A 72,089-nucleotide genomic window follows, 5' to 3' on the forward strand; every position below is an offset into this window, starting at 1 on the left:
TTAATGAATATGGACATACTTCTGCCTTTGGTGTTCTGGTCCAGGTTACATGGCCGAAAAGTGTGGTATGAGTTATAGCCTGGTAGTGCAGGGGTGCTCTCTGGAGCCTTGAACCAGGTCTCAGTCACTGCACAGATATCAATGTTCTCCATTTTAAGGAGTGCCTCGAGTGAGTGCATTTTTAGATTTAGACTTCTAGCATTGAGTAGCATCACCCTCAGTTTTTGCTTGCCTGTTCCTGTTATTGTGGTGAATTTGTCATTTGAACCTTGCCAAAAAAGGCACTATAGGGGCAGCAAGAACCTTAGCCAGTATCCGGAATCCCAGGGGTGACAGGTGCAGGCCATCCCTGGCCATCTGAGTGTTAAATTATACTCCACCCAAAGAAAATTAATAGTTCTTTTGGGTTGGTTAGGTTAAACAAGCAACAAGTTAGTAGGGTATTTAAAATAAGTACAACAGAAATGTTTTTAGATGTTCTGATGAAGTCCCATGTTTTTACAGGAATGAAAGTTCATTGATGTGATTGTGTGCTCAACTTTTTTATTTTTTTGTTTTAATAATTTGCCTTTTTCCTACTTTGGAGTCTTGTGAAGGCTTTCATTTGGTGGTTGAGCTGTTCTAGTTGGATTGCGTTTTTTTTATTTGGTGATTGTTTTTTTAGAATCCATAGGTCATGTTTCTTTTTGGATTATTAGTCTCCAGAACACCTAGCAGGGTATATAATCTCTCCTGACACTTCTCTGGAGAATCCTATCGAAGAAGTTCCTAGAAAGAAAAAGTATAAAAGTAGGGACCTGGACTCTCCACAAGAGTCTGTCATAGAAGATACCTACTTCAAAGACAGGGAAGTGTCTCCAAGATCACCACCTGATTATGTCTCATTTGGAAACATCCTAGAACTCCTAAAGCAAAGAGATGGTTGATTTCCCGATAACCATTCCCCAGAGGAGTTGGTATTCCTGGAGGCTTTTGGAGCTGGCCTTTCTACCTCCTGGGTGACTCTGCCCACAGATATGCTCATTGATTTGGTCTATTGATGGGCATGGAAGGAGCCTGACACCATCAAGCCTATCCCCAAGAGAAGAGATAGATTTCCTGCAGCACAAAGGCAGAGAATATTGGAGCAAGGCAGTACCAGTTGATGCCATGGTGACAGTGTCAGCCATGAAGAGTGAACTAGTGGAACAAAGTTCCTCGGTCCCTCCCCCTAATAGACAGTCTATGGTGCTAAATGTATTTGGGAAGTGTGTCTGTGCTTTGATGACCTTTGCCCTTTGGTCACTGAATTATTTGGCACACTTCAGGATACTCCAAAGGCATTTGATTAAGGAACTTACCAGATCTCTCACTGGGACCATATCCTCTGAGGCTGAGAGCCTTATTGCCTCACAGTTGGCTACCCTTCAGTCCATTTCAAACTCATTCATGAGGCTTATTTCCCATGCAGCTGAAGATACCTCATTGGCAGTAAGTTCAGGCATTTTCTTCAGAAGACATGCTTGGATGCACTTGTGTGACTTTGCGGAACCCTTCAAATCTTCCTTCATCAATGCTCCTTTTGAAAAAAGTTCCTTATTTGTCACCAAACACTCTCTAGGTGTAAGCAGAAAGGAAAAATCCTGTGTACTGTGAGTTTATGTTTTTCAATCCCCTCAATGGACCTTTACTAGGAAACAGTGAAGCATAAAGAAAATGTGGTTCAAAAAATGGGGGGGTGAAGTGAAATGGAAGATGCCATCGACTTGGCAGAGGTGGTCTGCATAACCCAGGATCAAGAAATACTTTCTCTGACCAATCCTTTCAGTGCTCTCTGAAAGGAGGCCCAACTGCCCATCTCTAGAGGCAGTCAGGGGTCGGTTAACCCTGCACTAGACAGTCTGGCTAAAAATTGCAAAAAATTCATGGGTGTGGAGGATAATACCATTTTCCCATCCACCCCCACTAGTAATAAACAAAATCCCCAATATCAAAGGGAAGCAGCAGCAGTAGAAATAAACAAGCTTCTATAAAAATTGTCATCCAAGAAGTCCCCCAGACCAGAAAAACTCCAGAACCTTCTAAAGATTAGTGCCAAAGAAAACAGGGGACTGGAGACCAGCTTTGGATCTCAGCAATTTGAATCAGTCAGCTCAGTACACAAAGTACCAAATGATCATGGTTCAGTCCATTCTGCCTTTTCTGTACAAGGACAATTGGATGCGCTTGCTAGATTTTCAGGATGCGTGCTATCATATTAAAATGAACAAACCATCCAGGAGATATCTACACTTCCTCCTGGGATCCAGTCATTACCAATTCAGAGCTCTGCCCCTTTGGTCTCACCACAGCCCCCAGGGTGCTTACAAGTGTATGGTAGTAGTAGCAGCTAATTTGATACTGCAGGGATTCGGGGTGTTTCCATATCTAGACAATTGGCTTATATCAGCTCCAACCAGGTATCATTTGATTCTAGCTCAAGACTACATACACTAGTTATGCTCCCACCTGGGGATTTTTCAGTCAATAACAACAAATGTCATCTTGAGCCAACATAGATATTGGAATTCATTGGTAACTTGCTCAATACGTTCACTCAATCAGCCTCCCTCCCTCTGTCAAGAATTCACACTATTCAGTTCCAGGTCAGAAAGATCATTCAAATTATTCTCTTTCAGCTTGACTGATCCTTCAAGCTTTGGGATCCGTGTCAGTTGCATTTATTCTGGTATCATTGTGAAGGTATAATATGAGGCTTCTTCAGTGGACATTGGCAACTCAATGGTCCACTCTCCACCAACCATTATCCAGTCATATGAAAATAACAAAGGCTTGCAAAAATTACCTTATGTGGTGGCTACATTCCAGTGAAGTAGAAGACCGTTGTACCTTTGTTCTCCCCAACCCAAGGCCATTGTGACCATGAACGCCTCCCAGATTGTGTGGGGGAGGCACTTCCTGGTAAAGGCACATGGTCCCCCAAGGAGGCCAACATGTATATCAATGTCCTGGAAATGAATGCTGTCCTGCTAACATTGCAGGCCTTCCAAGACACTCTTCCCACTGGGACTATTGAAATCCAGACTGACAATATGTTGGTGGTTTGGTACATCAACAAACAAGGGGAACCAAATCTTATCCCCTGCATCGAGAAGCTATGAGAATGTGGCAATGGATAATCTCATCCAACTGATTTCTGATAGCAATGCAAATTCTGGGAAAATGCAACATGACTGCAAGAAGTTAAGCAAGCCTGTTATAATGCTCATGAATGGTCCCCTCAGTATGAAGGTTGTGGAAAGGATTTTCTGTCGATGGGAACAGCCTTGCTGCAATTTCTTTACATCTCCCCTCAACAACAAGTGCAGCAGGTTCTTTTCCCCTACTCCACCCCCCAGGGGGTCACCAAGGGACACTCAACTTCAAGATTGGCCCCTTGCTCTCCTTTATGCCTACCCCCCATTACCTCTAATCCCCAAATTTCTTCAGAAAGCATCTCAATTGAAGAGCACAGTTATCCGCTCATCAGATTTGGTTCCCTTTTTTGGCCTCATCTACTTTGCCCTCCATGGATTCTCGATCCAACTCCTGACCTACTGTCTCAACTGACAGGCATGACTCCTACAGATATTCCAGGCCTAAAACTGACCACAGGATTTCCTCCCCTTCCACTGATTGCTAGACAGCCCAGAATCTCCTCCCTTATCTGTCACATTCTTTCATCATCCCACAAAGCTTCCAGTAGGAAACTACAGAAGTAAATGGAGAAGATCTGTCATTTGGATGCAGCAATCTAGATCCTTTTTCAACACCGGTTCCTAAAATTCTTGAATTTTTAGCTACAATTTTCAATTAAGGAGTTAGCTCTTCTTTTGTAAAAGTACAAATAGCTGCCATTTCCTATTTTTATATAGGAGTAAACAACTCATCTTTAGCATCCTCCAAATACTGTAAAGCCTTTCTGAGGGGAACTTTTCTATGTAGACCTCCATTAAATGATCCCACTCCTCCTTGGGATTTGAACATTGTTTTACAAACTTTAACACAATCTCTGTTTGGACCATCACCTAAGTGTGAACTAAAATTCTTAACCTGGAAAACTATATTTTTAGTGTCCATTACCTCTGCTAGAAGAGTTTCAGAATTACAGGCCCTGTCATCCAAACCTCCTTATCTGATTTTTCATAAGGCTAGAGTATCCTTACAGAACAGTCCTTCCTTTCTTCCTAAGGTGGAGCCAGAATCCAATATTAATCAAACTATCAACCTTCCAGTCTTCTTTCCAAATTTTTCAAATAAAGGAGAGTATATGTTACACCTTTTGGATATTCACAGACAATTATGGTTTTAGCTACATAGAACCAAAACTTTGACGAAATCAGAACAATTATTTGTCTCCTTTTCAAAATCAAAATTAAGCAAACCAGTTTCTAAAGTGACTTTAGTCAAATGGTTAACTGATTGTATAACTTTTGGTTATGACAAATTGGGTTTGTCTTTACCAAAACCATCAAAAGCACATTCTGCAAGGTCTATGGCAACTTTTTCAACCTTTTTTATCCAGATCTTCATTGAATGATATTTGTGTAGCCACAACCTGGGCTAACCCTCATACTTTTATTGATCATTACAAACTGGGTCTTGTCTCTAAGAAAAGAGCAGCCTTTGGCACAGTAGTGCTGAAAAATATCCATCCTTAGAGTTCTCCTGGGAATTAGGTAGCTAGGGAATTTGTCCCAACGGTTGAGTAATGAATAAAAATTACAACGTCATATAAAAAAAGTATGTACTCATCATAATGCTCCATCTGTTTTGCCCATTTTCATTCTTCTTTAACTTTCCTCCCTCAAACCCCTTCGTTTGACTTTTGGAAGGATTGAAAGATGCTGCAGGAGCTATTGTTCCTTTGTTTGACTTCCAGATTCTGTCATTTCCTCATTTCCTAATGCTTACAGGTTTAATGAGTAGCAAACAAGATCTGAGGTATGTTAGGTGACTAGGGCATTGTGGGTAAGGGAGTAGCTCAAAAGTTTCAGTGTTCCACGAGCTGGAAGAAGTAGACGAATCAGATAAGATGGTCTGATCCAAACCCAACAGTTGAAGAAGAATGAAAATTAAGAACACACAGGGAACATTATGGTGAGTACATAAACTTTTTTAAAGATGTACCAATTATTTCAGTGACAGTTGTTTGACAAACAGTAAAACTAAGCATAGAAAAGTAAAGTTAAAATTATTTAATGTTCGATCTTTAATATCAAAGCGGGTAACTTGTATGCTTTCTTTTATGTGGAAGATGATGAAAGCTGCCAGTCACTGATACATGGTTCAAATCTCCTAAAAATACACAAGATAAACTACTAGTCAAAAAATGAATGTGTCAAATCCAAGTTGAATTTGTCAGCAAAAAACATTCTAGAACAAATAATACATAAAAAATATATACTATACTATATAAAAGGATATAAAAATAAGATTTTGTAACTGCACTCAACTCATTTTGCCTTTTTTTCTACCATGTTATATAACTCTTATAATATGCAGTTGAATGTGTATAGCTGTTTTCCCCGGCCTCTTTTAAAAAGGGCTATTACTCCATCGGACTCACCCCTACATAAAAGCAAATCAATCAATACATACATACAAACATACATGCAAACATAAATAAATGCATGCATACATACATGTACATACAAGCAAACATAAAACAGAAAAGAACACAATTAGAGTCAAATATATTAATGCATTGTGTTAACTAACCTTGGATAATCATGCTCTCCTCCTGAATTTAGTTCTTCTGCAAAATGTTAATAAATTATTGGAAGTGAACTCACAGCACCCCATAATTATTGAAATTATCTTTTGTACTCTGAAAGGTTATATGACCTAGACAATGATTATGTAAGTTATGGTGGTGCACATCCACTACCCCACTACTCCCATGACCAACTGTTTTTTTTTTATTCTTTTTAAGGAGAAAAACAATTATTATTATTGTTATTGTTATTGTTATTGTTATTATTATTATTATTATTATTATTATTATTATTATTATTATTATTTCTAATAAGTTCACACTCAGTAATTCATTAGGAAGTACCACGCTACTCTTACTTTCCAAATAAGAGTACCTGACATCAGAACAGTAAATAAACCCACTTTCTTCAATAAAAAATGGGAAAGTTACACTGCTATAAAAGATTGTTCCCTGGGCAGACTGAGATACATTCAATACCTCTGATAAAAAAAAAAAAAAAAAAACATGAAAGATGCCACAACTGTTTTTTATAGGGACACTGATTATTATATTCAGAGATATCCTAAAATAGAACAAATATATAGAGAAATGTAAAAGTGAAGCTTTATATCGCATCATAAAATCAGAAAAGTATACTTTTGAAAAAAAGGTCCTATATGGTCTTCGAAAAAGGCTCAGATTGTAGTAGAAGTCTGCACTAAACAAAAATCTAAAATATATTAATGAGAATCACGAAAAATGTACAAAAAGTGCAACATTAACACAGTGGAAGAAAGTGACACAATAAAAAGACATGCTCTAATTATATTAAGAACTTTAAAGGGGAAAAATCACCAGTGTAATATTCTGGCAGACAATAACATAGAGATCTCAAAATAACATTGCATTTCTAATACCATATCAACCAAGACAAATATGGTTTAGTCATGCAAATATCAGGTGTACTAAAGCTTGCTGGATTTTCTGAAGGAGGAATGATGGTGTTAGATAAGGGACTTGCAATATACACAGCATATCTGGTTGTAGATAAGGCCTTTGACAGCCAGATGTAGGAAATATGCACAAATCATGTACACCAGCTGTAAATATTTACATTAATCAATGGTAAAAACTTTGGCTAAATAATAGAAAACAGCAAGTGAGGGTGAAAGGCCTTTTTCCTGATCCAAGATAACCTGACGGTAAATGTTTTCCCCTGACAGTGAGAGCCTTACTGCCTATTAATTTCCTTAGGGATGAGGGGTGAATATGTATGGAATGGTGCTATCGTTCACACAGAGGATCACAGTTTTTGCTTTTCCTTGTCAGTTCCCTGCGCATGCCCAATAATAACCTTTGCATTGTGCATACAGTGAGCATTGCATGGGAACATCACTTGTTTCCATGAGTAATGTGGACCTGTAGATGCCTGACCTATAAGGCAAAGTCTTCTGTTGCTTTTCCAGTCTCCATGGAGGAGCTTTGAAGCAGCACTTGCTCCCCTACATGTGCTTTTCCACTCCCATCCTGGCTCTCAGCATACCTTTCCTTTTCCACCATTAATCAGTCCCTCTAGTGCCATGACTGGTAATCAATCCCACATCACTGTCACTGTTTCCTTCTCCACAACCACCCCCCAACTAGTCAACTTCTCCATGTTCTCACTAAATGCCAGAACAATATACTTCCTTGTCTGCATTAAAGTATGGTGTGTAGGATGAGTATTCAGTTAACTGGCATCTAATAATTTTGGTTACAGTTCATATTGTCAAATTATAAACTGCATAATCAGAATTTTATTAAGTACTGAGTCTGAAGAATTCTGAAACCTTAAACACAGGAAGGCTATCCCAAGCCCAAAAACATTGCAGTTAAATAAATCACACAAGAATAAACCTAAGAAATAATGTGGCATAAATACAGATAAATACAATGACGGGAAGCAAGGCCTATTACATCCCCTAATGGGGTTTGCAATCCCCACACCATTTTACCTACATATTCTAAGTCCAAGATTAGGTTACCTCAGCAAATGGGCAAAATCCTACCTGTTATAGCCTCAGTTTGAATATATAAATATGCAAGGTGCATCCTCCAAGAAGAATTTGGAGAAAAATGCTCACAGTTGTAAACAGTGTTTAATTAATGTATCTCACATGTTTTATTGCTGTCAAGGCTTTTCTTTAGCTACTCGAAACACTGTGTTTCAGGATTATGTTATTTGAGAGCTTCTGAATTTAGCATTTTGAGATCAGTACTTTTGCTACGATAATCAATGATTCGGTGTAACGAAGATATTGTAATATTCTCTCATATTCTTACATAACATAGAACTTTTTTAAGTGAACATAAATAAATATATAAGCCAGGGAAAATAGAAAGTTTCTTAACTAGCTTCCAGGCAGTGTTTGGATATTTGCATATGATGAAGAAACTCAGGTTTGCCTAAAGACTTTATAACCAAAGAATTGAACAGGGAGAAAAGGGCAGAGCTATTAATGGGCCGTCTTCACTCTGCAGCAGTTCTAGCATGGGGTCTAAGGTGGCCTAGTGGTTAGGATTTGGTGTTTTCACCACCATGGCCTGGGTTTGTTTCCAGACCAGGGAATTTTAGAGGATTTTCAACCTTCCTCATTACTGTAACAGTGAGTATCACTGCATGTCACATGGGAGACCAGGATTCGATTCAATGATGGGAGTAGCTCCTATGAATGTGCATTATTTAATAATGGAAAATAAAGGTGCTTACAACTGACCATACTTTAAGTTCAGGCACCAGGTCAGAAGATGGCATAACAGTTCTGCATGATGTATGAACACACATAACTTACAAATGAGAAAACAACCAGAAGTAACAGAATACTTCCTATGGATAGCTAGAATGACTCTTAAACACTGCAGAGACCTGCAACAAGTCTCACTGGCACCACTGCTGCAACTAAACCCTTTTAAATGGCACATAAGCTATATTCTTCAGAGAAGAAAGCCCCCCCCCCCACCCTGAATGCAAATCTAGGGCATCAATGACTAAGTGTTGCACTAGGCTCCACAAGTTAAGGTAGGTGATCATATGTAGTGGGTGCCATGACAGGAAAATGTGAGCAGAGAGGAATTTTATACTGGAGGTTTCATTTTAAAACCTTCTGTGAATGTGTTCAATTATTCAACACAGGAAAGGAAAAAAATAGTACAATGCAATTTGTCCTACAGAACTAGAAAAAATATCTAAGATAGTCACTGTGTTTCATTTATGGTTTCATTTACAGAAAAAAATTGTCAAAATCAGGCTGAGGAGTTATGATTCATCACTGTGACATAGCAGAAATTCCCTGAGGCTCCAAGGAACCAGACATTCATCCCTGGTTTGGCACCAATGCCTCTAATGCAAACAGGTAACCTGTAAATTGTTCATCTCCCAGGCCCATGCTTACACTTATCAAGGGTATCAGATTTGGGATGCATGGCTAGGCTTAAAAAGGTCCTTGTGGTCATTATCCTAGTAAGCACCTATGAACCTATAAGAGCAGAATAAGTGTTTATTTCATTGAAATGCACTTTATCTACTACATGTTGATTTTTTTAAAGCTTTTTTACTGTTTCACTGCATTCTTGTACTGTTTTATACTGTTTTAACCGTGTTTTCATTGCTAAGTAGTGTTTCATTATTGTAATTGCATTCTACTGAATTACTTAACTGTAAACTTATATTTTCATACTGAGAGTTGCATTTTCTGTTTGTGGGTGCTCTATCTATGCTTTCAGTGCATTTCTGGGAGTTTTCTGTGTTCTAGTCAAGTAGCATAGTCTGATAGACCTTCTCTAGTGCAAATGATTGGTTGAAAGTGCAGGGTCTAGCAGGACTGGGTAGTAATTTGAGCTTCTAGATTCTTTCATCGTTTCTGGTTATTTAAACCCTGTGTTTGCAGGGGGCTGTGCTTGTTTTTACCAGGCTGAGGATTAGTGATTCATCACTGTGATATAGCAGAAATTCCCTGAGGCTCCAAGAGCAGAATAAGTGGGGGAGGGGGGGTTACATTTATTTCATTGAATTGCACTTCCTAATGCTTATAGTTGTGCTATTCAGCTAATCTACTACATTTTGCACTGTTGTAAAAATTTTTTACTGTTTCACTGCATTCTTGCACTGTTTTTTACTGTTTTAACTGTATTTTCATTGCTAAGTAGCGTTTCATTACTGAAATTGCATTCTTACTGTATTACCTAACTGTAAACTGCATTTTCCATACTGGGAGATGTATTTTCTGTTTGTGACTGCTTTGACTGTGCTTTTCTGTACATTTTTGGGAGTCTTCTGTGTCCTAGTCAAGTAGCATAGTCTGATACAGGTTTGCTGCATCCAGGCTTGGTTGTTTTGCTTGCTGAGTTTCCTGTCAGCCATCTTGTGCTGGTAGGGGGCCTGTCTTCTCTGTTAGTGAGAGTAACAGGGCTGCCTGACCTTCTCTAGTTTGAGTGATTGGTTGAAAGGACTGGGTAGTAATCTGAGCTTCTAGATTCTTCCATCTATTCTGGTATTTATACCCTGTGTTTGTGTGGGACTGCACTTGTTTGCACTTCATGCACCACAGCTACACTGATTTAACCCATTGCAAGGTATTCTAGCTTCAAATTTTCCCTTACTAGCACTCGCTCGATCCTGAGGTAGTGAAGATTCTTTACAGCCTCTGTACAAACACAAGCTACTACTACCATCTCAGATCTTTCCATCTTTGCCTCCCTTAGCTTATCCCCCTCACTGATTCTGACAAATATGGACAGACAGTTTCCTACAGTTTCTCATATCAATCTCGTTGATATGGGCATCCTGAGACAGTGCAGCAACTATCTCATGTACAAGGGCAAACCTCTCTTACTACTACCAAGAGATGCAATTACATTAAAAACCTGGAGTCTATGGTCTCTTCCTCACAAGCCAGTATACCTGGCACTGAAAAGGTGGTCTGCACAAACACCACACCTCAAACATTACCCACACCAACACAGCACACACCCACATATGTGGAGGTTCTTAACAAAAACATACCTAAACAAAAGAGACCTCTGAGACTAAAGCACACGCAAATTCCACAGCCTACCACATCACACCCCACACATAGTCCATAAGCGTGTGTCTCACAGCCATCAAGGCTTAACCATAAACCGATATATTAATTATAGGAGAATTCATTCTGAGACACACAGATGTGCCCCTCAGCAGGCTTGATAAGGAGAAAGTCACAGTAAGTTGCTTGTCAGGTGCAGAATCCTCCACATCACCCATGCACTCAAGTCCCTCAACAAGTACTGCTATAACTCTGCCATAGTACATGTTGGTGTGAATGATTTGAGACATACCTCTCTGGACTATATTGTTATATCCTGGTAAATAAGGAGACCACACGGTTCTGGAGTTGTAAGGCCTTTCTTTATTCAGAAACTCCAGGTGCGCACCCATGTTACATGTTCACAACTTCTCCATAGTCATACTACACCGGAACCAACAAGTGACCAGAAAATACAGAATCAACACTACACGTTGTTAATTCCCCATAGCGCCCCTACAGCACAATAACAAAATTACCTGCCCGATACTACATTCCTCCCCTCTTAAGCTATTGACATATGCCTCCTTACATAAGAGAAACGAGGGAGCAAGTCAAAAAAACAATCCATCCAGTCACTTAATTTCTAAATAACCAGTAAGTTATTAAACGGTTACCATGCAAGTTATGTTGTTCTTCTAACCTATACATGCACTTTTAACACTGATAGTCCTTCAAGTAACTAGGTTTAACCAGTGCACGCTTAGAACGGCGCAATGGTACCACCCTAGGTGACTCCGGTGTCACAGTTACCACCTCTGGTACCGGTGTGTCCATCCCTGGAAAGGTTGGGTCCTCGGGAACCTCTCCTTCCGAGTCCCGGTGGTCCTCCTCAGCCCCCAAGATCGGAGATCCTCCTGCCGCTGCGAGCCCTTCTCCCGAAACTAACGGTATGTCCGGGGCTTGCAGTTCCATGAAGTCCTTCTTCTGTTCACTCCGCAGAATCTGGTCCACATGTCTCCTCACCACAAAACCTCCATTCAACCTCACCTGGTACGACAGTGGACCTGTTCTCTTTACAATGAACCCTGGAATCCATTTAGGTCCATAGCTGAAATTTCGAGTCATCACTGCATCTCCCGCCAGGAAACTTCTCTCTCTCCGTCGTCGATCATGATGTTCTTTTTGCCGCCACTGTGTCCTCTCTACCTTAGCTCGGATGTTTGGATGGACCAGATCCAATGTTGACCTTAATCTTCGTCCTTGCAACATCTCGGCAGGTGACAATCCAGTGGTAGACTGGGGTGTAATGCGGTAGTTGAATAACACCCTTGACACTTTTGCTGCCATACTTCCGTCTCTGGCCTTTATCATCATTGCTTTAAAGGTCTGGACAGCCCTTTCAGCACAGCCATCTGAAGCCGCATGGTTAGGAGCTGATGTGACGTGTACGATGCCATTTTTTTCCAGAAAACCCTTGAACTCTCCACTCATGAAACATGAAGCATTATCTGATACAATAGTCTCTGGTAGTCCTTGGCTACTGAAACTCTTCCTCAGGCATTCAATGGTAGTGGTGGAAGTGGGTGTTTTAACTGGGTAGGCATCCATCCACTTAGAATGAGCATCCATTATTATCAAAAACATTGCCCCCATAAAAGGCCCTGCATAGTCTATATGAAGTCTCTGCCAAGGTCTACTCGGCCACTCCCATGGGTGTAGTGGTGCCACCACAGGTAAGTTGCGATGTTGCTGACAGATGTTACACTCTTTCACAGCGACTTCAATGTCGTGGTCCAACTTTGGCCACCAGAAATAACTTCGTGCTAAGGCCTTCATTCAGGTGATGCCCACATGACCCTGGTGCAACTGTTGTAAAAGTGCACGTCTTCCTGGGGGCGGAATTATCACTCGTGCCCCCCACAACACGCATCCAGCTTGCACACTCAGCTCTGTTTTTCTCACCTCATAAGGCCGAAAAACTGGATCAGTTTGTTGTGTTGTCCAGCCTTGCTGGACCCACTGAAACACTCGAGCCAACACCGGGTCTTTTCGTGTCCATTCGCTCAGTTCCCTCGCTGACACCAATGTGATGTCCTCCATCATCAAAACTCGGTCCTCCGTTTCCTCTTCCTTGAGATGCCCCGGTAGCGGCAGACGGCTCAGCGCGTCCGCATTGCTATGGTGCTTCCCGGGCTTATAAACAATCTCATATTCATAAGCTCTCAATGTTACAGCCCATCTCTGAATGCGGGGAGAAACCATCTGAGGCACGGCTTTCATCTCGTTGAACAGGGACAACAAAGGCATATGATCGGTGCAAACAGTAAACTTCCTGCCATAGAGGTATTTGTGGAACCGCTTAATTCCAAAAATTACAGCCAAACCCTCTTTGTCTAGCTGGGAATAGTTTGACTCCGCTGGTGTCAAGGTTCGTGACATGAACCCAATGGGTCTTTCTTGTCCATCTGGCATACGGTGTGCCAACACGGCCCCTAAGCCATAAGGTGAGGCATCACATGACAGAATTAAGTCCTTATGACTATCGTAGTGCACCAAAACCTCTGAGGACTGCATTAGTTCCTTGGACTTCTCAAACGCTCTGTCCTGTTCCTCCTGCCACGTCCACAGGGTCTCCTTCCTTAATAGTTTATGTAAAGGCGCTAATAGCGTTGACAGATTTGGCAGGAACCTGTTATAATAGTTGAGTAAGCCTAAGTAGGCCTTCAGCTCTGTAACATTTGTGGGTGCAGGTGCCTGTTGGATGGCTTTTACCTTGTTTGGTAGGGGGTGTAGGCCCGATGCATCCACCTTGTAACCCAGGAACTCTGCTTCCTTTTCCATGAAAGCACATTTACTCCTCTTCACCCGCAGACCAGTCTCTCGCAGTCGCCTCAGCACCTCGTTCAGAGTTTCCAGATGCTCGCGATTGTTCCTACCCGTCAACAGGATGTCATCCAGATAAACAGCCACCTTCGGCATTCCTGCCACCAGTCCCTCCATTATTCTCTGGAAAATAGCTGGACTAGAGGAAACACCAAAGGGTAAACGATTTACTTGGAACAAACCTTTGTGTGTGTTAAGGGTGACATATGACTTTGACCCTTCTTCCAGAACAACTTGTTGATATGCATGACTGAGGTCCAATTTGCTGAACCTTTCACCTCCCGACAGCTTTTCAAATACATCCTCCACCGTTGGTATTGGATACTGCTCCAGCTTCGAAACTTGGTTCACTGTTAGCTTGTAGTCACCACATATGCGTACAGTATCATCTGGCTTTAATACTGGGACAATGGGTGCCGCCCATTCCGAAAACTTTACTGGTTCAATTATACCTTGCTTGGTGAGTCGCTCCAACTCAGTCTCCACTTTCTTCTTCATTGCGTATGGTACGGGTCTGGGTTTGTAAAATCTTGGCGTTGCGTTTCCTTTGACGTGTATCTTTGCTGGTGGACCCCTCCAGGTTCCCAGTTCCTCTTTGAACACCTCTTCGTTGTTCTCCAGCACCTCTTGCAATGTCAGCCCATGCTGTTCTACTTTATGAATCTGTAGACAGCCCATGTCCAGCTCCTTTAGCCACGCCCGGCCTAACAGGTTTGGTCCATTACCTGCCACCACCATGACTGGCAACTGTTTGACTTTGTCTTTATGTGTTACAGTTACTTTTGCCATCCCTAGTGTGGGAACTGTTTCACCTGTGTATGTTTTCAAAGTCACTGAACAGTCCTGCAGCTCCTGAGCTTCTTTTAGCCATAACTTCCCATACTCAGCCTTTGACAGCACTGTCACACTACATCCAGTATCCACTTCAAACTGCACCATTTTACCATTTAAGTCCAACTGGGTTGTAATGGGATCGACTCTTTCCCACCTGGCCTCTTTCATGTTAAACATAGTAAACACTTCCTCTTCTTCCCTGGTTTGTTGATCTGTACCTTCACGCATATGGTGTGCATACTGCCGTTTTATTTTCCGGTTTCCCTTTCTGTCCTTTATGCTGCTCTTTTCCTCCCCCTTTCTCTGCTGGTCCCTAGAGGGCGTTGACCTGCACATCTTCTTCACATGGCCCTTTTTTCCGCAAGCATGACATTTTTCATTCAAGAAACGACAGTTCCGTGACAGATGTTCACCGCTACACCTGTAACAGGCATACTGACCAGACTTCCCTTGTGATTTATGCTCCATGACCACTTTATGCACTGGCAGTGGGGTAGCACTCCTGCTCCCAACCCCTTCGATTACTCTTGGTTGTAAATCACGAATGCCTTTATTCGCTGTCTCGATGGCCTGTGCCAACTTCAAGGCCTTTTCAAACGACAACTCAGGCTCCGCTAACAATCTGCGTTGTATGCGGTCATCTGCAATGCCACATACGAGCCTATCCCGTAGCATTTCTGTCAGTCTGTCACCATAATTACAGTGTTGCGCCAGCTCCCTCAGCACTGCAACATACTCCGTTACCGTTTCATTAGCCAGTCTAGTCCTTGAATTTAACTTGAACCTCTGGACTATTTCACTCGGCTTCGGGTTATAATGTGACTGAAGCAAGCTCGTCAACTCCGTGAACGATTTATCCCCTGGTTTATCAGGACTCAATAAGTTCCTCATCAGACTGTACGTCTTGCTGCCCACCGAACTCAGCAATATGGTTCGCTTCCGGCCCGCGTCCATTATCTGGTTTGCTTCAAAAAAATGTTCCAACACTTCACAATACTCCTCCCAGGTCTGTGTCTGACAGTCGTATGCAACCAGCGACCCCAACATGGAAACAGACATAACTCCGGCAGCCCCAGTCTCTTCGTCGTCCGACATTAACTGCACCCCGCCGTTTTCACTCTTAACGGACTCGGAGGCATCCCATCCTCATCGCCAATATGTTATATCCTGGTAAATAAGGAGACCACACGGTTCTGGAGTTGTAAGGCCTTTCTTTATTCAGAAACTCCAGGTGCGCACCCATGTTACATGTTCACAACTTCTCCATAGTCATACTACACCGGAACCAACAAGTGACCAGAAAATACAGAATCAACACTACACGTTGTTAATTCCCCATAGCGCCCCTACAGCACAATAACAACATTACCTGCCCGATACTACAATATGAAGAGAGACATGCTCGAGCTCACCGAATATGCGTTCCAGGGAGGTATGTCACTGTCCTTAAGCAGCATTTTATCACCACCCAGAATGATGCCTCACTACAAACAAAAAATGATGGACTTTAACAATTGGCTTAGTTTCTGGTGCCACTCTAAGGGGATCCAGCACCTGCCGGCCTGGGAAGACATGATCGACAGACCATGATGCTTTGCCAGAGATGGCCTGCATTTTTCTCCCTTGGGCTACAGGCTCCTGGCAAAGGCTGTTGCCTCCCCCATAGTGGCATTTTAGGCAATGTCATTAGGTCAAAACTACCAACATGAGAATCTCATCTAAATGCAATTTAAAGGTCATGCTGCTGAAATCTAGGAGTTTCAACATGAAACTGCACTCATTGTAAGCATTCTTAACCCTGGAAGATGCTGACATTGGTGCAGTCACAGAAAGCTGGTTCAAAGCTGCAGACAGCACCCTAGCCTTACCTGAGTACTCATCCTATCATACATAAAGACCTCAAACTGAGGGCACCAAAGCCAAAGGAGGTGGTGTTTCAATATATATTAAAAATATACACACCTCCAGACTGGTTAAATAGTATGATGCACAGGAGATGCTCCAGGTGCAGTAACAGTTGACAAGACCACTAATCAAATCATAGTTAACTACAGGCCCACAACGATGACTTAGGATGCCCACGCTGTCTATCTGAACCTCCTTCAATCTATTAAGATTCAACCCTATATCCTGATCCTAGGCAATTTTAACTACCAAACCACTGACTGGAAGAACTACTTGAGCCAGAATACAAATGGTGGTTGACACCCCTACAAGAAGTGACATCTTGGACTTGGTACTAGCCAACATAGGAAACCACTGCAGCACCCCCACAGTGTCATCATCCCTGGTAAGATCAGGCCACAAAGCAGTCACCTTTGAAGTCACCATCTCTCCTGACCCCCCCCCCCCCACTAGGGTTAAACAAAAAAACTTCTCCAAAGTTGATTACAGCCTCCTGAGGGAAGGTCTAAACAGCTTCACAGCCTCCTTCCCAACAGTAAGAACTGGCACTAATTTCCAAACCTACAACAAAGTACTGCATGACCATTTATATAAATGCATGGATTCAGCAATTCCTGATGGGACAAAATCCTCCTCCTCAAGGAAGAGTAAACCTGTCTAGTGGACATCAGCTATAAATAAACTCTACAGCAAAAGGAAAAAAAATGCTGTCCAGGACCAAGAAGAAGCAGGTGCCAGTTTGGAAACAATCTCTCTTTGGCCTAAACAGGCAAATAAGAGTATTAGTAAAGTCTTCCAAAGCTAACTTTGAGTCCAAATTGGCCACATCTACTAAAGACAGTCATAAGGCCTTCTTCACATACATCCGCAATCTAAGGGGAAACACCCAACTCTGCTCAGAATTGATGGGCAAGGACACCACATACACAAATGCCATGGATATAGCCAACCTGGTGGCAGGCAGGTTCAGTGAAAACTTCACCCATCTGTCCCCCCATCAGTAATCCAGGATATCCCCAGCAACTGCCTTCCACCCCTTATCTCTAGGGAACAAGTCTTTACCACCTGCTCAAAGGCTAAAACCACAGCTTTCATGGGACCCAATAACATCCCAGGCTGCATCTTACATCAACTCAGGCAGAAACTCACAGCACCATTAGGAACCCTATTCAACTTAAGCCTGAGTACTGGTTTCATCCCAGCTGAGTGGAGAATGACCACTGTCATCCCTCTGCACAAAGGTGGAGTGTCCACCAATCCAGGCAATTACAGACCCATCAGCTTAACTAGCCTGATTTGCAAGGCCATGGATAAAATGCCTTATCATGGGCCACATTAACAAGAACATCAGCAACCTCCAAAATGCTTGATCCCACACAGTTTGGTTTTGTCAAGAGGAGATCATGCCTGTTAAATCTGTTAGTCTTCTTTGAGTCAGTCACCAAAGCCATGGAGGAGGGGAAATGGTGCACGCCACCAACCTTGACCTTGCCAAGGCCTTCAACACTATTCCCCACTCTGGCATAATAGATAAACTATCCCAGCTTGGAGTAAATCCATATATGACTAGATGGGTAGCTAACTAAGTCACTGATAGAACTCACTCAGCCAAAATAGGGGAAACTACCTCAAGCAGTAGACCAGTAACGACCAACATACCCCAGGGATCTGTCTTGAGGCCCCTGCTGTTTGGGATATACTTCTCTGAGGTGCAAGTCAAAACCAGAAGTCTATAGCTTACCAAGTTTGTAGATGACTGCAAGCTGGGCACTGTCATCAACTCCCCTAGTGATGTAGACATACTACAAAAGGGTCTCACCCAGACAAATGACTGGTGCCAGAAACACAGCCTCCAACTAAAAGCCAAAAAATGCATCATCACCCCCTTTGGGGAGAGTGACATCTCCACAAATTATCACATTAATAACAGCGTCCTGAGCATACAAGCAGTTGTGAGGGACCTGCCACCCAAGTTGACAGCAATCTAACCTTTGACCACCATGTTGCCTCTATTGTACGGAGAGATTTCTACATGGCTCACCTCATTAGTAAAGGTATTTCTTCCAGGAACAAGGAAGTCATAACTTCCCTGTATTCCTCCATTATCAGGCCCATCATCAAGTATAACCCCCCTTTCAACAGGTACATCACAAAGCACATGCAGCAGCTGGAGAGTACACAAAAGTTCCTGACCAGAAGAATCCAGGCCTTCAAAAATCTATCCTACATAGATATGATAAAGCCCTGTCCCTCTACGTCATCTCATACAAACTCCTCAGAGGTGATCTATGTCTATCATACAGAGCAATCTCCGACGCCACCTTGATGAAATTGCTGCATGCCCGCAAGCCAAACTCCACTCATGTGACATGCATGCAAAACCTCAACTTGGTCTGCGACATCAATAGGACTTGCTGGTGGGACAGATTTGTCACCCAGACTCCCCATCTGTGGAATAGACTCCCTCTCCATGTAAGCAGAGTACTTCATTATCCCTCTTTAAGAGGAACCTGGATGACTGGATGGGAAATAGAAGATACACCACTGGTAATCCACCTGTGTCCCTGCTGGACTGGGGCATTGGGTGCTGACTTGTGGGTACATGGGCTAATTTATCGGCTAGGCTTATAAGGACCTCAGGGCCAGTAGCCTAGAAACTTGCTATGATCCTATGAAAACATTTCCTCGATCTTCATACAGATATTTTTTTTATAACCCTAGGGTAAAACTCTTAACTGACCAGAGATTACATCCTATACTCTTGCAATTATCTGTTTCAGTGTCATTTAGAAATATCCCCTCAAGTAGTTCAAAAACTCATTCAGTTCCTAATTCTCAGATATAAAATACACATACAACATCCTGTCTGCTCCCAAAAATCTGTTATATCATGGTTAATTTTCATAGGACACTCATTCAGCATAACATTCTTGCTTGCTATCAGCCTACCTGCATTAGTGCATTTAGAGATAGCCTTACACATAGGCCAGCTAGGTGTCTGCCTAGGGTACAATAGTTGTATGGGTGTTTTCTCCATATTTATTTATTTTTTTAAAGCGAGGGAATCTGTTGATGCCTTGCTCTACACAATAAATACGTAAATAAGGCACCCTGTTAGAACAAAATGTGCATGAAGCATGATGAGTTCCCCTGGGAGGAATCGGGGTGCCCCACTTGACTTACATCACATTAGACTTTAACATGGTGAGGGTGCGGAGCAAAGACCTTGCAAGGTTCAAATGAAGGCAGGTGCAAAGCCTTCCAGCCGTGCTATACAGCATATATTTTTTGAACAATAAGAACTACAAATTTCTACTGCCTGGCTTTACTGGCTGACTGTACTGTTCAGCAATTTATCAGAAAAGTAAAAACATGTATAAGCTACAGAGGTCAAAAATGTGAGACAAAGTCAAGGACATTTAGAATTCTGGAAAATTGAAATGAGAGGAATGGTGCAAAGGCAGAAGCAACAAGATGTGTTCTAATTTATTATTTTTTACAGTGATGCTGACTGTGAACAACCAAATGTTTTTGGCAATATTTCTGGCCATGTGATTTGTTTTCAGCAACATGAAATACTTAATAACTCACAACTTGGTGTCAGCATGAAGTAATGTTACACAGCCATCAGACATCATGGCTATTAGTACTTGGCGAGTGTTGGGGTTGACTGGATGAAAGTAATTGATTCTCTTGTCAGTTGTTCAGTTTAAACAGTTATTATCTGGCTTTTCAGGGCTAGTATGGATTTGTAAGAAGTAAGATGGACTGCCTAACTGGACACCTGAGGCACAAACTGAGCAGATATAATTTCTGTGATTGTCTGTGGAGGAAATGACAAGCTGCCTACTACTGTTTGCTTGTTATTTTGGCTTTGCAGGACTAATACGATTTATGTGAAGTAATGTGCAATATTTTATTGGGTTACAACTGTTTAGAACAAAGGTGATATACTTTGCATGGTCATCCTCTTTTGTTGTAATAAGGCATCTGAATTCTACATAGATGTGTATAGAATGGCTTGGTGGGGGTTTCCTGGATTAAACTAGTCAACTGTGTTGTCACTTGCTCAGTTTAACAGTTATCTCTCAAAAAAAACTGCAGTGCAGCACAAGGGGAGTGTTGCACTTCTGAGTCTGTTGTCCTTTGGAATAAACATTAAACTGAGGGCCCATCTGCCTGAGCTGGTGGCAGCTCAGGTGGACATAAAAGATCTCACAACACCTATTGAAAAGAGTAGGGGTCATTTATTTCAAACAATATTTACACTGTTTACATTATATACATTATTATACTAATTCCGCGGTGGTGCAGCAGTAGCGTTGTTGCCTTGCAGCAAGAGGCTCTCTCATTCGATTCTCGGCTTGGGTTGGGAGTACCTTCTGTGTGGAGTCTGCATGTCCTCCCCACGGTTGAGTGGGCATTCGAAAGACATGCGTTGAATGAGTGTGCCTTCGTTGAAGGCTGGGCATCGGGCTGGCAACTCGACACCATAAAAACAACTGCCAATCATTAGCAGACCGGAGTTCTGCTGTGGCGTTCCCTAATCGGGAAAAGCTGAAAGACAAACAACAACAACAACATTATTTACATTATTCATATATTATACATAATTTACAAACATTTTACAATTTCCAAGCAAACATCTTTTCCATAATTATTCCAAAGAATGTTCACTTTAAGGCCCCCACTCTTTTTTCCCATTCTTTCATTCCATATAGTCCAAATTATATAAAGCTGTTTACTGTCAATCTTTTTGCCAAATTCCTTTTTTCTTATTTCTATGATAACCATATTGTACTTTATCCATATTTATATTTCTTATTCACTTGAGGCTTTGCAAATATTTTTTCAGATAATTTATCCCATAATTTCTTCTCCCTTTTACAATTCAAAACAACTTGTTCTGTTGTCTCTACTTCACCACAATGAGTACAAAGTCTGTCCTCTGTCTTTTTATATAGCATGTTTGCTTTCACTGACATTTTTATTGATAACTTCCATAAAAAAGTGCTTACATTCTACTTATTTGTTACACCATTTCATTTTGACTTTTAATGCCTTTATCTTACTTTCCTCACCATTTTTCCATGGAGAAATACAATAATATTTATCCATTACATTCATATACCATACTTTCCTGTTGTCCTTTATCTCATTTAATCTTATTTTCCACAATCTTATTTTTTTCTGATATTGTTTCATTCCCCCATGCATTGCTTTTCTTTCTCTTTTAAATGTTTCCATCATAACTCATCTTGCTTTTATTTTTTTTTTTACTTTTTTGCCATAATCATAATTGTAAATGATTTATTCCCATCTTTCATCAGTTTTAATACTTTATATAAATGCAATGGTTCTGCATGTACCACTGGATTTATAAAATCTAATTCTCCTTCTTCTTCAACATGTAATATGTCTCATTACACTGGGTTTAATCTAGAACCCCATATAAATAAGAATACAACTGACAAAATTTCTTTCTCATATTCCACTGGAATCATCCCAATTTTCTTAGTAAAACTGAATTCATTAGATACATTTTTTTTCTTGTATGACAACTTATAAGTTTTCCAAAAAAAGGATATTCTTCATCTGTTGTATTACATTTTCTCATTGTTTTATGTTAACTATATCATTTCCAAAAGTTACACCAGCAAATTTATTTCATTCTTATTAAACTGAATATTTTCTATCCTTACTTCTTCACATAAACCAGTACTCTTGTCTCTATTTATACTCATTCCTATTGCACTTAAACACCCATTAAGTACCTTAATAACGTCCTCAATTCATTCTTTATTCTTTACTACTAATTCTATATCATCTGCATATGTAAAAATAATTGATATATTGATACTTTCCAAATGCCTATATCCTGCCACTCTTAACAACATATTTATTTTCCTAACTACTGCATTCATGACTAATAAAAAGTGTTACTCACAGGACATCCTTGCCCTACACCACTACATATATGAATATGCCAACTTAACCAACCATTTGCTAATACTTTACTGTATTATTCTTGTATGCTGTCTCAAAAATATTTCTGATTTTTTTCTTATCTTATCTTCTTTCATTATATCCCATAATAATTGATGCTGAATCTTATAAATTGGTTTATTTAAATCACCTACCATAATGTTTGTGTCCACATATATGTTTGTCATACCATGCGCACATTCCCTTACTATTAAAATTATTTCTGGTGTTCCCTTTCCTTTTATTCCAAATGTTGTCTCCTCCAATGTTTTATGCAATTGCTTTTCGAGTTTTAATTCTTATAATCTCTGTTATTAAGTATTCTTGATCTCCAATTTCTAATGTCATATTTCTCCCCTTTTTCCATGTAAAATTCATAGCTTCAAATGTATTTCTTCTTGCCTAAATCATTCTTTTAACCATTTATTTAATACAGGTGCAAAAGCTTTCTTCTGCCAATCTACCAAATCATTATACATATGATATTCTATACCGTCTACACCTGTAGATGATTCTAAATTCACCACCCCTAACACATTATTCAATCCTTCCTTTATTCTATAGTTCTCTAATTCCTCATTATCTTGATCTGTCAGACTTTTTACATTCTACCTCTTACTTTCTTTCTGTATTAGTTCTAGTGAATGTTTCTTCTAGATGATGTATCAATGTATTCATTATTACCTGTTGATTTCTCAACATTTCTACTTCTCTGTTTCTTAACTCTCATATTACCATTTTATTCTCTTTAGGTATACTACTCAAATATCATGCTACTTCTTTTTTCCCTTGTAAATGATATCTTTGTTTAAACAAATAATGTTTAACTTTTTCTTAATTCATTTCCTACATTTCCCTTTCCCTCTTAAAAAACGTTCTTATTACTTACTTACTAGTGCTGTTAAAGCACATTTTTGTACTTCTTTATATTTATTCTTTCTCACTTATTTTTGTAAATTTTGCCATTCCAAATAATTTTTATGTTTGTCTTTAAAATGTAACCACCATCTCTCTCTCTCTCTCTCTGTATATATCTATATATATATATATATATATATATATATATATATATGTGTGTGTGTGTGTGTGTGTGGATCTATGTCAAAAGATTGAAAGTTCAAAAGACTGAAAATTAAAATATCTAAAATGCAAAATATAGAAAATATTTTTAATGCAGGGGCAAGCCACCATGCACCCCCCATACATCCTGCTAATCATATACGCCAGCTCCAAGACTGTACAACACTGGGGGGCAAATTCAATTTTTAATATTTTGGGTTTTAGATATTATGATTTTCAGTCTTTTGAGCCTTTGATCTTCTGATGGGGATATATCTATATACTATCATAATGCCGACATGCACTTGTATGAAACGCAGTAATGTCAACACTAATAAGCACAAATTGAGTTGACCATTAGCCAAATTGTTAAGTCCGTACGGTAATGTATGAATTTGACATTACGTGGCCAGTTTTGACATCCGATGGTATGCTCCAATGCACAAAAACCACCCTGTGATTTAAACAGCAGTTTGAGAAAGGGATCATCAACATTCTATGTGGTATGGTAATCTGTTCAACCTTATTAGGTTCATGAAGTCGTCCGATAATATGGTGGCTGTATATATAATAGTAAACCTATATATATATATATATATATATATATATATATATATATATATATATATATATATATATAGTTTACTATCAAAATGGTGAAGTGCAGTTGTGGGTTTAGTCACATAGCCGACCCAAAACATTGAAAACGAAAATACCGTGTTGTAATAAATGCTGAATGGGAGACACACTACATTTGACATTTGACATGCCTGAATTCTGTTTTCAAATGTGGGAGAGTTCTTCTACATTTTTGCAGGGGGTTAAGCACCCAACACCCCCTCCAAATTATATAAACCACCTTAGATTGCACTACAATGAGGAAAACAGTAAATTCCCCGCTCCCCATTTTAACCATGATCTCAACCACAATGCCAAACACTTAATAATAAATTTAGCTTTATTTTCATTATTATGGTCCGTAAGACTTACTTTCAGCATTACACAACCTTGGAACTGTGATTTCGCCCAAACGATATTCAAAGTACTGCACTTCAATATTTTGATAGTAAACCTATATATATATATATATATATATATATATATATATATGTGTGTGTGTGTGTGTGTGTGTGTGTGTGTGTGTGTGTGTGTGTGTGTGTGTGTGTGTGTGTGTGTGTGTGTGTGTGTGTGTGTGTGTGTGTGTGTGTATGTGTGTGTATATATATATATATATGTCTGTGTATATCTATAGATTTATATACCTACATATATAGTTGTTTATACTTTTGCACTAGTGGCATTATGAGATATATACACACACATACACACACACACACACACACACACACACACACACACACACACGGTGCCCCGTCACAAGATCGAATGAATGGAAGCTCGAAATGCATAAGCACGAGACCAGAATCTCAAACTTCCATTCATTCAAAACTGTGAATGGGAAGTTTAGGGTTAGAAAAAAGAGAGTTCAGTTACCTTTTTGCAGGGGGCTAGGTCCCCCTACACCCTTGCAGCTGTTGTCTAAGAGCTGCATGACCGCACTATAGCGGAGGACTGGGAAATCTTCCGTTTTGCATTTATGCATATAGCGCGGAACGGGAGATTTCCCTTTCGTTCACTGTAGTGCGATCTCGGAGTAGGAATATTTAAGTAGGGGGGTGTGGGGAGCACAGCAAAAACATTAGAAAGGTGTTTTTTTTTTTATTTCCCCTTCACATTTTTGAGTTTCTGTAAACTCGAGATTCTGGCTTCGGGATTATGAATTTCGAGTTTATAGGAATTCAGTCTTGTGAAGGGGAACTATATATATATATATATATATATATATATATATATATATATATATATATATATGGGTCCCTATGACTTCGTCGACAGTTCATTTGATTGACACTCATTTCGTCGACAGTTCATTTGGTCGACAGACAGATTTGCCCCCTTCCCCAATGTTGTGCAATCCTGGAGTTGATATATATAGTTAGGGGGGGGCACAGCCCCCCACAATGGGGGGTGTGGGGGGCGAAGCCCCCCACCTAACATTGGGGAAGGGGGCAAATCTGTCTGTCGACCAAATGAACTGTCGACGAAATGAGTGTCAATCAAATGAACTGTCGACGAAGTCATAGGGACCCATATATATATATATATATATATATATATATATATATATATATATGTATATATATATATATATATATATTCTCATCCCTGTGTGATCTTTCCGTAATTCCCTAAACCTCTGTACTCATTCTTCATCCCAATGTTTTTCATTTATTCATTTTATTTTATACCTTTATTTTATACCTTTACCTATTTTTATGTATCCTTTTCCTCTTGAATTTCTCTTGAATTTCTACCCAGATTGCTAAATGATTAGAAAAATCTGTATCACTTTCTGTCCTAAAAGTGCGTCTTTTATATGCCATTGTTTACATTGTTTATTCCATATATATTTAACCTGCCACATTTTATCACTTCCAAGAATATTTATATATTCCCAGTCTCCTTTTTTTATTTTATATCACAATTCAAACCACCTACCAATATAATCTCCATGCTTATATTTACATATTCTAACAAATTCTTGAACATATCTTCACTTCTTTTCTTGTTACATATGCATCGATCACAATAAGCCTAAATGCTTGACACTTCCATCTCATATCTATAACCTTATTCTTCCCATTACAACTAAAGTAACATCCAAGACTTATATTAATGTTCTGCACAATACTGCTGCCTCTGAACGTTTCTATTCTTATATTCCACACAATCTGACTTTGCCACAGGCTTTGTTCCTGCATAATGGAGAACAGCTACAGTTATTCCCCTCTGCAAAGGAGGCCTAGCTACAGACCCAGAGAATTACAGACACATAAGCCTGACCAGCCTCATCTGTAAGGCCATGGAACATATCATTATGGATCTCATAAATAAAGACATAGGTGACCTCCATACCTTGGATCCTACCCAATTCGGCTTCATGAAAGGCAGATCCTACCTGTTACATCTGGTGGATTTCTTTGAAAGTGTGACCAAGGTCATTGATGCAGGCAAATCTGTACACACAGCATACCTCAACACATACCACCCACATTCAGGCATTACCAATAAACTTAGCAAACTGAATGTAAACTCTTTTGTTGTAAGATGGGTTGCCAAATGGCTCACAAACTGGACACACACTATCAAAGTGGGGACTCCATATCAACCAGCGGACCTGTTACCAGAGGGGTGCCACAGGGATCAATGCTGGGGCCCCTACTGTTTGGTAGATACTTCTCAGAAGTTCAGGTCAAAACTAAGGGGTTGAGGCTGACCAGTTCTGCAGTCAACTGCAAACTAGGTGTGATCATTAAATCCCAAAATGATGTCAGTATACTACAAGAAAGTTTTACGCATACCAACGACTGGTGTATTAGTCACAGTCTCAAACTGAATGCAAAGAAATGCATCATCATTCCCTTTGGCACAAACAATGTCCCTTCACACTATTAAATCAACAACAATATCCTAAGTACCCAAGAAGTGTTAAGGGACCTGGGATCACAGATTGACTGTGACCTTAGCTTCGACCACCATGTGTCTACTGTAGTACGGAAAGCTTTCCACGCAGCACACTTGATTATGAAAGGGATCACCTCAAGAGCAAAAGAAGTTATAACCACCCTATACTCCGCACTTATCTGGCCTATAATTAACACCCCATTCAGCATGTACTGTACTAACCACCTGCAGCAAATAGAGAGACCTCAGAGGTTTCTAACAAAGAAGATCAAGGGACTCTAGCATGTGCCATAGACAGACTGGCTAAAGTTCCTGTCACTATACTCTGTATCACATAGACTTCTTAGGGGAGACTTATTCCTGGCCTACAGAGCAATCCAAGACCCAAACCTAATGAACTTGCTGCATATCCATAAATCAAATAGGTCTAGGGATACCCATTCCAGGGACTTGAATATGGCCTGCGAATTAAATAGGACATACTGGAGGGACAGATCTATATCCCAGCAAATGCCACATCTATAGAACAGGCTACCAATTCATGTGAAACAGATCACCTCTATGACACTGTTCAAGAGAAACCTGGATGAGTGGATGGGGCACCGTAAATTCTTACCAGGGATAGCACCCACAACCTTCCTGGACATGGGCAGTCATCACTAAATGCAGTCTTGGGTACTGACTAGCATTGGGTTGAAATGGCTAGGCTTAAAATGACCTCCGGGTCAATAGCCTAGTAATCACCTATGATCTCCTATATCTGTTTGTAATTTTTCTTCTTTTAATGTAATTATTATAGCTTAAAAACAATCACATCCATATATGTTTTGCACATCATTCTCACATCTTTATTCTCCATTTTATATGTTTATACTATTAATATTTATTGCTAATACTCTCAATTAATTTGTTTCATTTTCTTACGTCTTTATTTTCTTTACTTACACAGTTACCTATCCTTTCCCTTTCTTATACCCAAGTACTTTCTTTTCCTATCTTTTACTCTTTTAACAATATATTTTTATTTCCTTTTACTACTCTCCACTTCATTTCTTCTTCACCGCTTACTTCTGACAAACTTTCTTGTCCTTTTCTTCTCTGTTACATTATCTTTTATCTCATTTTTTCCAGTATTAAATGGTTTGCTTCTTCTTCTATTTTATTTTCTTGTTCTGTATTTTCTTCTTGTTCTATCTCTAGAACAACTACTTGTTCAATAACTTGAATAGCTTCTTGTTCCCTATTTCCCCCTTTTTGTTCAACTAACTGTTCTGTACAATCCATCCATAAATTACTTTTTTTTCACATTTGAAACATTTCAGATTACAATTTTTGCATCACGCCCCATTTTACCATATATATAACATTTCCTTTTATCACAATTGCTAATTAAACAATCACATTTTCCACAACAGAAGCGCATTTTTTGTTGTCCCCAATATTTCACAACACCTCTGTTCTACTCCACATTTATCATACTGTGGAAATGCACAACTTTGTCTTCTTCTATTTTAATATAACAATACTTTCCCAACCCCCACTCCATAGACTTCTGTTATCATACATGTTCGTAATGTCTACTACATCTTTACATAACATCTTTAAACAGTTCTTGAGTGACTCTTTTTCAATTTCAGTCCAAAACTGTATAAATACTTTCTTTTTCAACTTCCTGTTAAAAACTATTAAGACATACAAATGTCATGTATTGCAGTCTTTTTTTCAGTCATATTTAGCCAAAAACTTTTCCATACCTTGACAAGATTCAAATATAATGTCACAAAATGAGTCTTTTATTAATGTGTATAAAAGGTCTTACCTGTTGTGGTGATATACCTAAAGGAGTCACAGTGTTGTCTCATATATCATACCTGTCCAAACTTTTCTCTTCTTTAGTACAAATTCTTATTGGGTATTCTTGCTTCTTAGCTTGGACAGTGGCTTCATCTCTTCTTATCTTCCTCCTTCATTTACTTTCTACAGATAAGACTTCTTCTTGACTATTTCTTGGTTTTCTTCTTCTTCTACCCTGTCCATAACGTCAGCCCATGACACAGCTTTTCTGTTTTCCGGTTCACTCTGCAAAATCAAGTCTTGTGAAATAGCAACCCACAACCCTCTCAGAGTACATTGATTTTGTGACTCACCTTCTTTGTTAAACAGGTTACATTGAAATAACATCTCCAAAACTGTGAAGGCTCGGATACCTTCACTTATACCCTAACAGCTCTGGCTTCAGTCTGCAACTTCTCTGAAGACTAATTTGCCTTCACTACCTCCTTTCCTTGTAAACCACATAAACTGATTGGCTCGACTACTTCCCAATGATCTTTGAAGCTTCAAGAAACAGCTCACACAAATCCTCTAGCTCTGATTTATGCCGGGATAATGAATACTTGCCCACATCTTCTTTCTGAGGATACTACATGTTACTTCCTGCTTCTCCAGGCTACCACTGCACCAGGAATGGAAGCAGAAAGTTGCTGCACCAAACAGTGTCCTGCTCATGAACAAACATGAGTAGGGCAAATTCCATGATACCTGGCCAAATTTCCCCTATTAATATAAATACTACCTCAGGTCTCCTCTGAAAAGTGACTGCTATCCTCATGGGACTAACCTGATCAACAAAGGATAAATAAAATTAAATTAAAAATACATTACAGAATACCAGGAAAATCTTCAGAGGTTCTGAAGTCTAGTGCTGCCCCACCTAAAACAAATGCTGCATCAGTAGATTTTGACACAGGCCTAGTACTCACTTCTAACCTGTGTCCCCCTAGTCTAAAACCAGCCATGCTCATATGTGCACACAGAAGGTCACTGTACTTGTGTGGAGGGCTGGGGAATAATGCCATTATTTCTTTAACATCCCTCCCAAACCTCAGAGCTGAGGATAGTCTGGTCATTATTTCTTTAAATTCCTCACAGACTTCAGAGGGTTGCACAGAGGATCTCTATAACTTGTATAGCAGTGTATAGTCTAGACATAACAAGTTGGGAACATTATTGTAATCATTATTTTTTTTCATCTTCCTCACAATCAAAAACATGATGCAGATACACCTGGCTATCTTTCCGGAGAAGTAAAAAAGCATACAAATATGTTATATTCCATTTGTTCTTTTTCTCAGTTTCATCCCAGTTATACGTCAGAAAAGTATACAAAAGGTGGCTGTCTTTTGGGGGTAGGGGGTGAGGAGGCATGCTGTATGTACATATAAAGACAGTAGCTTGAAATACATGACTATGGGCATTTGTACTTTAAGTTTAATCCCAATTTAACACCAGAAGGGATACACAGAAAGGGAGTTCCTATTTTGATAGAGGGGGATAGGGAGGCAGGTACTAATATCACATATGAGTCACATATGCTAACAAGCATTTGTCTTCTCAATTTGTTGTGAACTGGTGTTTTGTCAGCTTTGAGCATCAGGCCTTAGATACAAGTTATTTCTTCCTTGAAATTAAAATGTAAGATTGAATTTATTTCCTTGTGCATGATTTTTGTTCAGGCCTTCATTAGATCAAAAGGTTGGAAAAAAAGCTTTAAAAATGCATCTCAGATCTTTTTTAATTTCACAACCTCTCGGTTCCTAGAAGACCCCAGACCCTCATCTTAATGCAGTTTTTACAATGTAGTCTTGGTCAGGTAGGGTATGTTGAAAGGACTCAGGAAAAAGCAAAGTTAAAGAGCAAGACTCAGTTTTTTTTCCCCTAATCGTGGATTTTATTCAGGCCATCTTTGGATGACAAGGTTGTTTAAAAAATTCTAAAATGCACCTTAGAGAATCTAGAGCCCTAATTGCCTAGTGGCTACCAGATCCCTGGTTAATTCTGTTATTTCCACTGCAGTTATTACAGTGTAGTCTTGGTCAGTTAAGAGATGCTAAAGGGATGCAGAAAAAAACTTAAAGAGTGAGGCTAAATTTCTTTCTTTGATCATGACTTTTGTTCATGCCGTCAATGGAGGAAAAGGTTATTTAAAAACCTGTAAAATATACCTCACAGCATCTAGAACCCCAGTGACTTTAGGTGTCCTGTAGTTTCCTCCACAGTTATCATAGTGCACTCTTGCATAGAAAGAACAAGAATGAATAACTGCAAGAGAAAAAACAAACTGTGAGAAAAAAGGAAGAAGAAAGTAACCCAGATGCTGTAGGTAAGCTGGAATGTGGGGGAGCACCAAGTGATATGTGTGTGCGCGCGCGTGTTTGAGGTACTGAGCAGATGGGGGAGGACTGCAGCCCCTTCACATAGCATATCAAGGCCAGCCCTGAGCCCATCTGCACAAATATACTATAGTTTCTGATCATTTTCTGTCTGTATTATTGCATCGTATTTATATTTGCTCTACATCTTCCAGTCCCCTGTTGTACATAGCTCTGACTCCCATCTTTTTTTATTCAGGAAATGCCAGTGGGTATGAGTACTTTTATTAAGGGCATACAAAGGAGCTCTGTATGGTGAAATGACTTGCTCAGGGTCACAGTGTATTCAACTGGATGCCAAGAGAATTAAGCCCTAGACTACAGGAATCAGCTAATTAGCAGTACATAACCTTAATTCTGGGGTACCTGTAAAGTCTTAAACTCCATCTTACAAAATGAGTTGGCGCAATTTAGGTTTGCCTAAAAGGTACTGCAATTTAAATAAATAAACCATGCCTGTGATTGCAAGTCATGAACATATTCTGCAACTGGGACTACTGCACCATGCAAATACTAAGGCATTTAATAGCATTTCACATGAGAACAAAGCTGATATGAATTTAAAAAGCTGTTATGCATTTTAGCTTGTGATTATACAAGTAAAACACTTTGGCTGTTTACTCAGATGTCTTGTCTTTTTAATTTTCCATATTCAAAGCAGTGTTCATTCCACTCAAAACGACACATTAAAGCTTTAGAATACGCATGCATCTTCACTATTCATCTCTATAACTAACACCTTACAAAAACCATGAAGTGCCTGTAAGACATGTCTGCTTAGAGAGGCAGAGTGCTATGTGCTTTTCAAATACTAAGGATTCAGCAAGCTCTGCATGGCGTGCAGGAATAGCAAGAGCTACTGCAAGTAATATGTCCGCCGAGCGATTCAGGATAGAGCTCCAGGCACATGCATGAGCACTCCTACACTATTCCTGCACAGACACAGCTCATGTATGCTAATTACGCTACTTGCTGGTGAAAACCATGCAAATGAGGTGAATTAGCGATCCAGGAAGCAGGCATGCATCCGTGCAGGAATAGTGTAGACTGCAGAAATATATTCAGCTAGTAGCTCGTACAAAAGCATGTATTATAAGGGTTAGGCATGCCGATGGCCAAATATATGGCCATTGACATGAAAAATATATTAAATATTATAAAATTATAACTTTTCTTTTTTGGGCTGATTCCGGCCATGTAAGCATAGGGCAGTGACGCGCCAACAGGATCGGGCTGAAAATACCAAAAAAAAGGTGAAATAAGCTTTTATCACACAATTCATGATTTTGTAATTATAGTCAATGGCATGCATATGTAATATATATGTGTGTGTGCGTGTGTGTGTGTGTGTGTGTGTGTGTGTGTGTGTGTGTGTGTGTGTGTGTGTGTGTGTGTGTGTGTGTGTGTGTGAGTGTGTGTGTGTGTGTGTATATATATATATATATATATATATATGTGTGTGTGTGTGTGTGTGTGTGTGTGTGTGTGTGTGTATGTATATATATATATATATATATATATATATATATATATATATATATATATAGCATGTGTGTGTGTGTGTATACTGCTGCGGTGGTGCAGCAGTAGCGTTGTTGCCTCACAGCAAGAGGTTCTCCCGTTTGATTCTCGGCTGGAGTGCTGGGAGTGCCTTTTGTGTGGAGTCTGCATGTCCTCCCCGTGGTTGGGTAGCCATTCGAAAGACATGCGTAAATAGACATGCCTTCATTGAAGGTTGAATGTCGAGCTGGCACCTCGGCGTTCGTGAAAATCTACTGCCAATCATTAGCGGACCGGTGTTCTGCTGTGGTGACCCCTAACCGGGAAAAGCCGAAAGACAAACAACAACAACAACATGTAAGCAATACTAGGGAATAGTGGTTGCTAAGGGGGAAGGCTCAGTGTGAGTGTAGTTACTAGGAATTAGCAGTCAGCCCTATGCAAATGAGGGGAGTTATACTGAGTCACAGGTCGGAGGGGAAAATTTCTAAGTGTCAGACTGCATCTAACCGTGTAAATGCTCTTAACACCATTGTATAGACAGGAGGAGCAAGGAACGTGAAAAGGGGATGTGTCTTGCTTGCTGGAAGCACATTGGAGCCCTGTTGCCTGGTGTCTGCTTAGCTAGGCACAGCTAGGTGAGTGAGTGTGTCTGAGGCTGTGTACTCATACTCCATGAACTGAAGAGAATGTGCACGTGCAGGGGAGGGACAAATCTTGCTGTTTACACTACCAACAGGCTGGAAGAGGAAGGGTAGAAGGAAAAGGTAAAGGAAGTATCAGAACAAGGGAAATGCTGTACAAACCAACAATATGGGAGACTGCAACCCACAACTGACCAATGAAAGCACTCGAATAATACAGCTGACAGGTGGCTGCAGAACTGAAGATGGAAGGACATGTAAAATACAATTAAAGGGCAACTGCACAAAATAAAGGTGAACTAATGTAGAAATCAGTAGTATGGGAGTCTTGCAACTCAGAATGGGCCCTGCAAATATAATACAGCTGGCAGGTAGCTGCAGAGCTGTAAATATGATGAGATGCAAGTAAAAATGGATTACAAAAAGGGCAACCGCAGAATAAAGACAACCATCCACAAATCACCAGTAATGTGCCTAACACTCACAGTGGCTAAATCCAAGCCATGAGCAAGTAAGCTGGCATCTGGAAAGAATCAGAAACAGTTAATCTGACAGGCAGCAGTAGCATCACACCACGATAAAGTATGGAAACACCCCTCAGTCTGCATTTCCCCACAAACTCTGCACCTTCGGAGTAAACCTGGGAATTTAAACTGACAAAATGCTAAGGGCTGCCATTGCTCGGATACATCACCATGTGTTGGAGGTTGACAGTGGTGAGGAGGATAATGCTACCAACTGCTGCAGATCCAGGAGGAGGAGGAGGAGAGTGTTCAGACCCAGGGTGACCTATCAGGGGCTACATGACCTAGAGATTGTAAAGCGTTACAGGATGGACAGGAACATATGGCAGCAAATTGTGAAGTTGTGCCAGCATCGCCTCACATCCAGAACAAACAGAGGGGAACCCATCCTAGTGAATACTTAGGTATGTGTAGCCTTAAGAATACTTGCTACAGGTACTGTCCAAACACCTACTGGGGATATCATGGGGTTGTCACAGGCATCTGCATCCAGAGTACTCCATCAGTTTCTGGATGCTATGCTACCACATGTCCGTGAACACATCCACTTCCCTAACACCTGTGAGGAATTCACCAGCAATATAGGTTCATAGATAGGTACTAGTCTATTGGCCCTAGGGCCTATATGAGCCTAGGCAAAAAGGTACCCTGGCTTTCACCACCCAAGAAAATGATTTTCCTGTGCCCCTGTTGAGCAGAGCCACAGAAGTGATCCCTGGGGTAAATTTCCTATTTCCCATCCAATCATCAAGATTTTTCTTGAAGAGTGCTAATGAGGAGCTTTGTTTGATATAGATAGGTAGTTTGTTCCAGAGTATGGGAAGTCTCTGGGACAGGAATCTATCCCTCCAGCATGTTCTGTTTATTGTGGTGACAAGGATTACATCCCTAGAGCGTGTAGCTCGAAGGGATTGGGAGTTGTTTAAGCAGAGCATGTCGAACAGTCCTGGGTTTGACATAGCTTTGTATGTTAGGCAGAGATCGCCTCTGAGTAGGCGATATGTGATGGAGTAAAGCTGGAGTTTTTTGAGATGGTCTGCGTAGGGCATCTGTTTTTGAGGCTGGTAATTCTCTTTGTGAATTATTTCTGTGACCTTTCCAGTTGTTGTAGATGTCTTGTGAGGTACATTCCAAAAGAGGCGTTGTACTCTATAATGGGTCTAATGAGTGATGAGTAGAGGGGAACAATGACCTCTTTTTCCTGGATGAGAAACCTTTTGTGATGAGATGTGCCACGTAGAAGTATTTCCTGACTACTGTGGCAATGTGATTATCAAAGGAGAGACTACTGTCCACCTGTGTCCCAAGGTCTCTTATCACACTTTCGGTCTTAAGTAAACTACAACCTATGTGGTAGCTCATGGGTACAGAGTTCTTACCAAAGGGGATGACAATGCACTTTTTGTTATTGAGCTTGAGGCCATGGCTTTGATACCAGCATCTGTCTCAGTGAGGCCCTTTTGTAGGATGTCCACATCGTTAGGAGTTTTGATTCTGGCTCCTAGTTTGCAGTCATCTGTGAACTTCGTTAGCCAAAGACCTTCTGTGTTAGCCTGTACTTCAGAAAAGTAGATACCAAACAGGAGAGGACCCAGGACTGAACCCTGTGGTACTCCACTTGTCACTGGTCTGAAGTCAGATTTGGAGTCTGCTACTTTCACAGTGTGGGTTCTGTCAGTGAGCCAGTTGGCAACCCATCTTTTGACATAGGGATTTATACCTAGTTTAGTGAGGTTTATCTATAATTCCAGAGTGGGGTTGGTGTCAAAAGCCTTGGCGAGATCTAGATAGGCTGTGTGAACCACCTTACCCTCGTCTATGGCTTTGGTGACTGCTTCAAAGAAGTCTATCAGGTTTAAGAGACATGATCTGCCTTTTACAAATCCGAACTGGGTGGGGTCCAGAGTTTGGAGATTACCAATGTCTTTGTTTATAAGTTCCATGATGATACTTTCCATGGCCTTGCAGATTAGGCTCATTAGGCTAATGTGGCAGTAGTTTCCAGGGTCTGTTGTGCCTCCCCCTTTCTGGAGTGGGATAACTGCCACTGTGCACCATTCAGTGGGCACAAAGCCTGAGGTGAGGCTATGACTGAGCATGGTGCTTAGGTGGGGTGTCAGTTCATTCTGTATTTCATGTAGAATGCAGCCTGGGATGTTGTCAGGTCCCATGGATGCTATGCTACATAGTATGATCCTGCTGAAACAGCCACAGCAGGAACAACACGGGGAGGGGACACACAGCCCACCACAATTGCCAAGGTCACCACAGGCACAGATGGACTTGGAGGAGGAACTTCCTGAGCCTGCCCCTAGCAGTAGACAGAGGCATGCCCAGTATGACTATGCCTTGGCAAAGAGGCAATGCATAGCACACACACACTGACACGGTAGGGACCCAGGGACTGACACCTCTCTCCGACTCGCACATACAGTAGAAGGGATGCCAAACATGACACTACCTGTACTTTACCATGTATAGGCAGTATACTGCATGCGTCCCACATAGTCAGCCCACCAGCACCCCCCTCAATACCACTCCAGGCACAAGGTATGTCACCCTTACTATCAATTACTGAATGGAGTACTATATTCTGATAGTTATAGCTATGCTATGGATGCAAGCATGCAAGGGAATTGGTCGGCCAAATGGGATAGCAGCAAATAGCTGACAGCTCTATGGGACAGCATGAAATCCACAACCAATACTGGTGTCCCCACACTAGGTAGTAGTACTCAGGGTGACAACTCCCACTGCAGTACATGTGGTGGCTTGACTAACTGTGGGTGTCCACAGGTCACACACATGGATGTTAATGAGCGTTCCCATTCCCACCCCTCAGTCTCACCCAGCAGGACAGGTGTAGATGACCAGAAATAAAGGTTGGGCAAAGATCTACAAATGCTGTCCATGGTGAACAGCCCCCCTACTGACCTACACAGACATACCTCAACAGGTCTGGCAGTTGTAGTATAGTTCTGAAGAGTAAGAAATCTGAAACTGAAATGCATGCCATTACAAACTAACTTGTGTACTTTAATGATATGCCTCCATTCTGCAAGATAGGGCACAATACAATACTAAATGGAAGCAAACAGAGTATAACTGAAATACCAGTGCAGTCAGTGAAAATTCCTTCTTTATATGGCCTCCCAAAAATACATAAATCTCTCCATAAACCACCAATGAGGCCCATAGTCTCTGGGAGGGGATGGGCAACAGAGTCTTTATCGGTCTACTTACACGACATCTTAAAAGGTTTTTTAAGACATGTACCCAGCTATATTAAGGATACTGGTGATTTTATAACTCAGTTACACAATTGGTATAGTAATAACACCCACACCTGTTTCCTATTCGTAACCCTAAACATAAAATCACTCTTCACAGTCATCCCAAATAGGTATAGCATTGAATGTATAAGGGAAATTCTACAGAAATATGGTTAATATTCTGCCAGACAAATTGGAACCTTTTGTGAGCTTTTGGAATTAGTTTTGGAGAATAACATTTTTACTTTTAATAAACAAATATATCACCAAATATCAGGAACAGCTATGGGTACTGCAATAGCAAACACGTATGCTAATCTAACCTTGAGTAAATGGGAAGAAGCCAATGTGTGTGGTGAAATTAATGTATATGCCCCTAATATTTTATTTTATAAGCAGTTTGTGGATGACATTTTCTTAATTTGGCATGGTAATGGTGAAGAGTTGAATAACTTCTTTGTTTATTTGAATAATATGGTTAAATTCTTGAAATTTGAAATTAATTTCTCTAATACAAAGTTGAATTTCTTGGATGTTGATTTGCAGATAGCCCTTGGATTAGAAACTTGTGTATATATATATATACATATATGTATATATATATATATATATATATATATATATATATATATATATATATATATATATATATATATATATATATATATATATGGGTTCACTTCAGTTCACTGAACTTTCAATTCACTGACTTTCATTTCACTGACACCATTTCACTGAAATTCATTTCACTGAAACTTCATTTCACTGAAAGTTCATTTCACTGGCAACTATTATTAGCAATAAAATGGAATATTCCCCCTTCCCCACTGTAGTGCGACCCTGGAGTTAGAATATATAGTTGGGGGGGGTGTGGGGCAGAGCCCCCACATTGGGCGCAGCCCCCCACTTCATTTCATATGATATTCTTACGTTTTGATATAATATTGCTTAGTAAAAGAAAAGTAACTGGGAGGCTGCCCCACCCCGATGTGGGGGCTCTGCCACACCCCCCTAACTATATATTCTAACTCCAGGGTCACACTACAGTGGGGAAGGGGGCATATTCCATTTACTATGTAATATTAGTTGTCAGTGAAATGAACTTTCAGTGAAATGAAGTTTCAGTGAAATGAATTTCAGTGAAATGGTGTCAGTGAAATGAAAGTCAGTGAATTGAAAGTTCAGTGAACTGAAGTGAACCCATATATATATATATATATATATATATATATATATATATATATATATATATATATATATATGCATGCAAAACAAACTTTTAAAGGCATTGCTAAAGGTCAATATCTACGACCCAGTAGGTTACCTACTAAATTGGATACTTGTGATATACAAATGCAGGAGATGACAAATGATTTCCTGGTAAGGGTTTATAATGCCAATGACTTGGAAGCAGTGAAAACTGAGATTATGTTAATGAGACAGTCAGGGGCTAGACCATAGCTATGAAGGTGTTCCCCCTACTAATTGTCATTCGAATTCTACTTAACCTTTGAGGTATTTCATGACTTATAGTAAGGTTAGTAAACCCATTGAACAAATCATTAGAAATAATTGGGACATTTTAAAAGCTATACCCGGGCATGAAAAATGGCTCCCAAGTAAACCCCTCTTTACATATCGAAACTGTGATAATCTAAAGAAACATTTATGTTATAAGGACTTTGCCCTTAACAATAAGCGTGTTCCTGCATATAGTAAAAAGGGAACTTTTCCTTGTCATAATTGTTCATGCTGTTCTAGTATTATTCAGTCCACTGAGTTTATACATCCTACTAGTGGTAAGAAATATATATTTCACTGTACTGTCACCTGTAATACCGCTTCCATTATATATTTGGCCACCTGTCAGCATTGCGTAGGTTTCTATGTTGGTATGTCCATGAGAAGGCTATGCAACAGAATCATAGAACTTAAGTCAGACATACGTAGGGGAGTCCTTACAAATTCTTTGGCCCAACATGTTCAAGAGAATAATGATACACATCAATTTTATTCGAGAGTTATATAGTATATTCAAATGTCAGACGTGGTGGCTTAGTAAATAGAGTGGACACAAAGGAGTATGAATGGATTGTCCGCCTACAAGCAGATAAATACCCAGGTTTGAATAAACAAGTTATACTGAAGCCAATTTTGAAAGCCAAATAACATCAGATAAAATACATTTATAAGGACTTGCAAATAAATATATATGTTATATACTTTTCAGATGTCTATGTTTTAAAACATAATTGTGATTTTAATTGATTCTTTGTAATAGGTCGACTGTGTCATGTGATGGATTTTTTCATCTTTTAAAAATTATGGTTTTATTAATCTTTTTTGTAAAACACTGAAGAAGGATATTTTATCCGAAAGCTTTGTTCTTATACAAATGTGTAAAGTTGTCAGGTGTGCCCCCCAACCACATGTATAAATGGTAGTAACATGTACGTTTGTAGAATAATATCAGATTGCCTGAGCTGTCCCAATCAACATGATAATCGGTGTATGTCCACTATATGCAGGGGTCAGTGTTCCAATCTTTTGTGAGTGTTTAATATTGTCTGGAAGTGGACAGCATGTAGGCCTGTATGTTGTCTGTCAGTGGCCTAGGTACAGTACTGTATTTGACAGGGCCATTTTCCAACAGCTGCAGTGCCAACCAGTCTACTTCTCAGCTACACCTATGTTATTAGTTGTACACACTCACTGTCCAAATGTCAATATGTGCTACTGTCAGAAAGCTGGACAGGCTATGAACATGGGTCCATACACAGAACCAGTACACAGGTGGAAGAACTCTATGCAGTGCCTAGAAAGTAGCTATGAACTGCACACACCTTTGCAATTAAACATAGAGGTTATTATCACATTAGTTGTCTGTCTAATATGGAATGCTGGTTGTCTGCCCAATCACTGGCAGCCCACATAAACCACAGTTATAAAGTAATGACACACTGCTGATGTCCACATACAAGGCAGGAGAAGGAGAAGGTCCCAGTCATATCCACGAGTCAGGTGCCATAAGCTTACATATCACACATGCACTCAGTCCACCACCCCCCACAACAGCCACAGGTATTTCATCAGTCATATCCTTGCTGTTGGGAATGATGTCAGAATCAGCACATGCCTTTTAAGGAATACACAAAGGATGCAGCATGCTGACATGGCGTCCCATGCAGGTGTGTCTCTAGCCGTAGGCAGCACCCTGCACACATCCAGAATGATGCAGCACTATGAACTCAGATTGCCAGGAACACCTCACACACTTGCCCATGTCACCCCAGGGAAATCCACTGGCTTGCAGCCTGGTAATGTATGAGTGACAAAGTGCAGTGGCCTACATCACTCTCATGTGGCCTAGAGGCCTCTGTCAAATGCCCATGGCTCACCCATAGTGCCATCATATGCTTCACCCATAGTGCCATCACACAGAATGTCATAGGGTCCTAACTAAAATAAATCATAACACATTAAGCAGAAAACAAATGCAAGGCCATCTAAGAAAACCAAAAGGCAGCAGGAACAGCAGCAGTGTATACCAAAGAAAAATGTAGAACAAAAACACCAAAAATCAGGAGAAAAACAGGTCTTTTAGTGTAAAATGATTTAATTCATTATTTGTTAAAGGTGACTTCATCAGAAATACAATTCACTACTACAAAACACACTTAAAATACTGTCAAGCAAGTGAACAATTAATTGTATAACAAGCTGTTCAACTTATAAAATAATTATTCAATTGAAGTGAACCATCAATTAACTTAGTCCCATAAACTACTGTTTGCAGTAAAAAATACATCTAAGTAAAAACTTTATTTTTTAATATTAACTTTTCTGTTTTTTTAAAAAAAAAATATATTGACTGTGTCATACAACTCAGGATGTATATAAAAAGCCAATCTCAATTGCCATACTGTTTTTTTTCTGTTGTGCTTTGTTCCTATAATCACCTCCCCTGATGTCCTTGTTCACTGACTCAAGAACCAAGAAGGTGAACTTTTTCCAGTTAATGCACATAGTGGAATGTTTGTACAAGGCATTGTTGATATTTTTTGTTCTTATAGCATACAAATGTTCAAAAATACGTGTCTTCAAACTTCTAGTGGACATTCCCACGTAGAACACTGGACATCCACTACACATAGCAAAATAGACACAATACCTTCACTACTACAATCTAGTCTATCGGGAACAGTGATATTGAAATCAAGGTGTTGCAAAAAGATAAAAGTACCAGTGTGGATGTACCTACATACTTTACATCCCATATACTTATGCATACCTCTTTTGTTTACTCCTAAACCACGGGAAGCATGTCCCCTCTCCAACATATCCTTAATGTTACAATTTTTCTTGTACACAAAACAAGGCACCTCACCCAATACATTTACCACGTCACCATTACCTAAAATGACTTTCCAATTCTCCTTAATAATTTTACGAATCTGGTTTTTGTCCAAACTGATGTCCAAACTTAGGTTTGCTCAGACCTACACCACATGTATACTTTTTTTGTGAAACCTTTTACCAAAACGGGAGGAAAATCATTCTCCCTTCTAGAGATAATCCCACTGGCAGCTTTGTCCAATAAATCTCTAGGATAACCCTATCCAAAAATAACCTTTTAATAAATTGGACCTCCTCAAAAAAGGTGGTGTCATCCACGGTCATCCTTGAAGCCCAGATGAACTGGCCACAAGGAATGTTCTTTTTAGTAAAGTTGGGGTGGTTACTTTTATGATGTACATAGCTGTTACAAAAAGTGTTTTTTTGGTGAATACTACTATAAACCTCATTCGTAGTAGCTTCCCACCCAATAATTGCATCCAGGAATGAAACTTCACAACCAAAACCACTTAAGGTGAATGTTAAAAATTCAGTGGTAGCACTTAAAGTATCTACAAAACCATCTACACTAAAACCTTCTTTTTTAACAATAAAAAACAGGTTATCTACAAACCTTTTATAAAAGACGACCTTGTCATATAAATCCACACTAGGCAAAATTTCCAACTCCCACCACCCAAGAACCAAACTTGCATAAGTAGGACCCACAGTGGCACCCATAGATACTCCTGACAGTTGTTTATAGAAATTACCATTGAACATAAAATAACTGTGCTCCAATAGTAAGGCTAAGCATTCTGTGTACAATCCTACATTAATGTATACTTTGAAAATGTTTGAAAATTTTTGTGAGAGAGACATCAGGGCTCAAATTGGTAGTAGTAATTACCGTTCTTTTTACATCCTAAGTACAAATGATGAAAAGGCACTTAATGACTTGGTAGGCAACAAGGATTTAAGGTTTATGAAGGCCGACAAGGGGGGTGGGATTGTGGTCATGGGTACTAATGACTACAATAATGCAATGGAGCTTATGTTGGCCAACCAGTTTGAATATAAAAAGGTGTCTAAATATGACATTTTGAAATGTTATGGTTTCATCTATGCCACTCTTTATGGTTTGTTAATGGATGGTCAAATACCTAAAGAAGTCTTTGACTTCTTGCACGTGGAAGATCCCAAAATAGGTGTGCTTTTCGGAATACCTAAACTCTATAACAGCATTACTAATCCCCCTTTTAGGCCTATCATTTCTGCCTCAGGAAGTTGTACAGATTGCATCTCTTTATACTTAGATCATGTTTTGAAGCCATATGTGAAGCAGTTAACATCATACATTGCCATTTCCTGGGACTTTTTGGAAAATTTAAGAACGTTTTTTTCCAGTTTGGACAATGGAAGTGAACAGTTTTTGATGCTCACAGTTGACGTGACTTCACTGTTCACTTGCATTCCCCAGGAAGCAGGTGTTGATTTTGTTAGGTGGCTTTTGGTTAAGTACAACAATTTGACTAACCACAGTGTGATCACTTACACCTTGTTGTTAGATTTACTATTGGAACACAGTTATTTTATGTTCAATGGTAATTTCTATAAACAACTGTCAGGAGTATCTATGGGTGCCACTGTGGGTCCTACTTATGCAAATTTGGTTCTTGGGTGGTTGGAGTTGGAAATTTTGTCTAGTGTGGATTTATATGACAAGGTCGTCTTTTATAAAAGGTTTGTAGACGACCTGTTTTTTACTGTAAAAAAGGAAGGTTTTAGTGTAGATGGTTTCGTAGATGCTTTAAGTGCTACCACTGAATTTTTAACATTCACCTTAAGTGGTTTTGGTCGTGAAGTTTCATTCCCGGGTGTGATTATTGGGTGGGAAGCTACTACAAATGAGGTTTACAGTAGTATTCACCGAAAAAACACTTTTTGTAACAGCTATGTACATTATAAAAGTAACCACCCCATCTTTACTAAAAAGAACATTCCTCGTGGCCAGTTCATCTGAGCTTCACGGATGACCATGGATGACACAACCTTTTTTGAGGGGGTCCAGTTTATTAAAAGGTTATTTTTGGATAGGGGTTATCCTAGAGATTTACTGGACAAAGCTGCCAGTGAGATTATCTCTAGAAGGGAGAATGATTTTTCTCCCATTTTGGTAAAAGGTTTCACAAAAAGAACATATACAGATGGCGTAGGTCCAAGTAAACCTAGGTTTTGTTTGGATATGAGTTTGGACAACATCCAGATTCGTAAAATTATTAACGAGAACTGGAAAGTCATTTTAGGTAATGGTGACATGGTAAATGTATTGGCTGAGGTGTCTTGTTTTGTGTAGAAGAAAAATTGTAATATCAAGGATATGTTGGAGAGGGGACATGCTTCATAGGTTAGTATTAAGCTAACTGCTCTTGTGAGCCATTTTAAGCCTAGCCAATTATCCCTTGTGAGACTGAAACCCTGGACCTTGTGTTTGTAAGGCAAACACCTTAACCATTAGGCCACCCATTGTTTAGGAGTAAACAACAGAGGTATCCATAAGTGTATGGGATGTAAAGTATGTAGGTACATCCACACTGGTTCTTATATCTTTTTGCAACACCTTGATTTCAACATCACTGTTCCAGGTATACTAGATTGTGGTAGTGAAGGTATTGTCTATTTGGCTATGTGTAATGGATGTCTGGTGTTCTACGTGGGAATGTCCACTAGAAGTTTGAGGACATGTATTATTGAACATTTGTATGCTATAAGAACAAAAAATGTCAACAAAGCCTTGTAGAAACATTCCACTACGTGAATTAACTGGAAAAAGTTCACCCTCTCGGTTCTTGAGTCAGTGAACAAGGACATCAGGAGAGGTGATTATAGGAACACAGTAGAACAGAAAGAAACAGTATGGCAACTGAGATTGGCTTCTCACATACATCCTGGGCTGAATGACACAGTTAATATAAAATGTTTTTTTAAAAAACAGAAAAGTTAATATTAAAAAATAAAATTTTTACTTAGATGTATTTCTTACTGCAAACTGTAGTCTATGGGACTAAGTTAATTGATAGTTCACTTCAACTGAATAATTTTTTTATGAGTTGAACAGCTTGTTATACAATTGATTGTTCACTTTCTGACAGTATTTTAAATGTGTTTTGTAGTAGTGAATTGTACTTCTGATGAAGTCGCCTTTGACGAATAGTGAATTAAATCATTTTACGCTAAATGACCTGGTTTTCTCCTGATTTTTGATGTTTTTGTTCTACAAATGCAAGGCCATGCTGACAAATGCCAGTAGCATGCCTCTACATGTCCTAGTGCAAGAGTTGTGGACCAAGACATAAATACTGCTGTGATAAAGGTCAAACTATAGAAATACTTATGAGATATTGCTCCCATACTGTTGGGAAGAGGATAGAATTACAGGGGGGGGGTATAAAAGCATGGATATCATGGAGTGTGTGAAGTCTGAAAATCAACTGTCTGCTCATACCTCCCCCTGACTCCAAACCCATGAATGCATAACCACATACCTGCTTGTAAAACCACAATGTGAAGGGAAATCCACCGGATATATGAGTCCTGCCTTTGAATAACCTGGACAAATCTGTACAGCTAAGAGGTATGCCCACAGCAGGATATGGCCATTCAGTTAAGTTGAGAAATGCGCAAGAAGGGGATCCCCAGCCAGCTTAGCACCAAGGTGCTGGAACATTTACACAGCTACCCCTCCACAATGGCAGGATTGTGCCACAATGTCTAACATTCGCCTCACAATATTGGTCTCTGCTGCTTTGCTCTTTTATTTCTCTGGTAAACAACTGTGAGCAAACAATGATATATGTGAGCAGTTGATGACACAATACATTACACTGTAAAACAGTACATATGTCCAAAAATCTATGCTAAAACAGAACGTTACACAAGCAACACAGACAGTAATAGGAAACGTAGTTACACACAGTACCCCCCCATGTTTGGACCAGTTGTCTCTCCATATTGGCAACCTATCTACAGATATCCTGAAAAATAGCTTGCTAGGTGTAGCTGTAGCACACAAAACCATGGACTGGAGTACAACTCTCCCTGGAATGGATTCCCACAAGCAATTTAGAAGCTCATACTGGGCATGCCCCTACACTTAGAGAATGGATCCCCACACTCAATATAGAAGGTTATACTGGGCATGCTCCTATACCTAATAAAGCCCATGTCTGACACCACAGTGGACCATAGATATCTGTTATCTGCAGATGTCTGTGCACACACACCAAAATGTAAACTGTTTAGTCTTCACACACCCCAATACACCCAAATTCACACACACACACACACACACACACACACACACACACACGCAGGACAGGAAAATCCACAGCTAGCTGTAGGTGGCAGATATGTGGTAAGTCCCCATCTGTTTCATGTGATAAGCAGACATATCTAAGGGCAACATACTACAATAATTCAAGCATACACACACATACACATGGGGAAGACAGACACAGACAGTGAGAGAGATAGTACCATTATGAAGCATTTCCCACCCAGTACACATCCCATAGTTCCACTCTACACTTTCTGCTGATGTATGTCACCTTTGGTGTACCTTTGGACAAGCCTCGAGTCTGTAAGCTCAATAGCGCATGTGCTAAATCCATAACTTACTAAAGCAAATAAGTAGATAGGTAGGATTTCAAATCTTGGTCCTGGCAACTGTGTGTGTGTGAAGGAATTGCTCTTTCACTCCATCCCCATCCATTATACATCCCATTACCCAATATCAGAACATGTGCTGCAGTCAGTCACTGTACAAATTCCTTTTGTTAGCCCTCAGCCCTATAGGCTCTGTTGTGCTTGTGATAACTGTGTAACAGTAGAGTACCAATAACTATTTATGTAGCAATCATAATCACAGTCCTGTCAAATGGAAAGGTGTGTCTGTGTGTGTGCATTCGTAGGTGAATGATTTTGAGTCCATTCCCATTCACTCCTTTTTTTACATTGCCCTCTGTTATCACTGCTGCTGTCACTCACCATTAAGGATACCTTTGGACAGCTCTTAAATATGTAAGCTTTGTGGCACGTCTGATAAATATATAATATATAGTGCAGTAAACTAGTTAAGTAGTTCTAATTTCAGTCCTGGCAAATGTAAAAGTTTGTATGAGAGTGTCTGTAGTTACAGTGACATGATTTTGAGCCCATTGGCACTTATTGCACTTCCCTTTCCCCTCCTTTATCCCTGCTGATGTCACTCACTGTTAAAGATACCTTTAGACAGCTCTCAAATTTGTAAGATTTGTGGCATGTCTGATAAATGTATTATACTATAGTGCAGTAAACTAGTTAGGTAGGAGTTCTAATCTTGCTCCTGGCAAATGTAAAAGTCTGTTTGTTTGTGTGAGAGTGTCTGTAGTTGTGAAAACATGATTTGAGGCCAGTGGCACTTACTACACTTCCCTTTCCCCTCCTTTATCCCTGCTGATGTCACTCACTGTTAAAGATACCTTTAGACAGCTCTCAAATTTGTAAGATTTGTGGCATGTCTGATAAATGTATAATACTATAGTGCAGTAAACTAGTTAGGTAGGAGTTCTAATCTTGCTCCTGGCAAATGTAAATGTCTGTTTGTTTGTGTGAGAGTGTCTGTAGTTGTGAAAACATGATTTGAGGCCAGTGGCACTTACTACACTTCCCTTTCCCCTCCTTTATCCCTGCTGCTGATGTCACTCACCTTTAAAAATACCTTTGGACAATACTCAACTGTGTAAGCATTGTGGCACATCTGATAAATGTGTAATACTGTAGTGCAGTAAACTAGTTATGTAGGGGCTTGAAACTCAGTCCTGGCAAGAGTGTGTGTGTGTGTGTGTGTGTGTGTGTGTGTGTGTGTGTGTGTGTGTGTGTGTGTGTCTGTGGTTGTGTCATTAACATTGTAATCTATATCCATTGGGGGGTGGGTTTTGCTACACTTTTGTGTGGTCCACCTAGTAAACTACCAAATGTCCACTGTACAGGGCCCACTTTTGTGGCAGCTGTGGGCACTCTTCAGTCCTATAATCTGTTTTTCATGTGATATGATTATAGAACAATATGGAGTTCAAAACAAGATATGTGGTACTTGTAGTCCTGTGATACAATTCCACTCTCAGGAATCATAGGAAAACACACTCACCTATTCATTAATCTCTATGTCACTAAATGGTCTGCAAATGGGCTCACATATGGATCTCACGGTGTGAAAGCAGTGGACTACATGTCAGACTGCAAAACAGTCATGAGTGGTGTTAGACTGCCAAACAGTCATGTGTGGAGTACCAAGGTTCTTGTCCTGGGTCCAGTCTTGTGTGTTGTGTGTGGCTCTGATATCCATCCTAACAGGAATGAACTGTGGTTAACAATGTTTACAGACAATTGCTAATTGGGGGGAGGTCTGTTTACATCCCCACATTATGTTAACATCCTGCATAAAGTTGCAACTGACTCCTCCACCTGTTGTCAGAACACTGGCCTTAGTCTCAATGTCAAGAAATGTGTCCCACTCCCCTATTGAATCAACGTGTTGTCCAAAAATGACCACATTGGTGGCAGTCCAATGGAGACAGATGTCCTTATAGGAGGTCTGTGAACACAGCTTGACAGCAACCTTTCTTCTGACCACCAAATTGCCACTGTGGACAGACAGTCCTTCCATGTGGCACATTGCATAACTAAGGGTGTGTCATCCATGAATGGAGATGTCAATGTCTCCCTCTACTCCCCGCTCATTAGACCAATCAGCAGGTCCAGTGGCTCATTTGCCATGTAACTCAGTAGACACCTTTAACAACTGAGTAGGTTACAAGTGCACTCAACATGTATGAACCTAGGCATGAAACAACCGTCTGATATGGAAAGAGCCCAAAACCTCCGAGTGTTCCCGGTCACATCTTGGCTACTTACAGGCAATCCCTGCTTGATTGACAATGCTATATCTACCCAGCTGTGGTACAAATGCCACAGCTAGGAAACCACAATCTGTATGCACCACATACCATGGATACCGCAACTGCATTAACACATTCAACAGAACATGCTTGGGAACAGGTCCATAACCCAGAAAATGGTGATGTTATGCGATGTCAATTAAAGCACCTCACTAGCCCTCTTGAAGAGAAATCCAGATGAGTGGATGGTGAATATAACTGTCACCCTGAAGATCACGCAAATGGCAGTAGTCAATAGATGGCATGCTGACAAATGTCAGGTGCCGTGATACCAGTGTACTCACATGCCCTACTCTTCTCATATCTCCATGGACATTAGCCTGGTACACACCCAGGGACACCTGCACCAATGGACCTCAGCACTGACAAATGTGTCTGTGTGCATTATGAGTATAACAGTGTTTGTGAGTTTGTAAACTTGTAGTTGAAAATACTTTGAGGACCTTCTCACCCACTACACCCCCCAGTGCTATACTTAGAAAGGGCTGCTGCTGTACTGTACTGTAAAGGTACCTTGTGGCACCCTTCACCCTATGGTCTACCTTGAGCTTGCAGTACCAGCATAATACTGTTCTACCAATGAGTAGACTGGTATGGTTTACCCTCTGAGTCCTGGCATATGTGAGTGTATGTGTGTGTGTGTGTGTGTGTGTGTGTGTGTGTGTGTGTGTGTGTGTGTGTGTGTGTGTGTGTGTGTGTGTGTGTGTGTGCGTGTGTGTGTGTGTGTGTGTGTGTGTGTGTGTGTGTGTGTGTGTGTATGTGTTTGCAAGTGTGTGTGAGTGTGCATATTTGTAGGAGACAGCATTCTGTGGCCCCATTCTCCAAATGCACTGCACAGTGCCATACAGTACAAGGGATGGTGATGTTGCTCACCTTAGGAGAGCCATGGGACAATCTTCACTCTACTAGCTCTGTGGCACATGCAATACATGCATATCAGGGTAATAGCAATAATTACATAGGCAGGAAAAGGTTTGAATTTCATTCCTGGTAAATGTGTCATTGTGGGTTTGTCATAGCATTATCATGGGTATGAGTGAGTACTATATGCAATGTAGGTGGGGTGCCAGTTGTAATATGTTTATACCATGGTACCCCCAGTACATGTCCCAAGGTCCACTGTATGACTACTGCATTCTCACCCAGGACATCTCCCACTGCCATACTGTGCAAGACCAGTGGATGTTGTTCACCTTAGAGGGACTGTAGAGCACACTTCACCCTACTTTCTCCATGGTGTGTGCAATAAATGCAGAGCACTTGAATAGCAAGACCTAGGTAGGTATTGGGTCTAATCTCAGTTGTGCCAAGTGTGTATGTTTGTGTGTGTGAGATCAGTATTCTGACTGTGTATGTTTGAGTAACAAATGTGGCCATGGTTTACAGTTTTACAGCATTGTATTCCCACCACATGTGCTGTCCTACGACCATGCGGCTGATGCCTAACTCCCACCACATACCGTGGCATAGACATCCCACAGTTGACAACTGCCACCATCTCACCCAACCATCTATCTCTGACCTCAGCATTATAACGGTGGGCATCTCCAAGATCAAGGATACTGCCACACATAGCATGAAGAGTTGCATTTGTGACCCTGAGAATATGTCCATGTTAGACTGGACACATGTCTGTGCCTCCATGACAGTCCAAAACATGTGTCTGGTGACACCTGCTGTGCACTTGTGGCAGGGCCATGATGGGCAGCAGTCCACCTATGAGCACCCCTGTCCATCCAGATGTGTGGAATCTGCCAGTTCTCTGGCTATGGAAGGTGTATACACACTATATAGTTCTCTTAGATTTACACGACAAATATGTGTATCATACTCATATTCACAGGTAGCATATGGATATGTACAATATCCCTGCAGCTGGCCTAGCAGTGGCACAGTCAGCAGTGTTTGACAGAGACTCCAGTGTTTGTCATGTGTGAGCTGTCCTTTCCCAGGGTGAGTTAGGGTCCTGAGCTGTGTTCTATGCCACAGCAGAGAGAGGCAGATGCTATGGCCATAGGTGCTGTTTAGCAGGTCAGCACTACAGCAAGTCTCACTCAGACATATATCTGTCAAAATCCTATTCCCCATTATTAGAAAACGCATACTACATTCACTTATATGCTGACATGTTTCACATACCTTTTTATTATTTCACACTGCACTGGGTTGTATCAGCAGGTTGCACCACATCTTTCTGTTTCCCAACATGAAGTACTGGTAGAGATATGTTTGGAATAGGTATCTGCATGCCCATTGTTGGTAATGCTGTTGACCAGGTGATGGCCTGTGCACCAATTGGTGTTCCCCACTTGCTAACTGCATGCAGAGCAGCTGGGTAGTTCTTCCAATAGCCAATGTCATGGCAACACACTGCCATAATTGAGTACTTAATGTGGGTGTTATCCCTTTTTGCCTTGGCTGTGAGGAACACATCCTGGAGGTCTATGGCTACTGAGTGTTACACACAGCAGTTGGGAATAACTCTTACAACAAGACTTGTGGTGACAGGCCAACAAAATGGTGGAGAGGGTTACAGACTCAGGGACCAAATGTGAGTATTACTGTTATATGGTGTGAATACTGCTAGTTTTACAGGCTTTGTGTGTACATACTCCTTCTGCATGGATGTTAGTCTGACAAAGTTATGTGTCTGCATAGCTTCTGAACTGTAGGCCTATCCACATAATGACCAGAGGTTTGCCTGTTATGTTTTGTGTGTTACCCAGACAGGTGTTGTCCTTGGCAAATCAGTGGCCTACTCTGGTCATTGCTGCTAGTAAATAGCAACATCCATATGTGCTTCTGACTCCATATCCTTCAGAATAGAGATGTTGCAACCAACCCTGTAACATTAGCAACCTTCTCAGCATATAATAGCAATATATCAAATATGACCCTGTGTTTGGACCTCTGACCTCCACTTATATGACAGGCTTTGTTCAGTTGTCATGCAGTAGATGCTGTGGAATAAGACACATTAAGGGAGGTAGGGGCCATACATATGAGTGTAAGCTGGACAGCATGTAGAACCCTGTACAGTCAAGAGATGGGTCTGTGAAATAGTAGGACATGCCTTAGAATCAGTCTGTAAGAACATGTGAGAGATAGTTATTACATGGACCAATGTTCTATAGCTGTTACTTGTCATACATTTCACCATGGGGACTGTAGTGGGTTACAATGTACTTTTTTAATAAAGTCTGTTTCCCAGTTTCATTAAACACTTAGAACCATTGTTATGCGAAGAATCAGTTTACATTGTATCATTTGCTACTGTATCCCCTAGGGGGTTAACTGAGGAGTGTAAGTGGAGGCTGTTTAAGAACATACGTAATTAAATGTCAGTTGCTTCCTGTATTTCAGGCAATTATGTTTTGTAATGTTGTAATACTTGACGGCAAAACACATTAAAACATTTATGTGTATTGATGGCTGGTTGTCTGTTGTTTAACTGTCCTCAGTCATTTTAGTTATATTGCTAAGAGGTCAGTGTATGTCTGGCCATTGTGTATGGCGTATCCTGATTTTATAGCAGTGTACTGTGTACTTATTAGTGGTACTGTGTAAAGGGGGCAGAAGATGTCAGTGGCATGGGTCCCTTTGTATCATTACCAATGTGTTTGTATGTCCATAGACTGGTCCCCCACTTCATTTGGCATGGTCCAGAATTGTACTAAGGTGCTCTTGGCTCTCACAGTGCTGCAAGTTACTGACAACTAAATCAGTACTGATTCCACAGTCTTCCTTCCCTATGATAAACCAACTGTACTGCATGCTAAGGTTGAGAACTTCATAAAATAGTACAGCTCAGATGGCTTAGTGGTTATATGCTTTGACTATTGTGTACAGGTGCAACAGCTGTTTATTTTGTTGCAGGCTATGTGTATATTATTTCCTGTGCATAGCCTGCTTATATGTGCTGTCATTACAGTAGCAAGGGGTGTGAGTATACTGTATGAGACACATGTGTATACATGGGTGGTTGAACATGTGATATGCACTCACACATTCATTGTACACCGGCTACACTACATGGAGACCCATATAATATACCAGACATCCAGCTATTAAAATAATACTAATTAGTTACCTTTCCTGTAACTAGTCTAGTCCAGATACAGAATTTATGTATCCAGGACTGTATGTTAGCTTCTGAGTGTTGCCCAAGTCTGCTCTTCAATATGTCACTTAGATATGCTAGTTCTCTGCTCTCCTGCACTTTCAAAAGCGTATTACTTTAGTATTTTACCAGATGTCTGGTAGCAAGTATTTTACCACACAAATATGCTTACAGCACTATGCGTTCTATGAGGAAACAGCTCCTGTAATCATTATTAATGGCCACCCCTCCAGGCATGTCTACAGGTCAGTTCCCTGTGCTTTCACTTATTAACCTGCTGAACTTGGCCATCCTGAGGCAATGTCGCGACTGCCTCCTGTACACCGACAACCCTCACGTCTTACCGCTCTACACTCAGACTTGCAAGAGATGCACCTATACATCCAAATTGGAAGCCACACACTCCGCAGCCAAGACCAGAATATTTGGTCAAGAGGAGATGGTCAACACTTGCACCACACTACATGGAACATATACCCCTTCAGAACACACACCAGCATTGCCTTCATATAAAAACACAAACCACACACCTAAAATGAAAAGCTGCACAAACAGCAGAGACCTCCTAGGTGGACATGCACTCCACCACTGCCACACAACACTAATCACAAGACACACATGTCTCCTAAACAGTGTGCCACTCAACCAAAGAGCCTAAGGCAAAACAGCATGGCCAAAACAATAGGCATAGCTGACCTGACAGTGAGGAACAGTGATGTCCCACTCACTAGGTCGAAAAAGGAGAAAGTGGCAGTCAGCTGGTTGTTGGCACCAGGATGCACCATATAACACGCAAACTGAGGTCCCCCAATAACAGGTACACATATGACTCAGTCATTATACATGTGGGTGTGAATGTCCTGAGATGTATCTCCCTGGACTATATGAAACAGACATGGAGGAGCCCACTGACTATGTAGTCCAGACGGTATGACCCTAGCCTTACGCAGCATCCTACCATCACCAAGACTGATACCACAGTACACACTAAAAATTATTGTTCTCAACAATTGGCTACATCTCTGGTATATTAAGGGGTTCCACTATCTGTGCACCTGGGATGACATGTTAGACAGACCATGATCCTTTGCCACAGATCTGTCACCCCTGGGCTTCCAGATACTGGCCAAGACTCTTGCTACCCCTATAGTGGCTTTTTTAGGCAGTGTTCCACAGACCACATTACCACTGTAACAGCTACAAACAAATGTAATCTGAAGATCATGCTGCTCAACACTAGAGGTCTACATTTAAAAATGCACTCATTCAAATCAATCCTTAAACTGGAGAACATCAACATTTGTGCTGTAACAGGGAACTGGTTCAAGGCAGCAGAAATCACACCTGCACTACCAGGCTATCACTCATTCCACACCTCTGTAGTACCAAAGTTGGACTGCAGCTGCAAGGATGGTGGTGTTTCAATATTCATAATGGATGCACACACCTCCAGACTGTTAGCACAACATAATGCATCTGGGATACTTCAGGTGCAGCTAACATTGGGTAAGACAGCAATACAGGTCTTAGCCTGATGTAGGTCCACAAACATGGCCCAAGACTCACACTCCCCATTCCTAAGCACCCTGGGGAATACTAGGTTCCAATCTAACACTCTCATACTGGCTGACATCAAGTACCCCACCACTACCTGAAAAAAAACTACTCATGTACCAATACACTTAGCCAATGCTTTCTGGGATTCATTGATTCCAATGCCCTGGACATGCTTGTTCTTACTCCCACTAGAGATATCCACATCCTTGACCTGGCCATTATTAAAATGGGCGAATGTTGCTCTACACCAATAGTCAACTCCTCCCTGGTTAGTTACTTACACAAACTAATCACATTGGAATTCCACATCCCTCCCACCCCCCACAAAGGTAACCACCATGAAATCTTCTCCAAAGGTAACTTTGGGCACATACAAACAGAGGTGGCTAGCTGCATGGCACCCATGCAGATGGAGACTAGTTGCATGACTGCAGAATCTTACACCAATGCACTGTACAAACACACACACAAATGCATAGATCTCACCATATGCTATACAACCAAGATGCTCTCCTCAGAAATAAGGAAGCAAACCTGGTGGTCCCCTGCCATAAAAAAATCCTACAACAGAAGGAAGTACTTCATGTGAAATAAGATGAGGTCCCAAGTCTGGGAATACTCCCTTATCAGCCTCAACCAAAGGTTGTGATCTCTCATCAACACCTGTGAAGGTACCTATGACAACATGATTGCAGCAAATAGTGTAGACAGCCACAGGGCCTTCAATAGTACTGTTTCAATGGTCTGACTTTTAAAATCATTTAAACCTATTTTGAAAGCCAGACCATTGAAACTTTAAAATTATGTGTCATTTTTTTTGTATTAATATGTACTATTTATACATTTTACTAATAGTTGTACATTTTTTAAATATTTTTAGCATTTAAGTAATTAAAAGTTTTAGATAAATGCACTTTTCAATTTAGTTAGCACATTCTCCGCTGTGATAGGCTGTCTTTTAATTTAAATTTGAATGTTCAGTAGTATGATTTAAGTCTGAAGAAGCGATCAGTTTGGATCGTGAAAGCGCTAACTTCTCATTAAATTTTGTTTGTTTCCTTCCTTCAGTCGCGGTTTGTTTATTATTTTGTTATTTTTTTGCTTTGAGGATGTATTTTTTACCTGTGCGGCCATGATTAGAGGGGCTTTACATTCGTCCAGCATTGAGATGGGCCATTTAATGGGTGAGAGGTGGGTAAAGTTAGCACTGACCTATTTGCCAGGATGTTGGCAATATCAGTTGGTTCTGTATATTTACTGACATTGTGCTGTAACTCAGGACAGATCTGAGTGATACCACTGAGATTCTTGACATAGCTATAGAATGCTTTGTGAATGTCTTTAGAATCAGTTTCAATCTTGTTTTTGTATCCAGCGTTGGTGGATTTTATGAAGGATCTCAGATTCTTATTGAAAATGATAAGGGAGTTCTTACAATCATGGGGGTTTACTCTAGTATTTCAACAGTTTCATCCTTCTGTTGTACAGTTCCTTAATGGCAGGGGACCACCAGATTGGCTTCCTTTATTTGGAGGAGAGCATCTTGGTTCTATTTGGGATGGCACGATCCATGTACTTGTGTATGTATTCATACAGTGCATTGGTGTAATATTCGTCAGTCATACTTTTATTTACCATCTGCATGGGTGTCATGGAGTTAGCCACTTCAGTCTTGCGTAGCATGAAGTTGGTTTTGGAGATGTTCTTTATGGTGGTTTCCTTAATGTGGGCTGGGGGCGATATATATATATATATATATATATATATATATATATATATATATATATATATATATATATATATATATATATATATATATATATATATATATATATATATATATATATATATATATATATATATATATATATATATATATATCATCTATATATATATATATATATATATATATATATATATATATATATATATATATATGTAGAGAGAGAGGCATAGGTGTGTACTAGGCTAATGGGCCTGGAGCCTTTACAAGCCTAGCCCATAGGATTACCCTGGCATCATGCCACCCAACCTTAGTTCCTAGTGCCTCTGTCGAATAGAGCCACTGGAGTGATCCCTAAGATGAATCTCCTATTTCCATCTAGATTTCTCTTGAAGTGGGTCAGTGAGGTGCTCTGCTTGACATGTATGGGAAGTGTATTCGATAGCATGGGCAGTCTCTGGGTTATGAACCTGTCCCAACTGCATGTTCTGTTGATTGTGGTAATGAGGTTGAGGTCTCTGGAGTGTGTGGTGCGAAGGGATTGGGATTTCTTTAGATGTAGGATTTCTAACAGAGCTGGGTCACACATGGCTTTGTAAGTCAAGCTGTGATCGCCTCTAAGTAGGCAATATGAGACAGAGACTAGTTGGATTTGTTTGAGTCTGTCCATATGGGACAAGTGTTTAGGGCTATGGTCCTCTCTGTGAGGTACTTTAGCTCCCTCTCCAGTTGTTCCAGGTGTCTAGTGAGGTATATGCCAAATGGGGAATTATACTCAATGACTGGCCTAATGAGGGAAGAATAGATGGAGTCAATAACCTCTAACTTCCTGGATCCAAAACCCTCAGTAATGAGATGTGCCACATAGAAGGACTTTCTGACCACAGTGATAATGTGGTGGTCAAAAGAGAGGTTGCTGTTAACCTGTGTTCCCAAATCTGTTATAACAACTTCTGTGTTCAGTGGAGTACAATCAATGTGGTAATTCAGGGGAACTGGGTTTTTACCAAGGGGGATGATGACACATTATTTGGCATTGAGCTTCAGGCCATGGTTCTGACACCAGTCATTTGTCTCATTGAGGCATTTCTATAGGATGTCAACATCACTTGAGGAGTTAATTATAGCCCCAAACTTGCAATCGTCTGCAAACTTTGTCAGCCACAGTCCCTTCATATTGGCCTGGACTTCATAGCAGTAGATATCAAACAGAAGATGACTCAGGACCGAACCCTGTGGGACTCCACTCATGACTGGTCACCAGTCTGACTTGGAGTCAGCTACTTTCACACTGTGGGTTCTATCTGTGGGCCAGTTTGCAATCCAACTATTGATATAGGTGTTGGGGCCTAGCTTAGTGCGTGTTTCTATGATTCCTGAATGGGGAATGGTACCCTTTCTGGCCAATACATTACATGTGGTCACCATCACTGTTGTGTATTCCTGTCACATCTGTGGGATGATGTGAGGATTGGGGTCACTAGATTATACAGAGAACATAAGTCCCAGACTTGTGATATTTGTCTCCAAATATGTTAGCAGTAACAATATTTGTAAAACAACTTCCTCAGCTTATCTACTCACATTATTTGGATATCTCTGTATTGTCATGCCTTTGTCCACCCACTTTGTCTGGCTTGTTCCAGATTCATTGCACTAAAGGGCTCTGAGCATACCTCTCCACTGCCTGGCTGTTTGCGCATGTCCAGGTGTATGGCCCATACATTGGTTCAGTTCCACAGTTTATTTGTATTTGTCTGTGAAATCACTGTTATGATCCCAGGATTTATGTCAGTGAATAATGCCATAACATGTCATTTCCCAGCCACATATCCTTCAGACAGTTCTGCTGACATGCACCCTTTTGCAGTACAACTGTTTGGTTCTAACAGCTATTTTCTACATATGTCCCTATATGTGCCCCATTTCTCTCCCTTTGTACAGACATTTTGTACATGTTTCTTTCAGTTAGACACTGATAGTTATGATTCTGGGTTATGCACTGTATGTTTTGTGAGTACACATATATATATTGTAATATATCTATACATATGTATATATGTGTATATATATATATATATATATATATATATATATATATATATATATATATATATCTGTAGAGAAATGTTATATATATATATATATATATATATATATATATATGCCTTCAGTCATATATTTATATGTGTATCTGCATTTTAGGCATGTACATTTCCATATATACATATATATGCAACACATGATTGATTTAACAGAGCTTTCACATGGTGGTGGTATACCTGTATTGCATGATAACTTTGGAAGAGCAACAGTGACTTGTACAGCTCAGATGGTGTACTGGCATGGGGTTCTGATTGTGGCGTACAGGGTCCTGGGTTAAAGACTTGGGAGTGACAGTTCCATTAATGTTAAATAACCAGACTGCATGATATGGTAGGTAAAACATCATTATATTCTATGTCTGAAATGGCTTAGTGGTTGAGTGCTTTAACTATGGTGTATGGAGTCCTGGATTCGAGACTTGGGACTGACATTTTTTTCCATTAATTTAAATGACCAGACTGCATGATATGTTAGGTAAAATATCATGCTATTCTACATTTTAAATGGCTTAGTGATTAAGTGCTTTGACTATGGTTTCTGTGATCCTGGGTTCAAAGCCTGTTTATTTTTTTTTATACACTTTAAACTTTATTGCAGAGGGGGGGTTAAAATATATGTGTTTTAATTATTTTATTAGGGGTATGGGCATGGATTTCTGCTCCTTTATCTGTGGTGGGCTGTCTGTATGTTGTGAAATGACAGGGGCTTTGCATTAGCTTACACTTGCACACAATCTGGGTGGGCAGTTAATGATGGGGAAACAAATAGGGATAGACTTTAAATATTGCTGTTGGGTATGGGGAATGTGTGCTGTATGCTTACTTTACTTACATTTTGTGTTTTTTCTGCCACGGACACTAGCAGTAGTGTTCGCGGACACACACTCTTTGTTGATGAACATTTCCATGCAGGGGGTATGTGTATTGTGAGAAGTTTGCTCTCAGACAACCCCCTGCGCTCGTACACATACCCGTGTACGTAGTAGGGCATGGCAGCGTGCCTTCATACATATGTACGGCACGCTGCCGTGCTGAACGTACATGGTCGTTTCCATGCAGGAATAGCTATTCCTGCATGGAAACATTATATTATCAGGGATATCTGGTAGGCTAATTATTTAAAAACAAGGGAATCTAAAATATATTCAAATGTAAAGGAGAGAGAGACCTGCATAAATGAAATGTAGCTGCTACAAATCTAGCATTTGCAAAATGATTCTATTATAACACAGCTCATCTTCAAATGACTTCTTCTGCACTGTTTTGCCAACTGCTATTCCATGTTCCTGCTGAGCAGATTTCTTTTAATGGATTATAGGTTTGCAATTTGCTTTGCAAGGCATGAACCCATTCTTCTGAAGTATCTGTGATGCCAGCTTATCTGCAGGCTGCAGGAAATTTTAAATTGCTTTGGATTTTACAGTCTGCAGTTCCAGGCTGTGAGTGAGCAAGAGATTGTCAAAGCATGCAAACCCACTTTCTAAATATAGCAGGCTCATGCAACATTTTCCTTTCCAGCTTTAAATTCAGCATCTGCCACAAGGTCACTATTGAGGATGAATTATTCTTTGGAAAGAATAAAATCTTTTAATAATGATATCAGTAGCTTAATCCACCCCTTTGATAATATTAGGCTGTTTTGATATTTTCAGTGGGAATTAATTTTGAATTATATAAATCATACCCCTTCACATCCTTGCCATCAGTTGTCAAAGTGACACTAGACAAAAACAGAGCCGAACTGCTGCTTTCCTTGTGTCCTTCGCTAGAAATGTCTATATCAGCTATATCAGTGTAGTTTAAAGAGATAGGGGGGAGGTGGAGACAAAATCTGTAATATTTCTGTTAAATTAATAGCTTGAAGACTGCAAGGCCAAAGGTTCAAATAGCATCTGAGCCGTATGCTCAAAATACAATGCTGGAAAAGTCAGTTTCAGGCTCCCAAATACTGATATTTTCTGGTTGTGGAATGCACTGAAAAAGACCCAAGTGAGAAATAAATGCATTATGTCAAATGACATATTCTAAAAAAATTAAGCTGTGCATTAGAAAGAAAAAATATTTTCTAGTATTACTATACAAGAGTATCACCTTAAAGAAAATCTTAGAGCTGTCAAAGCAGTTGTTTTATTTATTTTATTTATTTATTTATTCACTTATTTATTAACCAGGTAAGTGAAATATTTTTTTCTCAAACCTCTTTCAGTCAGGATTCAGGATACAAGTTCATGGACAAATACAACACATTTAGGTGCAATTTAGTTTAGCCAGTTAACTGGAATTTTTATTTTTTTTTGGAAAGTGAGAATAAGCCAGAGGGTGCTGCTCACACCACCACTACTTATATATACTAACTATGAAGTCGCACCAAACACAAAGACACATAAAACTCACCACTACACACACTCACACCCACTAAAATCCCTACTCAGTACCCTTAAAAGAACATCATTTACCTGAATCCCAACACACAACAGCGGATTTGACATTTCCGCATTTGATATTATGCAGTTTCGCATAACTGCACTTTTTACTTTATAGTCTCGAAATACTAAAATTCGATATTTTAGTATTTCGAGATTATAAAGTGAAACCATATATATATATATATATATATATATATATATATATACAGAGAGAGAGAGAGACAGAGATATAGATTTATATGCATATATACACACACACGCACACACTAACACACACACACACACACACACACACACACACACACACACACACACACACACACACACACACACACACAAAATATAAGGCTGTCTCACCTGCAACAGTTCTAAGTGGAGAGAATGCTAGACAGAAATTGCTGTCCTGTGTACTTCTGAGTACATAGGGTTTTGTCTTCTAAAGGCAATTTCACTCTTAAAAGGGGGTAGTGACCCTGATTTAGCACCTTGTAAAACAAAGCACTTAGAACAAAAGTAGCCCTATGAGGCACTGAAAGCCATTTGGAATTTTACAGTTGTATGTGAATTCATAAAATACCATGTCTCAATGATATGCTCTCATTCCAAGTACATGTAGTCACTGCTCAGTTGATGAATGGATCACTTCTTTACATGCTGTGCTACTGCTAACTCAGCCCTTCTACCAGGCCTGGATCGAGTATTAGGAGTACACTGCTCTGATAGGATTTAGACAGTTATACAGCAAAAATAAAACATGCATTTACTGAGATGGAAGATGGAATCCAGCAAATTATATGATACAAGAATAATACATTATAATGCAGACATAAAGATATATTACATTGCATATCCCAGCCAGTGCAAGGACTTGCTGTCACTTTCAGAGTTACAGTAGGTTTGACATTTATTGTTTGTTGTCAAGAAGATTAGAAGGTTATGGGTTCTAAACCCACACCAGATTCTTGGATTTGTATTTCACTACTGACATTGCAAAGCAGCATGGGTGGGGTTGCTGTACTGGAGTAGAAGAGTTATCAAGCCAAAGATCCATCTGCTTGGGTATGTGGTAGTTCAGTAACTGCTGATTATATGCCAATTGTTAATGAAAATCAGTTTTATTAAAAAGTAATATGGATAAACTGGTACACTACCTCCACCACTAACAGCAATCCCATAAATAGAAAGGAAAACACACAATACAGTACCCAGCTTACACAGTGGGCATTTAATAAACAAAACCTGACATAACAATGAGTGCTGCAAAAAAATTCCAAATGTAAGTTATTATCTGAAGCTTAAAGAGTTAAAATGAATACAATAACAGAGAACAAAACAATGTTATGGGTACCCTACTGGTGGATGATGACTGGATGCTTGAACTTCAGTTTCCCATGTTTAACCCAACAAGAATCAGAGTTTCTCCATAGGAAGTTGCTGTTGGTGAGTTGTGCCAATAGTGATGCCCTTTCTGAGGTAATTTCCCCCCTTCTTAGAGTTAGTGCAACAATGGAGTTGATATATATAAGTTCAGGGGTGGGGGCTTGCTCCCACAAACAGGGGTGCAGGGGACTGGACCCAATACAAAAAACACTTAAAAGGTGATTTCTGGCAGTTTGTTGTTTTTTTTTTTTTTTTTTTTAGCGAATGTTTTTTTTTCTGCGAATGCAGTTCAGGGATTCTGATCCTTATTGCATTAATTTTCGTCAATGATATATAGCATATGCCATTTTACAACATGACAACACAGAAAGATATGAACCAATATGGCTGTAAAATAATAAATTGCACAAACCACAACCACAACTTACCCCTAAAGAACTCAGCTACGTAAAATAAAAATTTGGTATAAAAGACTCTGAGAATCTTGGAAAGGCCAGAACAGAGAGAAATGAGCTGTGCTGGCCTTGATATCCTCCAGGCATTTCAAACAGCGTTTTCATCAAAAGGGAAGAAAAAGCTTTAATTTCATTCTTTCTTGGCAAATGCTGTTGTAATTCATATTGCATGTTTTTCTATAGCATTTTTGCATTTTTATACTTTTTTTTAACAACAGGATTTGTGCCTAAATTGTTCATTTATAAACCGTTTGCTGTTTTTTGTCGTGACTACTTTTTCTTGCAATTTCTGTCTGGTCTGGTGCCATAGTCTTGTAGATCTGGTTACAATAGTAACATTACTGTGATTTACTGCAGGATCTAGGCCTCATCTGTGCATTTTTAAAACCTTATGCTGCCTTTATGTCATAAGTACATCCAGTGGTAATTTCTACTTCGTCTGATACCATAATTTTGTAGATGTACTCACAATGATGGTAGTGTTGTGATTTTTACTGCAGGATTTGTGATCATTCAACTTTTTAAATTGCAGTTTTGTTGTAAGTTCAGTTGTTCTGTGTACTGTTTTGTCTGTTTAAAGCTGCTCTTTCAGACTTATTGTGTGTCCTTTGATTATTACACTGTTACAGCTTACTAACTCCTTCACTCTTACAATAAGTATTGTTCTCTCTACTACCCCCTTCTGTTTGTTACAATGATCATACTCCTCCCCTACCCCACTGTTAAACAAAAGTAAAAACTGTCAAGTTCCTAACCTACCTGGGACCCTAGACCTATAACTTACTTCATAGTAAGGAGAGAGATGTTCATTTATATGTGTTCTCCACTGGCTGATTTATTGGCTATTCTTTGACTGGACTCATCTCTAGCTTGTTTCCTATAATCTGAGCTGAGCTGTGCTCACTCAAGGAATTTTATTCAAAAGTCTAAGAAGCTTGGAAAGCCCCGAACTGAGGGGAAATGAGCTGTGCTGATCTTGGTATCTCTCAGGCATTTTAAACTGCACTTCTCTTCATAAAAGGAAGATAAAAAGCTGCACTGCATCTATGATATTGGACTCACTCTGTAGTGGGTTGTCAGTGTAAGAGCCTTTCTTTTCCTATAAGGAACCTGTTAACTCTTTATAACTTATAAATCTAGGTTAGAGGCTTCAGTAGCTGTGATGGGCACAAGTTAACACACCCAGTTCTTCAGCTAAAGCAAACTAGGATATCTGTACCCCAATGCCCAAGAAACTCGGCAAACCCCTACACCTTAGTAATAGTTTTACTTATAGACACTCCTGATTCCTAAAACACAGCCAAAGCCAAGTGGTTATAGTTATCCCAGTCTCTGAGTCATTCTTGTCAAAACCATGGCCAGCATTTTCTCACAATTCCTGCAACCAGCTTGACTGAGATGGGTATCTTCAGATAATATAGAAATAGCTTTATGTTGACTGACTGACAATCACCTTCTACTCACACAACACATTGCAGTGTGTGAGAGATTTACATATATAATATCACTGGAGGCAAGACTCTCACATACAGACAGCTCAGAAATCAGGATCTTCAACAGCACAGCACACACCACACATGCCACACAACATGCACCACATACCACACAACATACACCACACAATACACCTTACTGCATTCAACATCATACAAATAAACCTTCATATGCTGAGGTTCTAAAGAGTAACTAGCTCAAGCCTCAAAGGCCTTCAAGATGCGACACTGGCAACAAGAACCCTCAGCAACACTGTAAACATACAAAACCTATAATGACACATTGTGCAAGGAGCATTAAAGTCATGCATGCTAAACCCATAAGAGCAACTACTCAAGCAACCATTCTAATTATCAGTGACTCCACTGTAATACATGCAAATGTACCTTTTAGGTGGAGTAAGGAAAGAGCAACAATTAATTGCTTGTCTGATTCCAAAATCCGACAGATTACACACTCACGTCTTTGAACAATGGGTACAGATATGACTCTGTCATAGCACACATGGGTGTCAATGACTTGAGATGCACCTCCTGGACTATACAAAGACAGACATAATGGAGCTCTCAGATTATGTGTCTCAGGATGGTATGAGACTAGCATTCAGCAGAATTCTACCTTCTAAACAAATAATTGCATAGAAAAAAGATGGCTTGCAGCTATCTTTTCTAGGTTTTTTAATATCGGCAAAGACATTCTCCACCCCCATAGTGCCTTTTTAGTAAAACTCCAACCAGATAAATCTACCAATATAATGAAATAAGCAAAATACTATATGAAGGTGTTACTAATCAATGCTCGGAGCCTAAACAAGAAACTGCCCACAAGACTGTCTTACCTTGGCGAATGCAGATATAGGTGTAGCATCTGAGACATGGTTTAACATGGTGGAGAGCACTCTAGTTGTGCAGGGCTATAATGCCTTTTGCACTTTTAGACCAGTCATTGCATAAGAGGAGTTAAAAGGGGGAGGTGTCTCTGTCTTCATTTAAGAGAGAGACTCACATTAAGAATAATAAAGTAGCATGATGCTCTGAAGCTTCTTCATGTCCAAATTGCCATCAGGAAAAGTCCCTTACCAGTATTATCTAGCTTGCTATATAACTGTCTGTCTATGAGTCAAGAAAGTCACAACGCCTATCTATAAGAACTGGAGGCTCTCAGTATCAACTCCGTACCATTCTCCTAGGTGATTTTAACTACATAACTATAGGCTGGGAAACCTACACTTCCACAACTGCACAACTTCAGAGATTCCTGGATTTTGTAAGCACAAGTGCCCTGGAACAATTGGTAAATGTCCCCACTAGGGGGAACAACATCTTCTATCTTGTTCTTACCATCCCTCTCTAAGCATCATCCCTTGTTAGGTCTAATCATAAAGTAGTTTCCTTTGAAGCAAAACTGAAGCCAGCAACCCCCTCCACCCATGGCTCCTTATGAAACATTTGTAAGACAAGCTATCTACTCCAAAGTGACTCATTGGTCAGCTTCAATTCCCCAGCAGACCCAGAGAACTCCGTGAAATGCATGAAAGCATACAGCACTCATGTAAACAGCTGCATAGGTGTGGCTATCCCCTGTAGAAACAAGCACAGGGCAAACCCCAGAAACAAGTCTCCCATGGTGGAGCTTTAAGTTAATCAATATACATTATAAAAGGAAGAGCATAATGGCCAAAAACAATAAAGTAATACCCAAAGCAATAGCCCTCATCTTTACATTAAACAATGATAAATAATACATTAACATAAACAGACAGCTGGGCTGCTTAATCTAATCCATGAAAGCTTAATCTGGGATGAAAATATCCATCTAAGCTAAACCATAAGGCTATTTTAGAATTGTCCATAATATCCAGCACTACCAGGTTACAATTCATATCATACCTTCCGGCCTCAGTTACCGGATCACAGTACAAAGGGTGGAGGTGTATCCATATTCATCAATGATACCCACATCTCCAGGTTAGTGGTGCAGCATGATGCCCCAGAGATTATCCATTCGCAACTATCAGCAGGCAAAACCACATTTCAAGTCGTAGCCTGTTATAGATCGTCCACCATGTTCCAAGATGCTCACTCAGCATTCCTTGAGGCATTGGAAAATACAAAGGTCCTACCCAACACCATAATTTTGGGTGATTTCAACTACCCTGGTATAGACTGGGCGAACTACCAAAGTTCTAACTCCTATGCCCAGCGGTTCATAGAATTTATAAATTCAAATGCCCTTGAACAACTGGTATGTTCTCCCACTAGAGGGGACAACATATTGGATTTAGTAATCACAAATATTGGCGCCCATTGTACCACACCCATTATCACTCCCTCTCTGGTCAGATCAGACCACAAACTGATAACCCTGGACATCCTCACCCCTCCACCTCCCCCAGTCAAAGAAACCATTGTAAAAAACCTTTCCAAAGCAAACTTCAAACTACTTGCATCTGAAGTGGAAAGCTTCACTATTCCCTTGCAGAAGGATAATGATATCCAGGATGTGGAATCCTGCACCAAGGCACTCTATATGCCTCTTCAGGATTGCATGGACCATGCTATCCCAAATAAAACCAAGACTCCTTCCTCAAGCAAGAAGAAACCAGTCTGGTGGACCCAGGCCATAAGCAAACTATACAATAAAAGTAGGAGATTTATACAAAAAAAGGCCAAATCTCAAGTAGAAAAATCATCCCTGATCAGCATTAGTAAGAAATTGAGGGTCCTCATCAAGTCAACTAAAGCCAATTTTGAAAAGAAAGTTGCCAAGGATGCCAAGGATAACCATAAGGCCTTCTATGGTTACATCCAAAACCTAAATGGCAATGCTCAGGTCTGTTCTGAGCTAGTACAAAATGGAACAAAATACACTGACCCTTTTGATATTGCCAACATCCTGACTGACAGGTTCAGTGCAAATCCCCCCCCCCCCCAACCACCACCACCACCTGCAGGGCCTATTACTATTCCAGGGGATTGTATAACCAATTATTACTGATACGTTGGTTAATAAGGCTCTATCTAAAGCTAAAAACACTGCCTCCATGGGACCAGATGGTGTCCTGGGCTGTGTCATACGTGAGCTCCAAAATGAATTAACCCCGCATCTGAATACCCTGTTCAGTCTCAGCCTCTCGACAGGATATATGCCCATAGAATGGCGCACAGCAATGGTGGTTCCACTGCACAAGGGTGGACCCACAACTGACCCTGGGAACTACTGACCAATAAGCCTGACCAGTCTGATCTGTAAGGCAATGGAGCGAATCATTATGGAACTCATAAATGGAGAGATTGGGAACCTCCAAACACTTGACCCCACACAGTTCGGCTTCGTCAAGGGCAAATCATGCCTCCTGAACCTGGTGGACTTCTTTGAGACAGTTATTCAAGCTATAGATAAGGGAAAGGAGGTACACACGGCTTACCTTGACCTTGCTAAAGCATTTCACACCATTCCCCATTCGGGTATTATTGTTAAACTCACCAACCTGGGCATAAACCCTTACAACACATGATGGATCACAAACTGGCTCTCAGACAGATCCTACAAAGTAAGAGTAGTGGGATCTATGTCCAAATCCAGACCAGTAACGAGCAGTGTGCCTCAGGGGTCTGTCCTGGGGCCCCTCCTGTTTGGCATATACTTCTCAGAAGTACAGGCAAGCACTGAAGGGCTGTGGCTGACCAAGTTTGCGGATGACTGCAAACTGGGTGCTATAATAGTCTCCGGCTGACATGGATATCCTCCAGAAGGCCCTTAATGAGACTGATGCATGGTGTCAAAGCCATGGTCTCAAGATAAATGCAAAAAAATGCATAGTAATCCCCTTTGGAAAAAACAGAATACCCCTGAACTACCACATAGGAGGTAACCCCCTGAAATCTGAAGAAGTAATAAGGGATCTAGGAACTCAAGTAGATAGTCAGCTTTCCTTTGATAACCATGTTGCCAAGGTGGTTAGAAAATCCTTCTATGTGACCCATCTGATCACGAAAGGGTTTGCATCAAGATCTAAGGATGTAGTGGTGCCCCTCTACTCTTCCCTCATTAGACCCATTATTGAGTACAATGCACCAATTGGAATGTACCTCGCCAGGCATCTCCAGCAGCTGGAGAGACCACAGAGGTACCTCACTAAAAGGATTACTGGCCTCAAACATTTGCCCTATGCAGTACGACTGAAAAAACTAAGGCTTTTCTCTGTTGCATACTGCCTTCTCAGAGGTGATCTCTGTCTAACATACAGAGCCATGTCCAACCCAGAACTGTTGAACATGCTCCATCTTAGCAAAACCAAATCTACTCGAGTTACACGCTCTAGGGATATAAACCTCAGCACAACAATGAATAGAACATGCTGGAGGGCTAGATTCCCTTCGCAAAGACTTCCCTTGCTATGGAACAAGGTCCCGATCTACATAAGACAGAGCCCCTCACTATCACTCTTCAAGAGGAACCTTGACAAGTGGATGGGTAACAGAAAGTTCACACCAGGGATCATACCAACAGCTCTACTAGATAGGGACCAAGGGTACTAGCTGCTACATCAAGGGCCTAGGGAAATGACCAAAGGGGCGGTGAATACCGCACAATGTGGCTGGGCTAATATATGCCTTCGGGCAGATAGCCCAGTACCTACCTATGAACCTATAAACCTATCAGTAGCACAATGTAACAAGAAGATATAGCTAACCTACTGGCTCATACAATCAGCTTAAAAATTAACCCTCTCATTTATCCCACATGAAATACCCAAAACCAACCCACCTCCAGCTATCACACAAGCCAGTTCTTAACAGCACTCTCTTAACAAAATACTGAATTGATGGGCCCTGACAGTACCCTTGGATGCATACTGAGCAGCATGAAGCATGATTTATCCACAGCCCTATTAACACTGTTCAGCCTTAGCCACCTAGGGTTTTGTACCATGTGCATGGGGAACAGCAATAGTTATTTTTTTGCACAAGGGGGGACCCTCCATGGACCCAGGAAATTATAATCCAGTAAGTCTGACCAGCCTCATATGCAAAGCCATGGAAAGAGTTATCACGGAACTAATCAATAGGGACTTACAAATCCTCCATGCACTTGACCCATTTCAGTTTGGATTTCTCAAAGGCAGGTCATGCTTACTCAAACTGATTATCATTTTTGAAAAGGTCACCAAAGCTATGGATGTAAGTAAATGGTACATGCCATCTATCTAGACTTGGCTAAGGCTTTTGATACAACCCCCCCCCCCCCCCCCCCAGTGTAGCATTGTGGAAATATTTAATCTAGGAATGAACCATTACATTACCTGCTACAACACCACCTGGCTCACAGACAGAATACAGGAGATCAAAACTGTTGAAGCTACCTCCAGTAAAAGACCAGTCACCAGCAGAGTACCTCAGGGCTTGGTGATGGGACCTCTCCTGTTTCACATTTACTTCTTGGAAATTAATGTCAATAGTAAGTGTCTCTTGCAGACCAAGACTGTATATGACTACAAACTAGGAACAATTATCAAATCCTCAAAAGACACACATCCTGCAGGAAGGCTTATCCCCAAAAAAGTAACTGGTGCCAGAATCATGGTCAAAAGCCAAACAGCTTTGCATTATAACAAGAATTGCATTGCAATGTTATAAATGAAATCTTTAATACACTCAAGTTTTATTAATACAGTGCCATACTAATATGTTAGTGTCTTGATTTAGCAGTGTAGCAGATTAGACTCAACCTTTACCATTATTCATACATAATGATGTCATTATCCAGGCTCTGACTCTAACATGACAGACTGATGCACCCAACAGTCAGCTAAAAATTTCAACTGTCAGTCATGCCTATCACCTATCTTGCAACATATTCCAGTTAGATCTAAGAACTGAAGAGCATGCTTTCTCTATCACTGCAGCATTTACCAACATTGCCATATAAACTCATTCAAGTGGTTGCAGCCACCTGTTAACCCACTAATATCCTTTTAGTAGGAACGTAAACGTGTTAACCCACTAGTGGGAGGCATCCCCCACCTCAGTGTACCTTCAACAGCTTATAGATCCCACAAATACTACCTTTCACATATAATTTATGACCACCTTTTAGAAAATGGCCAAGGTGTACATTGCACCCTGAATGGAGAATGAATGTTCTCCACCAAGGTGTTAATGTTCATAGATTCATAGGTATGTACTAGGCTAATGACCACCAGGGCCTTTCATAAGCCTAGCTGTCCAATCCAACTTAACTGTGTCCCTATGTCTCATAAGTGTTTATTAGGAGGGGGTTTGTGAGTTAGAAAGTTTCTAGAGGTTATGTGGAGGGAGTATATTAGTTTGGATATTACTGTCTGCCTCTGTCTGTCAGAGACACAGGGGCCAGACCTTGGGTCTATTTACAATTTCCATCCATTGGTCAATGTTACACTTAAATAGGGTTAGGGATGGACCCTGCTTCACATGAATGGGAAGCCTTTTCTAGAGCATGGTGATCTTCTGAGACATATCTGTCTAACCAACATGTCTTATTTATGTCACAAGCAAAATTTAAATTCTAGGATCTAGTGGTTCTGATGCTGTTTATTTTGCAGATGTGCAAAAGGTCCATCAGAGCTGTATCTGTAGATGCCTTGTATGCCAGGGATAGATAACCTGTCAGTACCCTATAGGATTTAGAGTATAGAGATAGAGCTTTAAGGTAATATGTACAGGACAATGTGTTTATAACCTGGATTCTTCTGGTAAAGAAACTTTGTAAGCATTCCAACTGTTGCATATGTCTAGTCAGGTACATGCCAATAAGGGCATTATACTCAATGATGGGTCTGATAATGGCCAAATAAAGTGGCACAATTATTTCCTTGGATTTGGATATCATGCCTTTGCTTATAAGCTGAACACCATAGAATGATTTTCTTGCTGCCTTGTTCACATGTTGGTCAAAGGCCAGATTACTGTCTACATACGTTCCTGGATCGCTGACTACCAGATCAACTCTTAGGGGTGTCTTATCGATGGAGTAATTAACCTGGGTGGCTGATTTCCCAAAAGGCACTATAATGCCTTTCTTGGTATTGAGTTTTAGTCCATAACTTTGGCATCAGTCATTTGTCTGTTTTAGATCCTCCTACAAGATGTCTTTGTCATGGAGGGAAACTATGATTTGTCACCATCAGTGAACTTGGACAGCCAAAGGCTTTCATTCACAGTGTCAGTGGTGCAACTGGTAGCACACTCACCTAAGGACCAGAAGGCTATTGGTTCTATATCTATACTAGGTAGATGGATTGCTGACACTGAAGTGCCACATAAGGGGATGCTGCAATCCTGAGTGTGTCATCCTTCATATAAGATGACATTATATGTTAAATTGAGGCCCCATCTGCCTGAGATGGTGGCAGCATAGGTGGATGTAAAAGATCCCAGGGCACCTATCAAAAGGTAGTTGAATTTCCCCAATGTCAAATTTCCCCTTGTGGTATAAATGGCACCTCAGGTCTCCCCTGAAAAAAAGGTTACTAGCCTAGTGGCTAACTTGGTCACCAATGGACAAATTAAATAAGAATAAATAATTCAGATGATTCAGTTATTGTAATAAAAAATGTAGTTTGGCTGAAAGAAACAGTGGCAAGGAAGGAAATGGAGCTAAGTAACCTAGAGTAAGGTGAAATAGGTCAAACGTAAAGTGTTTGTTGAAATGAAGTAGACACATGCATTATATTTTACTGATGTATTAGGAATCAGATATGGTGACAGTTTATTATTATTATTTTGCATTTGTTAACCGGGTTGATCCAGCTGGGTAAGAATTTAGCCTTTTTCAGTGGAGACCCAAGGGGAAAAGCCTCAAACAGACATACAAGTGGAGACAAGTTAACAATAATACAGAGCAAAACAATGTCATGAATACAATGGATAAAAAAAAAATAATGTACTCAATGGAATTAAACATAGTTATATACAAAAATATAATAATAAGGGTATAAAAGGAAAAACAACGATAATAAATCCAAGAGGTATGCAGTAAGGGAATTAAGGTTATAGGTAATCATTTGAAAATAATATGGCATTATTGGACGGAGTGGGTGCAGAAGGGTGTCAGGAGTGATTTATGACAGACGAGTACCAGTAAGAGTGAAAGGGAAGGTCTACAAGAGGGCAGTGAGACCAGCTATGTTATATGGGTTGGAGACAGTGGCATTGACAAAAAGGCAGGAGTCAACGCTGGATGTGGCAGAGTTAAAGATGTTAAGATTTGCACTGGGTGTGATGAGGGTGGACAGGATTAGGAATAAGTATATTAGAGGGTCAGCCCAGGTTGGAAGGTTTGGAGACAAAGCCAGAGATGCAAGATTACATTGGTTTGGGCATGTGCTGAGGAGGGATGCAGAGTATGTTGGGAAA

Source organism: Protopterus annectens, chromosome 1.part2 (genome assembly GCF_019279795.1).
Source record: "Protopterus annectens isolate FY-2018-M chromosome 1.part2, PAN1.0, whole genome shotgun sequence".
NCBI classification, from domain to species: domain Eukaryota; kingdom Metazoa; phylum Chordata; order Ceratodontiformes; family Protopteridae; genus Protopterus; species Protopterus annectens.